Source organism: Morus notabilis, unplaced genomic scaffold, assembly GCF_000414095.1.
Source record: "Morus notabilis unplaced genomic scaffold, ASM41409v2 Scaffold467, whole genome shotgun sequence".
NCBI classification, from domain to species: domain Eukaryota; kingdom Viridiplantae; phylum Streptophyta; class Magnoliopsida; order Rosales; family Moraceae; genus Morus; species Morus notabilis.
Genome location: NW_010361652.1, coordinates 445,371 through 517,211, shown reverse-complemented (window position 1 = coordinate 517,211; position 71,841 = coordinate 445,371). Strand labels below are relative to the sequence as shown.

Sequence of the window (71,841 nt, the reverse complement as noted above, 5' to 3'; positions counted from 1 at the left end):
ATACATATCTGAAAGAACAAAAAAAGAAAAACCGAATAGGAAAAATAAAAAAAGAAGTCAACCAGAAACGTAAAATAAAAAAAAAGGTTTAAAAACAGGGAACAAAAGAAAGCAAAAACATGTCCAGATCTTTAAAAAAACCTAATAAAAAAGCGGAAAAAAAAAGAAAACGAAAACTACAAAAACAATAACAGATCTAGAAAAAATGATCTAAAAAAATAGACCGAAAAAAATGAATCAAAAAATAAAAAAAAATGAAGCCAAATCTAAAAAAAAAAACTGAAAAACAAAACTACAAAACAAAACAAACATTAACAATGATTCCCAAAAATCTTACGAAGAGAAAGAAAGAAAGAAAAGGAAAAAAATATATAAAACAAAAAAAAAATAAACCAAAATGAAACCCACGAAAACCTTAACCCATTTGTCAAAAAAAGAAAAATATGAAATAACCTTACAAAAAACGCAACAAAATCCAGAAACATAAAATGAGAAAAAAAATTAGAACCAAAACATAATAAACCAGAGAAAACGACAAAGAAAATGAAAAGAACTCATGCAGAGGAAACGAAGAAGAAGAACCTCGGTGAAAGAAACATTAGATGCAGACGTAGAATCAAAAAATGAAAGAAGCAAGAAGCTTCTTGAGCAAACTAAACAAAAACCATCGCAGAGAAAATGAAGCAAATGAGCCTCGGTAGAACCATTGTAGAGAAAATGAAGAAAATGAGCCTCGGTAGAAGAGAAATTAAGCAGGAAACAAATGAAAGAAGCAAGAAGCTTCGAGGAGAGTAAACAAAACCCCATCGCACAGGAAACGAAACAACAGAGCCTCAGTAAAAGAGAAATTAGACAGAAAACAAATGAAAGAAGCAAGAAGCTTCTCGAGGACACTAAACATGACCCACCACAGCAAATGACAAAAATGTCCAGCAAAAAAACACGGGAAGGAAAAAATTTGAGGACAAAACAGTAAAAATAAAATGTGGTCCCACCACTCTGCAGTATTAAAAAAACGTGAACAAAAAATAACAGGGGCAAAATCGAAAAATCACTATTCTAAAAGGACACAGGCGGTAGAAAAAAGAATTCAAGAGAAAATAAAAGGGATAAAATCAGAAAATCACTATACTTAGTACAGTAACTTTCCGACCTCCTTTAGTAGTATGTATAATAATTCCTTCCCTAATAAATAGGAACTTTTTTTATTTACTAAATTTACCCTTATTTAAGTTAGTTATTTCACTTAACAAAAGGATATTTTTCTAAGCACATTTATTATCTTCTTATTCTTTTTAATTTCTATATAAGTAAACAACATAATAGGAATTTATTTCCCCTTGTAACTTAATTTTCAAATAGATTAGTAAACACTTTAATGGAATTTTGGAACTCAATTTCGTGAAACTTAATTTCTATTTTCTTAGAATTTATTTCCTATTCTTTTAATTCCTAATTAGTAAACACATTCTTAGAGAAAAGAGATAAAGAGATAAATACCCTTTTAGAATGCATGAGTCTTAATTTTTATCTCTTACTCTTGATTAATACCATTTTAATCAAATGCTACATTAATAAAAAGGATATTAATTCAATGTAAAGGGTAAAAATTTAGATCTATGCACTTTTAAAAATAAGTTTAGTAATTTTCTCAAGAAAATGTTTTGAGATTATATGGCCCTGTTTGGAATTGATCCCGTTTTTATTTTTCACGTTTTTTGAGAAAGAAAAAATGAAAACGTTTCTAAAATGGCGTTTGGCGCAATAAAGACAAAAAACGTAAATGAAAACAATTTTTTGGTTTAGTGTAAAATGAAACAGAAATGAAAAATGACTTTTAGTCATTTTTTATTTTTTTATTTTCATTTTCTCCTCTCTCGAGCAGAGAGAGAGAGAGAAACATTAATGGGTTTTTTTATACTAAAAATAATCTCTTAATAAAATTACCAAACGCATTTTTAAAAATAATTTATGTCTAAGATTGAAAACGTTTTAATTTTTATTTTCATACAAAAAATAAAATCATTTTAAAACGAGTTCTAAACGCGCCTTATATATCGGCATAGCGGGATTTTCTAAAATTTTTAACCTTATAAAGAACGTGAAAATACTTTAAAGATCTTCAAAATTATCAACTCTTAATTAGTTTAACGCATTACGATTAGGGAAATAGTAGAAAATATGCCAATATGAAAAGCTTAAGAAAGTATATAAGCCAATTTTTAGTTATAGAAATTAATAGGCCATAACTTGTCAAGTTATGGTTCATAACCAAATAAGTTATGGACAAACTTGTCAAGTTATGGTTCATAGCCAGACAAGTTATGGACAATTATGAACAATAACTTGTCAAGCTATGGTTCATAACCAGACAAGTTATGAACGAAAATAATAATTAGGCCTATTTATTAACTTATGTAAATTATTAGCCTATTAATTTTAATTCATCTCAAGTCTTAGCTTATTTTTCTCTTTCTCCCTTACAATTATTGTCTAAAGGTTAATATACTCTGAAACCGATACAAAATAATCATCAGGAGTCCAAATAAAAGAAAAGACTACTATTCAGCCAAAAAAAAAAAAAAAGGATAACAGTTACGTTACAAATTTTGAACATTGTCATTTTACCCTCAGCATGTTTTTTGAGCTGTAAAATGTTCATTTTACCCTTTCAATTTATAGACCAAAATAAGTATTAAAAACTAGCATGAGAGTCCCGTGCCTAAGGCACGTGTTCTCTGTGCGGTTACACACAAAAGTACACAAAGCTTTATTTAATTAATTCTAACAAATTTTATTAGATTACATTAAGTGTTAAATTTGTATGGTCCACTTTAATTTTAATTATTAGAAATATTTATTACTTTGTGAGGAGATCAACTTTCTTTTGTTGAATGAAAGCTGAAGGAAATATTTAATGCCAACAGATAACAATACTTTTTAATTATAATAATTTTTATTAGATTATAAAAAAACTCAAGTTTACTAAAACAATCATAAAAATAAAAAAAAATCATAAAAAAGGAAAGCAATTGGTTGAAGTAAAAAAAAAAAAAAAAGCCAAAGAAAGTTGAGTGCCTATAAGGTTATGTTTTATGTTATGTTCTTTGAAAAATATGAGGAAGTAATAAAAGTGAAGGGGAAAAAAAAGACTAAGCTATGGTTGAAGTACAAAAACCAAACAAGCCATCATCCCTTCTTCTATATATACTAGCTTGGGAGAGGTGCCTTAGGCACGTCCCCATTAGTATCAATTTTTTTCACTTTGGAAATTGGATGTCTTTTTTTAAAATTGATTTAAAATTATTAAGTTTGATAAGTCATGTTTCCATACAAATATTTTTTTAATAGTTTTTTTTATGAAAATAAATAAATAAGTATGCTGATAATTCAAGTTATAATTTAAGTTGAACTTGAACAAAACATGCTAAGAATGTTTTGTTTTTTGTTTTTTCTCTTTTTTAGTGATGGCAATAATGTCTTAATAACAATAAGCACAAATAAATATAGCAAATTGAAACTAAAAAATGATATCAAAATTTTTTTTTTTACAATAACAGTGTAAATTTATTTGGAAGTTTTTAAATTTAACCGAAAAAGAATTGTGATTGTATGAAAGTCAACAATTTCATATTATGCATAATAATAGTTGAAAAAAAAAGTTGAAAAAAATAAATACTTCTTCTCGACTATAATAGGATAAATCTATAGTAAAGAGTATAGAGATTCACAAGTTAAAATATTTGTGTAATTAAAAAAAAAGATACTAAATGAGGTGTTTAAAAAGAAAATTAATGAAAATTTTTTAACTTGAAACAATTAAAAATACAAATTTTAATAAAGAAGGGGAAAAAAAGAACAAGTAAATGCAAAGTAAAAGCATGTGGCAAAATGTGGAAGAAAAATTTCAAGTGTGAAGGTAAGAAGTTGGAGAAGAAAAAGTGCAAAATTCATCCCCACATGCTAACTTATATTAAGTATGACATGCTAATCTTTTTTTTAGATGCGAACAATGTTCTAATAATGATAAACCTAAATAAATATAGCTAATTTATAATTATTTTTAAAACTAAAAAACAATATTCATGAAAATTTTTCCTATAACAAGTTTTAAATTTTAACCTAAATACGATTATAATTATGTGAAAATTAACAATTTCATATTATGCATAATGATAATGACGGTTGAAAAAAAAGGAGAAGATATATACATCTTCTCTACTATAATTGTAATGGCCGAGAAAATCTTAAAATTAAATAATGTAAATTTATTTATTTAAGTCAATGACTTTTTTCAGTAATATACTATCATATTTTGTGACTGAATGATTTACGGAATTAATATCAGTATTCCTAAATTTTATAGCAAGTTTTATGATGAGTTCATATTTTAAGAACAAGTAAATTCCGTTAATAAATTTTTACCGCAATTAAGGCGGAAGAATTCTCCATGCATGTACAGTTGGAGAATCCTAATCTCAGGAATCTCTTAGTGCAGTATAATGTTAGCAGCGTATAGAGAAACGCTCTGACATTTAAGGAGAAAATCCTTAATTTTCAAACATATAAGAGGAAATTAAAGGGGTAGTGTTTTAGTAAAGAAATTCATATGCAATATGAGTTCAGAAATTGGCAAAGTCGGGAACTGAAATTTCTTGTCATCTAAGTAAATTCCCAAAAGTCAGTCTGAAGTAATAAGAATAGCTATAAGAATAGAACATCAATGGGTGATTACCAAGTGTTCACTAAACCTTGCTTTTGTAAGCAAGATGACATCAAGTAAGCAATTAGAAATTTAAGTTAGGTAAGATACTGTTACCGACTTTCAGACTGCAATAAGGAATTATGTACAGAATGCTATGTTAAACCCACAAGTGGGCCAACACATGAATCTTAAGGTTAGGAAGTGAAAAAGAATTGAAAAACATCAATTCTAGGGTTTTAGAAATAATCAGAACGAAAAATGGGTCCAGAAGGCCGAACCGAGAAAATTGAGGTTTTCGACCCTAACCAAGTCAAAATTTATTGACCAAGAGTTAATTAATAAGTCACCCTTGAAAGAATAGTCAAAGTTGAACAAAGTTGACTTTGTTGACTAACTGTCTGAAAAACGTAGGTAAAACGCGTACCGAATAGGAATTAAACTGAACCAAAATAAAATAGTTATTAGAAATGGATGGTTGAGATTTAAGGTGAAAAAAATTAGATGAAGGGCTGAGATTGAGGCATGTGGAATGCAAGGTGGCCAGCCAAGCTTAGTGAAGAAGGAAATAAAAGATATTTTTGGTGAAATTTGGTAAAATTTTCCAAAAAGGTCCCTCAAAAATGTAAAAATTGCTTTTTAGTCCTCCCACTTTATTAAGTACGGTTTTTAAGAGATAAAAATACCGCAAAATGTTCATTTTTCATGTTAAGAATAGAGAGAACTCAGCCAAAATGGTTTGGATGTGGTAGAGAGTATGGAGAAAGGTTACTAAGTTGATAATTGAATTTCAATTGATAAAGGAACTGAAAGCTTAGTGATTAAAGGTTGAATTTTGGTTGTTAGATTATGTTTCTAACAACTTTTGGGTATGAAAATCCTTGTGAGAAATTAGATGGAACCCTAGAGTATGGTTCCTAAGTTGATTAAATTGTGTGAGAAAGATTGTTAGTTATGTTTAGAAGATGAAGTATCGGACAAAATGAGCTAAGAATAAATCGGGAAACACAGAAAAATAAAGCGAAACTCCGCCGAAATTTATTTTAGAATTTAAAGTTAAACCTAGTTTTAGTTCTAGAATTTGAGGCTAAACTTGGTTTTAGTTCTAAATAGAAGTTTTAAACTATTTTCTTAGAAAAACACTACATAACTGTTAAAACAGTTTTGGTGTGGAACAGAGGAGTTCGTTGAAGAACTCGAGTATAATCTCAGGAAAGTATGTTTATTTCAGACTTTGCTAATAAAAAGTAAGGTAATCAGGATTCAATAAACCTAATCTTTAATTTAGAAACAAGGTTTTACAATCCTTAAGATAGGAAAAGAGAAAGCGAGCCATAAATAGAGAAGTTAGACTTTCTTACAAGCTTGCTAAAATAGAATAGCAAGTGACAGTTAATCTCACACTCTTAGTGGGTGTTTATTATCATAAACAAGAAAGAAAGAGAACAGACTCTTTGGCGAATAGAGGATTCCACTTCCTAAAACAGGTAAGTAGGAATCTCGCCTATAGTATAAATAGATTTTAAAATAAATAGTACACATGAATTATGTGTGTTAGAGTACATTTCGTGTTATAGTATGCTATGTTATGTCATACTGCATAGACCTTAATAAGTTAAGAGGAACTTATAAGAATAATCTCAGTTGAGTGTCGTATCGGCCTCCTAGTTGAGAGGTAATCCAGTTTCAGAACCTCATAGTTGAGAGGTAATTCAGAGCCTCCTAGATGAGAGGTACTTTGGCCCAAGTGAGGCATTCAGTTCAGTTTTAATTATGGAGTCTATGGGGGCTTATGAACTCTCACGTCCCGTATATCGCGTACAATGGTATAAGCACTTGGGCCCGTCAGTAAGAAAGATAAGACCAGATAATAAATCCATGATAAGAAGTCATAATTCAGCATAATCAGTTCATGCATATCATTCATGTGATTTTTCAATTATTTTGCAAGTAATAGGTCCTACTTGCTGAGCAAAAGCTCATTTCAAAGTATTTATACTGTAGGTAAGCAACTTGCACATAATGCTTGATGAGCTGATGGCGAGACAGCGAACGAGCGGAGTGGAGGTCGGGAAATGGATATCATACGCAGTTATTTCTGCAATAGTTTAAAGTTTTAAAAGATTTTGTTGAATATGTCTATGAACTTGTCTTTTGAAAGTTTGTAGTATGATTGTTAAGTTTGTGTAAGCTAACAGGATTTTGATAACTAAAAATATACCTATGTGTAAATTTATGCTTTAGAAAAGGAATTATTTTTGAAATATAAACACTTTGCTATGTTTAAAAGTGAAAACCAGAATTTATGTCGTCACAGTAAGTTTAAAAAAAAATGATGATACAACATTCTATATAAAAATGAATGATATAGTTTTTAAGAGAAAGAAACTTATGCTCAGAATGCTACAACATTCGTATAGCATTTTATATTTTCTTTAAAAAAATGTTATTTCTTTAAAAAAAAATGTTACAGCATTCTATATAGCATTTTAAAAATAAAATGCTACACCATTCTATATAGCATTTAAAAAAAAAGAAGTCTCTCAAATTTTAGAAGTTTCAGAAAATATAAGTTAAAGTTAGTTACAGTGATGGTCACTTAGCAGGGTCGTTACAATAATTATATATTCATTAGTGAAAATATTTATGAAAGTAAAAAAATTATAAATGAGGTGTTGAAGAGAAAATTATTGAAAAATATTTTAATGGGAAGCAATGAAAAATACAATTAGATTTAAAAAAAGAAGAAGAAATAGAACAACATTTAAAATACAATCAAAAAATGGGAAGAAAATGAGTTGAAAAACATAATTAAAAAAAAGCTTGAAAGCAAAAAAGAAAAAAAGAATAAGTAAGCACACCGTTGAAGTACTTAAACTTCAATCATCAATTAACGATTTCATATTATGCATAAATTCATAATGATGGTTGAAAAATCGTTAATATTATGCATAATGATGGTTGAAAAAAATTAAGAAGATATATATATCTTCCCTACTATAAGTATTTATTCATTAGGGAAAATATTTACGAAAGTAAAAAAAAATAATAAATGAGGTGTTTAAAGATAAATTAATGAAAAAATATTTTAATGTGAAACAATAAAAATACAATTAGATTTTAAAAAGAAGAAAAATAACCACATTTAAAATACAATCAAAAGAATGGGAAGGAAAAAAGTTGAAAAACATAATTAAAAAAAAAAAGCTTGAAAGTAAAAAGAAAAAAAGTAGGTAGGCACACAGTCGAAGTACTTAAACTTCAACTCATCTGTGCTTCTTATATATAGAATAGACTAGGCACGTCCCTGTTAGTAACGTTTTTAATTTGCAATTTGCCGTGTTTTTTAAAATTATTGTGTTTGATAAATAGTGTTTCCATACAAATTAGATATATTTTTTTAATTATTTCTCTATGATAATGAATAGATAAGTATGCTAATAATTTAACTTTATAATTTAAGTTGAATTTGAACACAATATGCTAATAATGTTTTCATCTTTCTTTTTTTTTTTATAAATATATTCAACTGATAATATTTTTCCAACTAAAAAATGATATCATAAAATTTTTTACAATAACAGTGTAAACTTATTAGGAAGTTTTAAATTTTAACATACATAAAATTATGGTTATATGAAAATAAAAAATTTTATATTATGCATAATCATAATTGAAAAAAATTGAAAAAATAGATACATTTTCTCTGCTATAAATAGTATAAACATACAGTAAAAAGTATAGAGATTCACAAATTAAAATATTTATGAAAATAAATAGAGATACTAAATGAGGCTTTTAAAGAGAAAAATATTTTAATGGGAAACAATTAGAAATACAAGATTTAAAAAAGGAGGAAAAAAAAAAAAAGAACAAGCAAGTGCTAAAGTAAAAACATGCGGCAAAATATGGATAAAATTTTCAAAGTATGAAGGCAAGAAGTTAAACAAAAAGTCCAACATTTATCCACACTTCTATATAACCTATCGACAAAAAATGAATACAATTAAAAAACTTAAACGAAAAGAACTTAAAAATACAATTAAAAAAACAAAAAATAAAGGGGAAAAAAAAGCTTAAAGCAAGCAAGCTAATAGGTAAAGTACACAAGTAGGTTGGAGCAAAAAATTGGAAAATGTGCCCTCATTCACAAAAATTTTGATAAAAAGGCATTTAAAATACAATCAAAAAACATAAAGGAAAAAAACTTAATAGTACAATTTAAAAAAAAAAACAAAAAAAAAAGAAAAAAAAAAGCTTGAAAAGCAAGTAAGCTAATAAGTCAAGCACACAAGTAGATTGGAGAACAATTGGAGAATGTGTCAATTTATGAAAATAAATAGAGATACTAAATGAGGCTTTTAAAGAGAAAAATATTTTAATGGGAAACAATTAAAAATACAAGATTTAAAAAAGAAGAAAAAAAAAAGAACAAGCAAGTGCTAAAGTAAAATCACGAAGCAAAATGTGGATACAATTTTCAAAGTATGAAGGCAAGAAGTTGAACAAAAAGTGCAACATTTATCCACACTTCTATATAATCTATCGACAAAACTTAAATACAATTAGAAAACATAAAGGGAAAAAACTTAAAAATACAATTAAAAAAACAAAAAAAATAAAGGAAAAAAGAGCTTAAAAGCAAGCAAGCGTATAGGTAAAGCACACAAGTAGGTTGAAGAGAAAAAAAAAAAAAAAAAAAAAAAAAAAAAAAAAAGTGGTCCCGTTCACAAAAATTTTGATAAAATTAGGCATTTAAAATACAATTAAAAAACATAAAGGAAAAAAGACTTAACAGTACAATTTAAAAAAAAAGAAAAAAGAAAGAAAAAAAAGCTTGAAAGCAAGTAAACTAATAAGTCAAGCACACAAGCAGGTTGGAACAAAAAAATTGGAGATTGTGCCCTCATCCACTCTTCGTAGTATATAGATAGACCAGTGATGGCGCACGTTTACACGTATATTAAAAATACCAATCAACATGTATTATACATAGTTAGCACAAGAAAAAAAATCTGTTACGTAAAAGTATAAAACTAGGAAAATAGTGACATCTAAATGAAAATTAAGTACAAATAAGAAAGATACAACTTGTGATTGCAAGTTAGATGTTGGGATAAATTTGCACCTAATAAGGTTAAATATTTGAATATTTACTATCTTCTTTTTGAAAAAATCAGAAATTAAAAAAAAATGGATTGAGAGAAACTCAATATTAGTTTTCTTAATAAAACTAAACATGTAGATTATTCTCCTTTTTTTTAAGAAAAAGAAATAGGTGGAGATAAAGACAACAAAAATTTTCAAAACAAGCAAATTATGAGCTTCTCTTATTTTCATTCCTTATATTTTAAGCATGACAAGAGATATTTTCTTTATGTAACTGATCGAATGTGTAAAAATCAATATATATGCGTTTGATTGGTGTATTCATATCATGATTTGAATTATGATTCGTGGTTCGTTACAGTATTTTCTCTCATAAAAAATACACGTAAATTGAGAATAATTATGAATCATGAATTTAAATATATAAACCAAACGTCCTCGTGAGAGGTTTAATGGTTAAAGACATGTCTAATAATGCTTGGGTATGTGAGGTGTAAGCGAATGATAAAGCATGGCGTAAACTTGATTATTAAATTGAAAAGTGAGTAACTTAAAACCATTTGATTACTTTAAACCATCGTTGAAGTACAAAAATTATCGCCGTTTATATATAAGTTATAGATTATAGATACAAAAGAAAATAAAAATCCAGGCGGCATATGTCCCCGGGTCCGAGGTCCCTCCGCCACTACACATAAAGGCTTAATCAATCATGCCCATTCTTTCTCAATCATCTAGGGAAGTGATGATGTTAATTGGTTGGTTCATGAGAATATATAGCCAATTACAATACATAAATACTTTGAACTTGTTAAATTAAAGTAACGTTTGTCCAATGCCTTTCTTAAAAAAATATATATAAGCTTTTTGGCTAAGATGAAGAGAGAATTAGATCTTTAATATACATCTCAATTCATTACACACGATTGTTAATTAGGTCGCTTTTACATTGCGTCTATGTACACACGCATGATGAGGCAATCAGTTTTTTGGTATGAACATAGCCTTATTCATTTAATCGATTTGAGTTTTATAACAGTAAAAAAATATCAAAAATAATCACATTAAATTTTTTTATTACAGCAAAAAGTTCTCACGTAAAATCACATATCAACTCGTATTAAAAACTCAAATTAACAAATTAAACGGGTCCATAATATATACTAAGTAAAAAAAATCTAGTATATATACCCATATGCCATATGCCGACCCTAATTAATTTAAAATTAATGTTTGTATATGTGTTGTTTGTATATATATATATATATATATATAAAAATAAGGCTAGTCTAAAATAGCTAAAAATCCGAAGTAAATTTATATCAACCATAAAATGAAACGGGGTAATTACATGAGCGAGTTTCCTACATGAATGGTTACGTTTGTTTTTCCCCGTCTAAAGAATTAGATCATGCGCTTGTTCTCAAAGCAAATCATTCAAGAGAGCAACGTCGTGTTGTTGGTTCATTAAAGTAAAAACAAAAAAGAAAAAAAAAAGAAATAGAAGGAAAAAAAAAAAGCGTGAAAAGAGAAGGGGGCAGAGAATTCTCTTAACAGTCTTGTCATTGGGTATAAACCCAGCATTTCTTATCAATGTAATTTTAATCAAACATATCAGTGTGGGATTGCTTTACCCCTAAAAGCATTTTAATTTTAATAAAAAAACAAAAACAAAACATATTAGTGCGTTTAGAACTCATTTTAAAATAATTTTATTTTCTGTGTGAAAATAAAAATGAAAACATTTTCAATCTCAGATAAAAATTATTTTTAAAAATGTATTTTATAATTTTATTCAAAAATTATTTTCAATATAAGAAAAAATTAAAACTTTGTTTGATTTTATATTTTTAAAAACGTGTAATGGCACTTTAAATAATACTCTGAATAATTAATATTCTCCCTAAATAATACACTAATAATTAATATATTATATAATATTTGTTATATATAAATATTATACGTACTAATTATCAGTTATAATGGTGTATGTAAGTAACAAATAATTAGAATATTAATTACCATATACACATGTAAAAGATTAATATATATATATATATATATATATATAAAAGAACGTAGTAATTACCATTAGCAATAAAGTGAATGTCCTATATTACTGCCGTATAAATCCCTCTTCAAAATAACTCTCTCAATCTCCTTCAGGTGCTTTACTAGTACTAGTACAATCTACAATACCAGATCAAAGCTTTGTCCACACACACACAAAAAAAAAAAAAAAAAAAACAAATCTTCACGCTCTTAAAAAAAATCTACACGTTATTCTCTTCCTCGTTGAACCCACCATCCATCCCCATCACTTTCACTTTCCTTTTGCCTTTCTTCCCAACTCTCCCTCTTTGAAACCAATGAAACCCCCTCACTCATCACCACTTTCCATATGCTCTGGTGAAGAAGCTCCGCCGTCTTCCATGGCTTCCGGTGCCGCTAATCGGAATGGAATTGGTCATCGCGGCGGCGTCAAGTTGGATCGCCCTGCTCTCAACCTCGGAACGTTGTCGTTCAAGTCCAGACTCCCTCCTTCCCCTCACTCCTCCGGATCCACCGATTATCAACTAAGAGGGAGGAGAAAACTTCCAACGCGTTTGGACCGAGAAGCTCAACGTTTAGAAAATGAAAATATGAAAATGAAGACGAGTTTTAATCGTTTTCAGAAAGTGTGAGTTTTTGGGAGAGAAAGAGAAAAAACGTTTTTAATTTTGCTTTTGTTTGGATGCTGTTCCAAACATAGTCTTCATATCGTTTTTATTTTTTATTTCTCAAAAAACGTTTTTAAAACTGATACCAAATGCTCTGACAAACTTCACAAAAAAAAATGAAGGCTTTGAAAAGGAGGTAAACATAATAATGATTACAAATAGTGGATCTTACTAAGGCCTATTCATTTTATTTTAAAAATTCTTATAAAAATTTATATTTAACTTTTTATGTTACAGTAAAAATTTTTCATATAAATCTCAATTTAAATTTAAAATTTAAATTTAAAAACTGAACGAGACGTAAATAACCATATTTAAGCAACTGTTGATTGGCAAAATACTTATAGATATTTGAGTACTACTAGTTGAAACACGCGCTAAGCGTGATTATTTAGTATGTTATATTTCTTAAACACATACACTTAGAAAAAAGAAATATTAATAACAAAGAAAAATATTTAGGCAAGTACATATTTGAAATTATTTAAATGAGAATATATTAGGAGGTAAAGTTTAATAAGGCACAATTAGAAACACAATATTTAAAATGAACAAAAAAGTAAAAAGATCATAATGCACATTTTAAATTAGGCAAAAGAGTTTTAAACATAAAATCTTTTTTATAAAGAGATAAACGAAACATTCTGTATGTTTATCCTATGTTTCATCTGTGTTTATTCAAAAATTCATTCACACTTAGTGAATGAAATTTAAAAAAAAAAATTACTGCTAAAGACAATAGGTAAGTAATAATGGGGAAAAAAAAAGGACAATAGGTAGGAAAAAGAGAGAGCGGGAAGAAAAATATATAAAAAAAAAGTCTAAAAAAGAATAAAAAAAGAAAGAAAAATAGAGAGAATAAAAAAATAATAATAAAAAGAAGTAGAGGTCAACACGTAACCTTCACGACCTCCTTAAAAACTAATTTTTAATTTTTTTAAGTATGTATAGATAAATAGGACACCTCACTAACCCAGTGTACATTAGGCTCATTTAGTTTATTAATTTGAGTTTTTAATTTGAATTGAGATGTGATTTTATGTGAGAGCTTATAACAAAAAAGTTAAATATGATTGTTTATGAGAGCTTTTTACTATAACAAAACTCAAATTTTAAACTCAAATTAACAAAATGAACAAAACATTTCAATGGTTACCATATTTTTTTAAAATAAAATCACATAAGTAGAACACATAAAACCCATGACAGATCGACTACAGGGTTTTTATAAAAAGGTAACATCATGACTTGTGAGTAAACCCCACTAAATAACCATACACACATATATATATATATATATATATATATATATAGGCAATTCACATAAACCCCTAAAAGCGTTTTATACCAAAAAAAAAAATGGCGCAACTATAGTGTTTACTAAAAAGGTTTAAAAAAATCCACTTAGACAATTTTGGGCATGTTCTTTTGTCAAAAAAACTCGAAAAAAGACAACTCAAGTTTTAACTTTATTCAAGTTCACATTTTTTTAAGTTTCAACTTTATTCAATTTTACTCAACTTTATTCAAGTTCTAACTTCAACTCAAGTTATAACTCAAATTCAACTAAAAAACTACACTCAAATTATACTCTAAAAGAACAACCCCTTTATCTTTGCTTCTGTTTTTTCTTTAAAACAAAAATAAAATTTCTATTAAAAATACAATAATCCCAAAAAGTAGATTCCATTACAGTTAGCTGTATGAGAAAGGTATACAATCTTTGCACGGAGTTCTAATAGATTAGCACAATTATGCTCTTTTTTAAGTACTAAAATCATTTTCAATATAAATGTTAATATTAATTATATATTTATCATCAAAAAATGTGATATAGTATATTATTTTTATTTTTACTCTCATGCATAATATTATTTTAAATGCTAAATCTACTTTTTATATAATTATTAAGCTTTGAAAGTTGTAAAAGTAAACTTTTATGTTTAAAATAATTAGAAAATACAAAAGTTCTAATGATTACATGAAAAAATAAACATTTCAACTATTAACAATCAAATGTTAAATTTCTCATATGCTATACTTGGTGGGAAATTTACTACAAAGTATAGCATATAAGAAATTTGGCACAACAAATAGCATTGTATTGGAGAATATTTTTTATACTCAAATATTAAATTTGTAATTAGCACATTAATTATAATATTGCATTAAAAATGCTATAAAAGATTTATGTCTTCACTTTCTTTCCTTTATCTATTAACGTAGGAGGAACAAAATTATATTCATAAGAGAACGATGTAAAACTAAATTGATGAATTAAGCAGAGCACATTCCCTAATATTTGGGTTTATGAAAAGAATACCAATCATTTATGAATTATTTAGTTAAAAATATCTATTGTAATTCATAGAATAGAAAGTAACAGCGGAAAAAAAATTAGAATTAACGCTAGCTAGTTACCCATTAAAGGCTTAAAGGCCTACATAGATGTATTTAGTGTAGCTTCAAATAGAGAATACCACTTTTACAATAAATAAATTAGAGAATACCGGCCCCGTTCATTTCACCGATTTGAGTTTAAAATTCGAGTTTTACTACAATGAAAAACTCTGAGAAATAGTCACATTTAACTTTTTTGTCACAGTAAAAAGTTATCATATAAAATCACATATCAACTCGAATTAAAAACTCAAATCAGCGAACTAAACGGGTCATATGATTTATCCTTGAGTCAACCATATGTATTGTTCAGTCAACCATAAATTACAGTAGTTCTCATTTGGCCTAATTTTGTTAGCATATATATATATATATATATATATATATACTCGTTTACTTTTTTAATTCTCGAACGAGATCTCCATGTTGGCGATGCGCGTATGAGATCTGCACGTCGTGAACGATATGTCCATTGCATTGCCATCCTTGGATAACCTCGACAATGACGAGGAGCTTGAGGCTTTACAGTGACGCGTGATGGTCTTGCTGGGGGTCACTATGTTGGTGGCAACGAGTTGTAGAGAAAAGATGGGGAGAGAAAGAGAAGAGAAAGAGGAACGGGGAAGAAAGAGAGGAGAGAGAAAAGAGATTAATTTGGAAACTGAACTATGGATGAGGATAATATGATCATCATAAAGGGATTTTAGCTTTTCATCGTGATATATTTTACAATAGTTTTACTACTCGTGGCATATGTGGATCCAGGTGCTAAATTTGTGGCATAAGATATTGAAGTATTTATACAAAATGATCACTTTTAAACTCCCTATTTATAACTTGTCTTTAATTTAGTAATATTCTCAATATGTCTATTTTATAGCTATTGAGATAATATCATTCAATATGTACTCTTTTTATGTGGGTGGTTATGATTTTTTTTTCTTTTAATGGAGATCCAACTAAATAATGTCTTTTTCTATCTAAAGAGCAAGTAAAAATAAATGATCATGTGATGTTAGAAAATAACACATAAGATTTATTTAATTAATGTCTAGGAGAAGAAAAAAGACATAAAGATCATAAGATTATGAGGATATTAAGAACATCATTTGGGACCTACAAATTATAAAAATTTTAAGTAAAAAGTATAGAAAACTTAATTTATTGAAATGAAAAGAAAACACGAAAAGATTCCTATACTTATGAACTTAAGAACATTGGGGTGACACATTCAACCTAAATTGAATACACTTTAGTTGATAAAGGAAGTAAAAGAAGGATTAGAAACCTATGTTACAAATCTCATAACTTCTAATTTTGAAATTACAAGTACAAAAGCAACAAAACAAATAAGACTTAGAAAATCTAAATTTAACAAAGGGTAAGACCGTCATTACAAATTACTTTACAAATTTATATGTAAATATCACATTTTTGTGAACATTCGTTTTTTATACCTTACATAATGGACATATATATTAGAGAAAAGGAGGGAAATATCACAACTTTGTGAACATTCGTTTTTTATTCCTTACATAATGGACACACATATATATATATATATATATATATAAAAGAAAAGGAGAGAAATAGACCTAGAGAATAAATATCAATAGCCCAAGGTGTAATAATTGTTAGTAAATAAACCATTTCCGTACATTTAATCAAAATTCCAAGACTACCCCTATTTAAATTAAACATTCAGATGTTACTTTCTCCCTCCTTCTCCCATGCATGTGCTTCACTGTCGCAGTCGCGAGGCCTAACGACGACAACAATTGCCTCAACGAGGAGCATTGTGAGGCCTCCTCTGCTTCCTGATGGCGATCGCTACAACAGATCTCGCGACACCATGATTTGCGACGATCTCACTTGAGATTTTGCGCTATCGCGCTACCAATCTCTTAATTGAGTAGATCTTTGCCGCATGGATGGATTTCCATTGCAGCGAGATCCAAACATAAATCTTCATGACCTCATTAGAGACATCGTTCGCCATTTCTGCGTCGAGAGGCGGAGTAGAACATCATTGTGAAGCCCATAAATCTTCTCGATTGCAATTTTGCCCCTGATTGTGTTGATCTCCATTGCCATCACAATCTTAAACCGCTGCCATGGTTAGACTCCGGTGGAGCAAGCTGTGGGATCGTCGACATTCACATATCTACTACGAATAGCCATTTTCTCCGTTAGATCCTCGTCCCCGTTAGATTCGATGTCGATCCTCAACGGTGACGAAGGAGAGAGAGAGAGAGGACACAGAGAGAGGGGGAGTTAGTGAGAGAACAATGGGTGGTTTGAGAAGAGAAAAAAGTTAGGAAGCAATTATGTGAGGGTAAAACTGGAAAATGAAAATTTTAAAACTAAAAAATGCCTATTAATTTCTATACATTAGCAAATTAATAATTTACTTCTAGAAGTTTAAAATGTTGGTCTATTTACTATAATTTTCTTATATATACGAGTTTTCAATAATTACGTTTTCATCAGTGCTTATTATTAAATACAGTAATTTGATGAATCTAATCTCATTAATTATTATAATTTTTTTAATCAATTTCTAATTTATTACAATCCTCAAATTAATATCTTACAATTAAAATAATAATACTAATAGATAAATATTAAACTAACCATTAAAACTATCCATAATTAACTTTGTAGGTAATAATCCAAAGTAACGACATATGCCCAAAAAGCTCTTTGTCTTTTCTGTATTCGATTTGATGACACGAATTTGGTTACTTAAAAGGGAGAAAGAGAAAAATATGCTAAGACTTGAGATAAATTAAAATTAATAGGCCAATAGTTTACATAAGTTAATAAATAGGTCAAATTACTGTTTTCGTCCATAACTTGTCTGGTTATGAACCGTAACTTGATAAGTTATTGTCCATAATTCACGGTTTTTGTCTATAACTTATCTGGTTATGAACCATAACTTGCTAAGTTTATCCATAACATTTATTGATTATGAATCATAATTTGATAAGTTATGACCTAATAATTTCTATAACTAAAAATTAGCCTATATACTTCTTTAAACTTTTCGTATTGGACTATTTTCTATTATTTCCCTACTTAAAATGGGCTGTCGACCCGTCCCTACCAGCAAGTTTAACTTGGGCTTTCCGACTGTAAACCCAAAAGAGAGAAATAAGCTAAGACTTGAGATGAATTAAAATTAATATGCCAATAGTTTATATAAGTTAATAAATAGGTAAAATTACTGTTTTCGTCCATAACTTGTCTGGTTATGAACCGTAACTTGATAAGTTATTGTCCATAATTCACGGTTTTTGTCTATAACTTATCTAGTTATGAACCAAAACTTGCTAAGTTTATCCTTAACTTTTTTTATTATGAATCATAACTTAACAAGTTATGACTTATTAATTTCTATAACTAAAAATTGACCTATATACTTCTTTAAACTTTTCATATTGGACTATTTTTTATTATTTAAAATGGGCTGTCAGCCCGTCCCTACCAGCAAGTTCAACTTGGGCTTTCCGACTACTTAAAATGGGCTGTCGGCCCGTCCCTACCAACAAGTTCAACTTGGGCTTTCCGACTGTAAACCCAAAACTGTGAATCAGGCCGACCAGTAGGTAAGCCCATTAATAAGAGCAATAAAGTGCAGAAGAAATAGATGCCGACCAATCCAAGCATCCAACACGAAAAGTCCAAATCCAGCGGTCAATAACATGTTTTTATGTAAAAACCGGTACGCGTCAATCGTCATATGAATCCAAACGGGCGTCAGCGGATTGGAAAAACATTGGACGAATCGTAAAAACCAAGCAAACAACACAAGCATCCAACACATGTTTTGTTCTAAAAAGAAAAAAAAAACCAAATATTTTTTCAATCCAAAATTTCGTTTATTTCATTGATTTAAATTTAAAATTTAAATTTTGTTATAATAAAAAACTATCAAAAATAATCATAATTAATTTTTTTATTATAATAAAAAATTTTTACGTAATGTCATATTTTAATTCGAATTAAAAATTTAAATCCACGAACTAAACAGTTTCAATTTACATACAATTGAAGAAATGTTTGGTTTTCGTAAATCCGTACGAAACCAACAAGGACCATGCTTTTCATGTTTTTTTTTTCAAACCTTTAATTAATAATAATTATTCTACTAAAAAAATAATCATAATTATTCTACTAAAAAAATAATAATTATTATCATTTATTAAATAAATAAAAAAACAAAAGGCTCAGAAGTTTTTTGGGGTGGGAAATGGTGGCGCAAAAAATTATTGAAAAAAAAAAAAAGAGAGAGAAAAAAGAATATGCCATTGCCGTAATGCTTTGTTCCTCTCACACATCCTCAGATGCTAATGTTCCTCTTCATCTGAGAGAACCTTAAAACTCTCTCTCTCTCAGGTATCTTAATCTTAATCTTATCCTTCTTCTTCTTATTCTCTTTTTGATTTCTGAAATTCCATTTCTTTGTTCTTTTTTTTTTTTTTGGTTGCTTCCTTAGAGTTTTTTTTTCTGAAGCATTCTGGTTCTTGGCGTTCGATTGATTGGGCGCTTCGAAGGTCGGTTTCTGATTCTGGTTCGTTTCTTTTTCTTTTTCTTTCTTTTTTGGGACTAACGAGCTTTTTCGCTTTTCGGCGGCTTTCTTCTGCTTTTGAGCTTTTTCTTTTCTTTTTTTTTTTTTTTTTTCCTTTTTCGAATTTTAGAAGTAAGTCCTAGGCTTAGCGCTTCAATTTGCTCGCTCAGAAGTTTTGTTTTGGTGTTCTTTCGTTTTCTTTCTTCTCTGAATTGAATTTCGTTGGAGTTTATATTGGTGAATTTCAGGTTTGTTCGTTCATTTGTTTATTTATTTGTTTGCTTAATTTTTTGTTTTTGGGCTAGAATAGTACCAAAAGAAATTGATGAAGACTCAAGTTTGATGTCTTTTTCCTTTGTACTCTTCACGGTTGTACGGAAGGCTATATAAATATTACGGAAATGTAAAACTCACTTTTTTTTTTGTGATGACTTTGGATTTCTTTGGTGGGTTTCTGTTTCGTTTTGTGTTTCTTTTAGCTCTTTGAAATAGTTGTGCAATGGTCGTCGACTGTTTAGTTTAGTTAAATCAATGTCGAAAGTGTTTTGGATTGGATTCTCGGAAAAAAAAAGTGCTTTTGGATTGGCTATAGTTGGTTTGAATTTGTTGAACAACTTCTTATAGAGGTTAAGGATCTTATATTAATTAATGACAATGTGGGGTCTGATTAATTCTTTTCAACTGAAATATGGTGTTGTTATTTTATTATATTTTATTTTTCAATAGGAATATGGTTTTATTGGTTGATAGAAATGTAAGAGCAAAAGTAAAAACCGAATACTTTTGATGAGCTCATAATGTGCAAAAGAAATCTGGGTCAGATTTGATGAATTCTTCATAGAGGAGGACTCTTCAGTTTTACTTGCTTAATTGCTTTGAAATGCACATATTCTAAAATGCAATACTCTGAATGCACATATTCTAAAATGCAATACTCTTATAGGTATCGTCAAGGGAGATAGTATTATTCAGTAATTAGTATCATGATTTTGTATTAAATTCTTAACACGTTTATATTTGTTCTCAGGTTTTCGGAATTGGTTGTGGTGCTGGTTGTGTTGCATCTGTTGGTTTATCTGCAAAAACCTGAATCTGGGCAAGGAGATTGGATGAATGTTAGGTTACGAGTGGAAGGTTATTGATGGGATCTAATAAGCAGTCTGTTGGTTTTCTGGATTCCCTCAGAATGGAGAGGGTTAGAACGATTTTAACTCATACATATCCTTACCCCCATGAGCACTCGCGTCATGCTATAATTGCAGTTGTTGTGGGTTGTCTATTTTTCATCTCGTCGGACAACATTCAAACCCTTGTAGAAAAGTTGGACAATAACATTAAATGGTGGTCCATGTATGCCTGTCTTCTTGGTTTCTTCTATTTTTTTTCATCCCCATTTATAGGGAAGACTATCAAGCCGAGTTATTCAAATTTTAGTCGATGGTAAGCATTTTTTCACCGAATCCTATTTAGTTGCTCCTATACTTGATTCTCACAAACACAACGCATGCACGTGTGTAGATTCTTAGGTAGATACAGATGTGTGCTGTGCATAGTGTTGGGAACTAGATATGCTTGATACATGTTTGTAACTTTGAGTAATTTATGCAGGTATATTGCTTGGATTTTAATAGCAGCCCTATACCATCTTCCTAGTTTTCAGTCAATGGGGGTGGACATGAGAATGAATCTGTCTTTGTTTCTGACTATATACGTCTCTTCTATTATATTTCTCCTTGTCTTCCACATCATATTTCTTGGGCTTTGGTACATTGGTCTTGTTTCACGTGTTGCTGGAAGGAGGCCAGAGATCTTGACTATTTTTCAAAACTGTGCTGTAAGGAACAATACACGCTCTCTAGAAAAAAGGAACTAGCATTTTTTTTTTTTTTTTACCTTTCATTCTGTTAATTCTGATTGTTTTCTTCATTCCTTTAATTTATGTAGGTCCTTAGTATAGCGTGCTGTGTATTTTATAGTCATTGTGGCAACCGTGCTATTTTGAGAGAGAGACCACTTGACCGCAGAAATTCTCATTGGTTTTCTTTCTGGAAGAAAGAAGAGAGGAACACTTGGCTTGCAAAATTTATCCGCATGAGTGAATTGAAAGACCAGGTCTGCTCTTCTTGGTTTGCTCCAGTTGGGTCTGCAAGTGATTATCCGCTTTTGTCCAAGTGGGTTATTTACGGCGAGGTACTAATACTCATAAGCTGGTATCATGATCCCTTATTTTTTACTGTAGAGTCCTGATCTTTATTTGATTCATATTATTTATTTTACTGTCTCAGTTAGCGTGCAATGGCTCATGTACGGGTTCATCAGATGAAATCTCTCCTATATACTCATTGTGGGCAACATTTATTGGCCTTTACATTGCAAATTATGTAGTGGAAAGGTCAACAGGGTAAGTGGTATTTCGTAGCTTGGGCTTTTAGTGTATGTTTGTTATTGTCTTGACACGGAATGTGCAATATGTATACGTTTTTCATTTTGTTTTCATAACTTACTATTTTATCTGACTTCTGCTTTATTTTTATGTGATAATCAAAAGGTGGGCTCTTACTCACCCTTTGTCAGTTCAAGAATATGAGAAGTTGAAGAAGAAGCAAATGAAGCCAGATTTTTTGGATATGGTTCCTTGGTATTCAGGGTATATTTTATCTTTTGTTTGTACCTATTCTTCTATCTCTTTTCTTTTGTTTTAAGTGGTAATCATTATACCTTAGTTGATTGTTTGCTTGGCTATATCTTGCAGAACATCAGCTGATTTGTTCAAGACGGTGTTTGACCTCCTTGTGTCAGTGACTGTCTTTGTTGGCCGTTTTGACATGAGAATGATGCAAGTATGTTTTTTTATTTTATTTTATTTTATTTTTTTGTCATTTGCTTTATTAAATTTTCATTCAAATTATTATGTTTAGGAACTTCCATTATTTTTTTTTGCCAGGTGTAGAAACTACTACATTTAAATATATGAATAGAAAATTGCTAACACATACCTGTGGGGCAAATAATCACACAAGTGTGATGCTTTAAGTTCTTTCTCCAGGCTTTGAGATGCCAAAAAAGTGAGGGTCTACACATTTTTCTTTTTTGAAAAGCAACAAAACCTCACTATAAATATCATGAAGTACAAAGAACTCCAAAGAGGAGGACAGGGAGTCCACCAACAAAACAAAGCAACTTTTATCTGGCTTCAGGCTATTATCTAATAGATATTTTATATCTTCCTTTTGTCCCATCATTAGGCAGCAATGAGCAAGGTTCATGGTGGAGCTGAACAAGGGGATCTTCTATACAGTCAATTTAATGAGAAGGACGATCTATGGTTTGACTTCATGGCCGATACTGGTGATGGTGGGAACTCATCCTATACAGTAGCCCGACTGCTTGCTCAGCCTTCCATTAATCTCAACAGAGGTGATTCTATGCTTAATCTACCACGTGGAGACTTACTTCTTATTGGAGGGGATCTTGCGTAAGTTGACAGTTGCTGTCTGTAATTAATAATGTCACTATCAGATTATTTGTTACATATCTAAGCATAGATGCAATTTACGAATTGAGACTGTCATGTTTTCATGGTTAGGGTTGGAACTAGTTGTGTCATAAATAGCTTATCAGTACTTAACAGACTGTGATAGTATTAGTAATCAATTATCGATTGCCATTAAGGTAAATAGTTTGCTCCAAATATGGTTTAATTTGATTTTAGTGAATCTAGTTGATATCATGGGCTTCCATTAATAGCATCCTCAAGGCTTGTGAAGAATAACATATACTTGTATAGTTGTATTAAAGGCTAGTGACCTATAAGGATGTTCTTTTAGAAGATATATTTGGCATCCATCTCACAATATTGTCAGCTTTGCCATATTTTAGATCGGTTTTCCCAGTTGTTAGCTTCTCCATTTGTGTTCTGGGAACTTATGACGTAACTATTTGGGAAAAGTCTCCTATTATTCCTTGATGGAATTTGTTTAGATGGCCTGTCAACCTTTCAGTTTGAAGTTTCCCTTTATGCTTTATGTCTCTTGGTTCAATCTAAGTTCTCTTGGCTTTGAATATTTGTTTTTAGTTTTCTGGTATTGTTGCTTTACAGAAATTCACTCTTTAACCTAACTAATATCATTTATTATTGAGAGCTTGACGAGAATTAATGTGCAGTTTATATTTAATAGCTATCAGAGATGTTTAACAAACTTTAACACATATATTCTTTCTAATGTCTTGTTGTATGTATATACATTGTTTTGCTTCCTGGTTCTCGTATAGGTATCCTAATCCATCAGCATTCACATATGAAAGGCGTCTCTTTTGTCCTTTTGAGTATGCTCTCCAACCACCTTCATGGTATAAAGAAGAACACATAGCTGTAAATAAGCCCGAGGTGCCTTCAGGCGTGTCTGAACTGAAGCAATATAATGGGCCTCAGTGTTTTGTTATCCCTGGAAACCATGGTTGGTCTTGGTTCTCAGACCCTTTCTGTTAATTTTCCTGTTTCTTTTTTATTCTCCGTAACAGGACAGAAATTTCTTTGATCGTTACTTATGCAGTATAATTCTTTAAATGCATGACAGATTGGTTTGATGGACTTCATACGTTTATGAGGTATATTTGTCATAAAAGCTGGTTGGGTGGGTGGTTTATGCCTCAGAAGAAGAGTTACTTCGCTTTGCAGCTTCCAAAAAGATGGTGGGTGTTTGGTCTTGATTTGGCCCTCCATGGTGATATTGATGTGTACCAATTCAAGTTCTTTTCAGAGCTAGTAAAAGAAAAGGTAATTGTCTTTGGTTCTCTCTCTCTCTCTCTTCCTTTTTTTTATTTTTTTATTTTTGGTTTAGTTTTTTTGCATGTTTGATTTAGTGGGGTATCCGACTTTTTGAGAGTTTTTCTAGGCTAGGGACTTTAGACATGGACTGTAATTGTCTAGCGTTCATGCCATAGTAGCACTAATGGTATGTCTATGCGCTCTGGTTTCATACGATCAATTAATATGCTGCTAGAGTTGAGAGGAGAAATTATTCATCTTACAAAACTTCTCCCTCTCTTTTTCCCCACTTTAAATACTTCTCTTGTTATCATCCCGGGTAGTTGTTTGAGACGATGTTGTGGGTAGAATTCACATTAGGCATAATGTGACAAACTTACAGTACATCATCTTTGTCTTCCTTTATGTTGAAAACTAGGGATGACTTAAAACTTAGTTGCAGTAGTGTTCTCATGACGTAGAACGAGCCATGAGGTTTCAGAGATATGATGGTACATTTGTTGCATATATGTAAGCCTACATAACATTCGTTCTAAGGCTATTAGTGATGCACCTAAGCTTTGCCTCTTCTTTTTTGTTAATTTCTTTTAAATGTAGCATTATTAAGATTTCAAACATTTTACTAATTGGCTTTGGCATTCTCATCTCACCATTTGTAATCAAGGTTGGAGATGATGACTGTGTGATCATTATGACACATGAACCCAATTGGCTTCTTGATTGGTACTGGAATGATGTTTCTGGAAAGAATGTCTCGCACCTGATTTGTGATTATTTGAAAGGAAGGTGTAAACTCCGAATTGCCGGGGACTTGCATCATTATATGCGCCATTCATTCGTTAAATCTGATGGGCCAGTCCATGTGCAACATTTACTTGTAAATGGTTGTGGTGGGGCTTTTTTACATCCCACTCATGTCTTTGGTAATTTTAACAAGTTATATGGAACATCCTTTGACTGCAAGGCTGCTTATCCTTCTTTCGAAGACTCAAGCAGGGTAATTTTTTTTTATGTCGACGCTTGTGATTTTGCTTCCTAATAAAAATCCGGTATACATGATATTATAATTTCTTCTTTTCATCCCCTGCAGATTGCACTAGGCAATATTTTGAAGTTTCGAAAGAAGAACTGGCAATTTGATTTTATTGGTGGCATCATATACTTTGTCCTGACCTTTTCTATGTTTCCACAGGTTAGTTCATTATCCACCCTGTTATTTTTCGCACTAGCAATTGTTACTGGTGAACTCAGGGATTTTATATCTTATTGTTTATTGTACTTTTCTAAATTTTGTCCCCTCGAATTGTTCTTACTTTCTGAATTTTGTTGGCTTGCCCTTTTGCTCTCTTTTAATTAGCTGCTGTTATATTTTTTTCCTAAACTCTCTCCTAAGAATTGGAACAGCTTGTGCCACAAAGTTTCTGGTTCATTGCTCTTTTACTTTGATTTAGCAAATGCTCCCTCCACAGCCAAGAATTTTATTCATGTGTTACAGAAGGGTGATCTGCTTTTTCCCTTTTGCAGTGTAAGCTTGGCCATATCTTGCGGGATGATTCATTTTCTGGTCGGTTGGGGAGTTTCTTTGGCACGGTGTGGAATAGTTTTATATGCATGCTGGAACACTCTTATGTATCTCTAGCAGGTGCTCTGATATTGCTAATTGCGGCAATTGCATTTGTTCCCTCCAAAGTCTCACGAAAGAAAAGGGCCATAATTGGTGTCATTCATGTCTCTGCTCACCTGGCCGCAGCTCTAGTTCTTATGTTGCTGTTGGAACTGGGCGTTGAGACATGTATCAGGCACAAACTACTAGCAACTTCAGGTGAGTTTTTCTACTGCTATGATTCACTTTTCTCGTCTGTGTTTGTGATCTCGGATTTTGTGATGACCAAAAGTCTTTAGCATCTCTTTTTTCTAATGAGCCAACGAACTTCTTATCCTGTAGATAAATTCAAAACTATACAATGGTCTGAGCTACATAAGTTCACTGAATCACTCCTAATATGGACTGCATTAAATTGGTTATGATCTCTTGTTTGTATTACAGAATGAGATCTTCGTTTTGCATGACTGTTGTTATGAAAGGCACAAATTTTTAATGTTATTGTAGCTTTTACATGAGGGATGTTTGTGAAAGTGTTACTGATTAAAGTTATTGGTTCACGAGTTCAATTATTTTGGATTTTAACTATATCTTTGTCCCCTTTAATTCTAGGCTATCACACTTTGTACCAGTGGTACCGATCTGTGGAGAGTGAGCACTTTCCAGATCCAACCGGCCTCCGAGCTCGCATAGAACAGTGGACTTTTGGTCTTTATCCAGCATGTATCAAGTATCTTATGTCTGCATTTGATGTTCCTGAGGTAAGAAAACCTGTTTATGGTTGTTCTTTTGCTTTGTTATTTTCATTCGGTTATAACAATAATAGAATTTATTGATCAGGTAATGGCTGTCACAAGGAGCAACATTTGTAAGGCAGGGATGGAATCACTCTCTAGAGGGGGCGCCGCGATATACTATGCCTCTGTCTTTCTGTATTTCTGGGTCTTTTCTACCCCAGTGGTGTCCTTGGTATTTGGAAGCTACTTGTACATCTGCATTAACTGGCTTCACATACACTTTGATGAAGCCTTCTCCTCACTCCGAATTGCAAATTACAAGGCGTTCACTCGATTCCATATAACTACAGATGGCGATCTTGAGGTCTTTACCCTCGCAGTTGATAAGGTGAGAACTCAGTAGTCTCTTTTCCGAGGGCAATTAAAAGACACCAACGAATGCAGAAGTTGTTTCTTCCATAATTTAAATTAACTTCAGTCTTATCTTTTTGTAGTTTCTCAAATTGAGGTCTTGTTTCTTAGCATAGTACTTTCTGTACCTTACATCAATATCAGTGTCATATCTCTGTCACTTTCTTTGGGTGACGAGAAGGCATCTCAAAACCTAGTTTTTAACTAATTGGTTCAACTGCTAAGCTTGGTTTATTCACAGATGATAGACGCGGTAGGGATCATCTGAGTAGTTGTATCCCTACCACATAGTTGTAGGTGTACTTGGCATTTACCTTTTATCCTTACCCTAATGCCAAGTTTCTGTTCAGTTCGCAAGTCTCTGGTTTGCTCCCACATGTTTTGGAGTTCAATTCCTCTGGGCTGCCTTTCCCATGAATAATCACGAGACTCCATATGCTTTCGAAAATTGCAACCTCCGGCCACAGTCGTCTTTAAACTCAATCCTTTAAGTGAATTCAAAGCATTTCTGGGATTATAGGGAGAACAAAGAATAAAGGGGGAAAAAAAAATCTTATATCCTTACCTACTTCTTGTTACATTTCGTCTTTGACATGCAGGTTCCGAAGGAATGGAAGCTGGACCCCGACTGGGATGGAGAGCCAAAACAGCCGCAGCAGCTGAACCACAACAGAAAGTATCCCAGTAAATGGAGTGCAGCTTCTCCTCAGCAGGATCCTATACACACTGTTAAGATTGTTGACCATTTTGTCATTAAACAAACAGATGAATTTGACACTGGAGCAAGTAATGGTCCAGTTAGCTCGCTGACCTAGCTTGCTTCTCAAATTTGTAGCATTAGTTTAGCTTTCTTGATTTAGATAGCAATGAAAAAGGGGAATTGAAAAAAAAAAAGAGTATCAATCAGTACGATTCTACAGTTCTTAGCTATTTGTCTGCAGGTTTGAGTGCAAATGACCCATCGGGTGGTCCCATGTGGACCCAGGTGTTCATTTTGATTGATTAATCAGTGATCTAATTTAAGTTCCATCTTAGTAATCAATGAGGAGATTCGGTTTAAATGAGATTTTATACGTGGGATTTAATGGTACATCGTCGAATATTAATTGATGCAGTGTTGTTTTTAACCTTTACTAGGGTCAGGTATTATCATGTAGAACTTTTTAACAAGCTGCGTCATTTCTTACAAGTAAAGCAGAAAAGAAATAGTAAAGTTATTCACGATGGTTGGTGAGAATTTAGTTTACCACGTTAGTTGAATCCAATCAATACTTTCGTGTGATAAAAGAATTTAGTTTACCCCGTTAGTTGAATCCAATCAATACTTTCGTGTGATTAAAACCGGATTTTTTTTTTCCCCTATTTATCGTAATCAAGTAAAGAAATGAAAGTCCTCAAAATTTGTCATGGTAAGATCAAAGTCGAGCTTCTCCATATTGTCATTGTTGGTTTTAAGCATATCACCTATTTACATTTCAATTCTAAGTAGTTAATGATACTGGGAAAACGATATGGGATATTTTCTCTCTAATTTGCTCCCCTAAAACTTTGTTTTCCTTTTAACTATGCTCTTTATTTTAAAACATTTTTTTTTCAAGCATTCTTTTTATAGTATTATTCAAGAATTTATATTTCCCTTTCAAATGAAATTCTTTCCAACGCTCTACATGATAAATTGATTTCCATAGACACTCCCTGAAGCCAATTTCACTAGGAAGGTTAAAGGCATCAATAAAGAAACTAGCTAGAATTTTGAGGAAAAAAAAAAGGAATAAAATTTGGGGCAAAATTTGACGGTGAAGTTTGCTATAACCTATATACATCTTTTGAGACAAAACTAATAGTCTCTGATTAATAGAGGTAACTCCCAAATGATGTCCCATTAAGTGCTTTCTGAACATCATCCCAGTTCTCCACTTGTTTGGACAGAGGGGCTGTGTGTATCTTAATTTGGCGGCTCTCAAGCTCTCTGTATGGTAACTTTAGGAATTCTTGAACGTCCTTGAGTTTCTGCAAGTAAATTTATTTATTTATTTTCAATAAACAAAAATTTATTAAAAAAGTAAAATGCAAAAGATCTTACAATCCTAAAGCATAAAAGTACCAAAACTTGAAAGTAAAACAGCCAAAAGACAAAAGACAAACGAAACGAGAAACAAGCAAGTAAAGAGAAATCATTAAGATTTTCTCAATAAGCCCTATAACTGGTAAGAAGAGTTTTTCTTAACAAGCTCCTTGTTCAATTTTCTTCTTGAGATAATAATAATAATAATAATAATAATAATAATAATATAGTTTCAAAAAAGATTATACCTTATTGATTTTGGTCAGCAAATAAATTAATCAAAAATTTGTGAATAGTAAATTAGTAGATAAATGATAATGGCAAGAATATTACGGTGCGATTGTTGACGACATCTTCGTAATAAAGAACAATGTGACGAGTGCTCTTGAAGTATTCTATTGCCCTGGTCATTGTTTCGTTTGCTTTGTTAAGTTCGTCCATCATTAATGTGACATTAATCTTTGGCTTGTATTCTGCCAGTATTTGAGCCTGCAAAAAAAAAAAAAAAAAAAAAAAAATCAATGGAAAATGAGAACATGCAATGCGTGATGGTACTATAAATTGTGTGTATTTATGTAAATTATAATTACTAAATACATATGAAGATTAGATAGAATGGGGGAAAAAAAAAGGACCTCCAAAGGGGAATGCACGTGAGACTTGTGGGTTCCATTTAGTAGTTTGGCATCTTTGTCATAAGAATTTGCAAGTACAGAAATCATTCTGCGGAGTAAATTCCTTCTGAAAAGGAATATGGCTGACACTCCTTTCTTCTTGAAGTACTCAACAATCTCTTTGTGATGCTGTATCAGACCCTGTGGCATACACATGCACAAATATAAACAGCCACATAATATAGAACAACGCTATAGAGTACCGGTATAAAGAGTGGATCCCGCAGTATGAGATTTATAAATGAGGCCCACGTTGTATTCCTTTTTATATGAGACTTTTGAAACAACAAAAATATTACTTAAATCACCAACTTAACAGCCTTGATGAGTGAATGGGTCAAGTTCCATACTGCAATATTCGCTTTCTTAAAGCTGATATTGTTTAACGTAGCAAGAAAAATATATGCTGTGCAAAAAGCGATAAAAAAAGCCTCCAACTGATCTTGAGATATTATCCATGATCAGGACAAAGAGTCAAAAAGCATCAAAGTTTGCAAAGAAAAAAATAATAATAAAGTGGTTGGCAAGTTCAATCAAAGCAACAAATAATTCCTTTTTTTTCAATTGTGCTATTTGGGTACAAGCTGTCAAAGACTCCAAGTTGCTCACTTCCAATTCGTAACTACATTATTATTGGCATCTTGGTCCAACGTAACATCGTAAGAATGCTACTAAATGAAGTCTTTTTTTATGAACTTTTAATTATTTTCTATGAATTTTATGAACTTTCAATAATTTTTCCACATTCATAGATTTGATACCCAAATATGAAGAATTATAGGGGTGGCCTAATTTAGTAACAAAAATAGGTGACCATTAGTATCACATTTCATCTTTCAATTCTTGAGTCAAAATCCACATGTAGCTAAGCACAACTCACCTCCTTCAAAGAACTTGTTAATTACGATTGCTATGTGTACACATTCTTATTTCGAATTTTGAAGCAAAACTTTCCATGCGTTAAAAGACTATAAGCTCAATTACCTGATTTAGCATCCATTTGAATCCGACGGCGGCGGAACACTCATTCTTGGAAGCACTGGTGAACCAGTCAAGGTTATAAACTTTGTCCATTGTCTTGACAATTGAAGAGATGTTCATCCTCCTCTCTCTAACAGAAAAGATCTCCCCATTTGAGCTAACATTGATATGGCTGTTCAACAAAGTCTCAAACCATCCACTTCCTGATCTCTGCATTGACAATATCGCAAAGTACCTAACCGGATTGCACCCACATTCTTCCCTGCAAAAAATGAACGTACCGCAAAGAATATATATAATCTTTTGTAATGCTCTCAAATTGAACCCCAAGAAAACTATATATATATATATATGTATATGTATGTATGTATATGTATAGTACTAACTAGTCATACCTTGTGAATGTTCCGGGTTGTGGGTAGTGCAAAGATTGATCTAGAACAATATCATTATTATGAGCAGAAGATGGACAAGAGTTTTGATGGTCATTATTAACCACTTTGATGTTGAGGAATTTGGCCTTTGTGTTTTGGCTCATCTGCTTCAAACATATTGAGCATATGTAGACCCCACAAACCATGGCAAAGAATAGAACCACCATCCTCAATGTGAGTGGAGATTTCTTTGGAGTCTTAATGACCAGTGTGTTCTGAAAAACAAATTACGAGTGTTGGTTTAAAAACAATCATATTCTTAATTATTTGTATTGTTTTTTTTTTTTTTTTTTCAATGAAGAAGAACTTCATGTCAGTGAGATTGCGAGGAAAAGAAAAACAGAAGAAACAGAAAGTTGAAAAGCTGAGAAAATGTAGAAAAAGAGTTAAAAAAAAAAAAAAAAAGTTGTTGGAACACAAATGACAGAAAGAAAGGAGCGTACTGTGGCTGGTTCCATCTAAAAACCTCCATCAAAGGAAAAAGGAGGAGGAAGAAGAAGAGAAAAAGGATAAACGGACCAATCTTAAAGTGGGTGTCCCGTTTGTTGTGTACTTGGCTATTCGACACCAAGAGTTGAGATCTGGCGTTCCTATTTTCCTGTCTCGTTATCCCTTCATTATTTATTTGACACGTCATTTAAGTTTAACGACTTAACCATATGACTTAAATACTAAAATTACTTAAAGAACTAAATGAGGTGTTAATATTTAATTGGAGAGCTAGTATAGAAAAATAGGACATTAGATCAAATAAAAGGAGAAATATATGGCTACAGAAGTGGTCAGACAATTGGGCTTTATTGAAAAAATCAGATCATCAAAGTAGTACAAATACAAGAACGGAAATTGTCATTACGCCTCCATATATAAGTAAAATAATAATAATAAATAATATAAACAGAAGGTTGAAAAGTTGATAACATTTGGAAAAATAAAGAAAAAAAAACTGTTGGAACACAAATTACAGAGATAGAGAGGAGTATTCTGTGGCTAGCTCCATCCAAAAACCTCCATCAAAGGAAAAAGGAGGAGGAAGAAGAGGAGAAGAAAAATATTAAAGGACCAAATTGAAAAGTGAGCGTCACGTCTGTTGTGTCTTTGGCTATGTCACAGTCCATGTAAACTGAGAAACATATGGCGAGAGAAGTGGTGGACAAGTGGGCTTTATTGACAAAAATCAGATTATTGACCATGTCGTGTAATACTAGTTAGTATTAGGCCTCCATATATCAGTAAAATAAATAAATAAACTCACCATAAGAAACGAAAAAATGAACTTAATTTGCGTCAAGACATGTTTTTAGCTGCTCAATATCGATTACCAAAAACCTCAGGAGTGAAAACTAAATTAAGTTGTGAAAAAAAAAAGGAAATAATGAAAATTTGAAAAGACTAGGAACTAATTTGTTTAGACTTGAATGATAAAGGCAAAGATAGTCACATTTGTATAGAGAGGGAAAGCTAATAAGAAAAACCATGGTATAGTTAGCTGATGATAAGCATGTACCTTGTTCAAGAAACAGATTTCTTCGGTCATCCTGTGAGTAAAGAGAATCATGCAAAAACGATAAGTGGGACTGCGTTTTCTTCAACTCTCTCTCTCTCTCTCTCTCTAGGAAGGAAAAGGAGGAGAGAAGGAATGAGAGCTTCTGGTTTTGAGCTTTTCCTCGTGAAAAACGACGCTATATTCAAACCACCCCGCTCGCTTTCATAAGAATAAGATTTTCCATGTATAAGCTTGTTACGCATTAAAAAGCCTTTTTTTATGAAACATTAAAAAGTATTTGTAATTTCTCTCTCTTGCACTTTTTTCTTCTTATATTTTCTGTGCGTTTATCAAAAGTAACACTTTACCCAATTTTTCGAATCACGTTTTTTAGGACAGGAAAACCAATTAGCACAGAAGTTGAGAAAGAAAGAAAAAAGAAGACCTCCGTGTTCTAAGTACACACGCATTTATAAACAAACCATTTTTGAAAAATAAATAAAAAGAAAGAAGAGAAGATTAAGAGGAGAAACTACGTTGGTTTTACTTTGTTTGTGTTAATTAAACACAGTTTTCTATATGAGCAGCAACGTAATCAACCATTTAATAGGGCGCAGTCAGTCTCTCAAATCAACATGCATTAATTTTTTGCATTTTCCGAAGCAAAATTATATATTTTTACGTTCTTAATTAGTCACATGCCAGTAGTTTTAAATCTGTTAGATAGACTTTGCATTGATTTTTGTGAAACTTAATCTTCGTTTATTGGATCTGATCTAATCTATCCAGCTAAGAAAATGAAGTTTTAAAATAAATAAATAAGAAAATCTTCATTGGAATAGTACTTTGCAAAGTCATATTGTTGAATGTTGCTAATTAATTAGCGCCAAGTTAATAAGGTGAACAAGGGCGACCCCAAACGCGGAGAAATTCTGGTTGGGGGACCTAGAAAAGTAGCAAACAAAAAAAGGGTTTGAATTAAATTTTTTTTTTTTTTTTTTTTTTTTTTTTTTTTTTTTTTGGTGTTAAAAAGAAGCATGGGAAAAGATGAATACTGTTGGCTGTAACGAACAACGAATCCCACTTTGTAATAAGAAACGCGGCAACGTGCATTCCACTTTTGTTTGTCCCTCACCCTTCCTACCCACAAGTAGTGCCATGCATTGATTTTTCTTTCTAGGTAATTACCTCCTTTTTTTGTTTTTTAATCTCATGATCAAATTGAAAGTTACTTGTTTTTCCTTATTAATCTATACCGCATCGCCTACTTTCTTTGACTGGCAATTCTCCTCTCTCGAATTATAAATGACCACAGGAAGATACTTATATATATGTGGGGAAATTTTTGAAAATAAAGTAATATCTTATTCTACTAATAATCTTATGTTATCTTTTTATAAGATAATATGTAGATTATTTTTCATAATGATATTAAAATGTTATGTAGTGGTATAAATAATAAAGTTGAAAAAAATAATAATTAAACATGAAATTTTCTCCATATTAAATATATAGGAATATTTATATATATATATATATATGTATGGTGCTTGTTTCATGAACCTTTTAACATTCTCAAAGTTGTCCTCTAAACTTATATTTCAACAAATGACACTCTTAGTTTAATTAGTTTTGCATAATGCTTCCAAATTAGAGACAGATATTTAACATTTGAACAAAAACGCATACGTACAAGTCCCATGAGCTCGATTAAAAGCATATGCTGCAATTTAAAATGACGATAAAACACATTATGTCATATGCGTCTTCTTCCAAAATTTTAATATCCTTCAAGAATTTAACGGTACCATGTAATATTTTATTAAATGCAGGAGAAAAATTTACCAATTCACCAATGTCCCAAGAGGCAAAAACACCAAAAATCGTTTTTTGCCTCCACAAAAATTGCTTGCAATAATTTTAGGCACTAAGTAGTTGGCGTCTACGTTAAAAGTGAGAGATTTATTTCCCTCCCGTTTTCAGATGATAAAATCATTCACATGAGAAGGTAGATAAAATAGAATATAATATAGTTTTAAAAAAAAATCAACTATGAAGTATGAACCAAAATGAATGGACCGGTGTATAACTTAAAATTATATTATTCCAGTTAATCTAGATTTTGCTTAGAATGAGACTCCCAAGCACCCCTTCAACACACTAAACTAGAATTCTAACTCTAAGCTCTGATCCACTTGATTTTCATTCAAGTCATTGCTGAGCAAACAGTTTCAGTTCACACAGTTTTTGTCAACAAAACATCCAACAAGACATTAAATAAACTACAAAATCCGAGATACTAATTTAATGAAAGTGCACAAGGCATCGAGTCTATACAAAGAGAGTCAAAGGCAGAGACATGTGCCACTTATATGGCTCAAAAAAAAAAAAAAAAAGTGCCACTTCCCGCATTCAGTGCAGCTTTTCTGTCAAAATTAACTTCACAAATAAATAACCCTGTTTAATATCCCACAGTAGCGGCAATGATGTTACTTGTACTTCAAGTCATATAGTAGAATAGCATAGTGATATACTGATCTTTAAGTATTTGGTAAATGGACGACTTTAGTGGTCAAAATTTAGTCCCCAACAGAATGGTTCTACCTGGTAGACAAGAAGAGAAAACAAAGATTAGGACAGAAATGTTGCTTGGTTGGTCGTAGGATGATGCTAACAGTAACAGACATAGGTTGGCAAAAAAAAAATAAAAATAAAAATACAATACAAATAAAGGAAAGAACACACCTCAATATTTTGATTTGGTTTGTATACAAACATGGGTGACGTGTCTGCTATTACCCCACTCGGTAAGATTTACGAGTGTTTAATCTTTTCAAAAAATTTATACCCCCTTAAACACCACTATTAAAATCCAATAGAGAATTGGATGTTATATGTGCCTGTGCACATTAAATATCATGGCTAGTGGCTACTTGAAAATTTTTGACAATATAGAATGAGGGACGAAATGACAAGATAGAAAGATAGAAAGAATGACAGAAAAATCCACATTAATCCAGAATTCAAGGTTCAAAATTCTCAAGAAACACAAGTGGGAGAAGCATACAAGACACACTTCCCAACAGGGGGTGATGTCTCCTCCCTTTTTTATCCATCGCAAGCAAAAGAGCTGCAGGTAAGCAAAAGATTTCTGGTCCAAGTATATCTTGTTTTTACCACAAATTATTTTCCTTGGTTAACAATAATTATAATTTTGCCAATATTTGCGGATCCCATTCTAACTAAGGATTCTCGTGGTTTCGGAGAATCTAACTATAGGACAACTAGGAACAGAGAGCTTTCCCCCCTTTTACACCCAACTTTTGGTCTTAAGAATGCTGGTTTTAAGAATGAGTGATTGCCAAAGAGAAAGATAACAAAAGTGATATGCAAAATATTCTTTTACGTTGGCAAAAAAGACTAGTAATAAAGCTTCAATAATAAGTTAATAACTTACGCAAATAGAGAAAATCTGAGATGGCATGGTTTCACGAAATGATCAAGCGAACTATCTGACCCTGAAACCGGAATGACTTGGAAGCTTCTCTTAAGCATTTGTTTTTTTGATCTCGAGACCAGTGCTGTAATCACATTGCGGCAAGAGGGTAGTGAGAATTTTCACAGGAAAAAAAAAAAAAAAAAAAAAAAAAAAAAAAAAACAGATTGCAATTTGCAAGTACATATATATATATATATATATATATATAGATGATGGTCAATATGATAGTAACCTCTCCAAGCATGTTGAGCTTTTCACGAACACCTCTCAACAACTCTTGTACATTCCCTTCCCATTTGGAAAATTCCAGCTCCCTTCCATCTAGAAGCTTCTCGGACAACTTGAAAACAGGATTCAAGAGAAATGGAATATCAACTCACTCGATCTAATACAAGGCTCAAAAGTAAATGTCTTGGCATAGGAAGCAAATTCCACAAATGATCAAATTAGATTTAAAAGCAAAAGGCAAGTATAAAAACCAGCTAGACAAAGTACCTGCTGCACTATGACCTGACCGCCTGCTATGTGAGAGAAATATATGTTATAGAAATGGCAGAGGAACAATGGGGCACTCCTCTCGGCTAGTTGTTCCAGATACTTTGAATAAGAAACTCCGGGGTTGCTCGGCTCCGGAATCACCATGCCCTTTTGCCTAAAACATTCTATATCTCTCGAAAGCCCCTCTGATCTTTCAAGTCCAGTCTTTCTGAAGTAAGCATCTGCACATAGTTTATGAAGAAATATAACAATGGTGGGATAGTTCACTAAATACTAAAGAGAACTCAGAAACCCGAAGCGGGACATAACCAAGTACCCAATTAACAGGCAAAAGTAAATTACTAAATTCCACTTCATTTCCTAAACTTTGTATTTGCTAAAATATAAACTAATCATTTACTGTTTCTCAATTTCTTAGCTCCATGTTTAACAAGTATTTGAGGATTTTTTTTGGGTCCTTCCAAAGAATGTAACATGTGTGAAAGTTAAACATGTAAGTTGACATTTATTCAATATAATAATGATTTTGAAAAAGCGTAACACTATATGTGGTAAGTAAATTTCTTATGATTACATCTTCCAAATACCATGAAATGTAAAATCAAAGCCCTTTCCTAAAACTTGAAAGAGAATTCTACCGTAGGGTGCAGTAGAACTTTTTAAACCGTTAGATTTACCAAATTAAACCTAATATTTAAAAACATGCATCACGGATAGTTACCACAAGTGTAGAATCACCCAATTTTGAATGCTTAGGAATACTAATAAAGTGGGTTAATTGACATTATAAAGAACCTGTACTAAGCACTATCAGTAATAAAAAGTGGGCCACACTTGTACGTCCGACGCTGCAGGATCTATTTTCTATCAGTCGATTAACACCGATGGTGTATTATAGCAATGCTCCATTACAAAGGATTATAAAGGTAAGAACTTGAGAAAATGTTCCTAAATTTTTTATCTCTACAAAACAAAAAAGAAAAAAAAAAGGCAAAACTAGGAGTGAAAATATCAAAACTCACAAGCAACGTCATTGGAATCATCAACAATGCGCTCAACGGTGCTGAACACGAGCTGACTATCGACCAAGTAGTTGAGGAAGCCTTCCATGGTGGGATGCCATGTGTCCCCCACATCACCGTCCGATTCTTCTGATCCACTGCGTCCTCGTTCCTCGCCTTGGTCGAGCATCGAATCATTATCATCGCTGCTATCGTCTTCTTCATTCTTCGAGTACTTCTTGCCGTCAATGTTGCGGAGTCTCATGGCCACGAACCTCAACTCCTCCGTGATGCCTTTGCTCTCTCCCGGGTACTCCCTCCGATACCTCGTCCTCTTCTTCACCACCGGAGGCGCCGGAGATGTCGCCGGAGCTGGCGACCAAGACGGAGGCGTCGCGGCGAAGCTGAAGTCGGAGCGCCGGACGATTAGGGCTCGGTCGTGAAGTTTCTTCGAGTGATTGGCTGGAATTGCGGAGGGTTTAAGCCATTGTGGTGGAGGAAGGGAATGAGGGAGTGAAAGCGAGGCGTGTGTTGGAGGTTGTGCCAATGGTTTCGCCATTAGCGCCATTTTGTGAACGCCAAGGAGTTAACCGGCTAAATTTCCCACCTTTCAGGTGGTTAAGGCAAAAATCCCTCCTTTGCCGAGATATCTTTCTTTTGAAACCTTTTTTTTTTTTGAAGCAGCTTTAAAAAAAAAAAAACTATACTTGCGTTGCAATATTTTATTTGGGTATTTATAGTTGTAATATTTTGAAAGTGACATGGAGATTAATTGTAAAATAGTCCCTTTTAAATGCTGTTTAAAATATTTCAGTCAAGAAAAAATCACTGTAGTAATTTGGACAAAATTCTCCGTTTCCCTTCTTTTTTTTTTTTTTTGGTCGTGCCGCTTTTCAAAAAATTTTGTAACGAATATCAATCCACCCACAATATGTAAATGAAACATTTGCTCAAAATTTTTCATTTTTTTTGTTTTTAATTTACCGGCCAAGAGATTAACGAGTGTAACAAAAATTGGGAGGCCAAATTATAAACACAAACTATAAACAGAACAAGTTAAGCATTATGTATGGATGGGATAACACAAACTATAAACAGAACACGTTAGCATAAAATAAAAGTAAATAAAGAGAAACGGCTACTATAATTGATGAAATAATGTCAATCTCAATCGGGTAACCGGTAACGTTACAATGTGCTTGTATTCTGATCTTAATTCTCTATCTTCTCTTTAGGCTTTATCTACAAAATACAACATCAGTGGGGAAAGAATATTGGTGTATATGTACAACTCGAGCAGAAGAATTACAGAACCTTTAGAAAAATGGAAGAAAAATTGTTTCTTTGTCTCTATCACTATAAGATCATGTGGGTGGATGTTAGGAGGAAAAATGGGCAAGATTCATCTCATCAGGTTATTATTTTTTTCAAAAAAATTATTTTTCAGGTTAGTATTCTAGTACTCCTGACTTTGCAACAAATATACTTCTGTTGTGTCCAAGATGCGCCATTTTACAGCTTATGCGCACCTCCTAGAGCCTCATTGCATCAAGAAAAACCATCGTTGAACTAAGTTCCAGATGCACCATGAACATGATTGAAACATTTTCCAATGTATCGATTTGTTGCGCAAATTTCACTTCATGTATTGGCTTTGAGCTTTCTCAAGAACTCCAAAGTCTCGGTGTACGATGGATCGGCACGGCTGAGTGGTTTGCAAGAATTTATATGATCTGTGGACTCCAAGACCTGTTTCAAAATGACAAAAATTAGGACACTATGAAGAATGAAGAGTTTGTGAGCTTAAAGTTTGACTGTACGCTACACATTCTAAAGTTGAGCAACCGTTCAAAGTAGTTAAACGTGACCAATTTCCAAGCAAACAAAGAACATCAAATCAGTTGGAAAATGAAAAGGCTAGTAGTAAAAAAGCCCCTCGAAAAGACCGTGTTTTTCATCATTACTATTGTTGATGTTGTTCTTTTCAATATTTAATATGCATATGGTCATCTGCAATCATACTCACAACAAGTTCACCAAATCCAGGATACGCTGATTCAATTGGAACTATTTCCATTCGAAAGGCCCATCCTCCATAGCCTTCGACAATCGGGGTTACTTTGGTCTGTAACATGGTCAACGCTTACATATCAAGTTGACAAAGAGATGCATGAACAAAACCAGAAATGGAGTAACTTAAAGACTACCTCACAAAAACTAAGAACATCAAGCAACCCCTTCTTGTGAAGTTGACGGGTAAAGTCATTAAGCTCTATTAATCTTGTAGATCCACTTCTTAGCTCTCCAATCTAAAGAAACAAGAAGTGCTCAATGGTATCAACTTAATATATAAACAAGCCCCAACTTCAAAAGTTAGAGAAGTAACAATTATCGTGATAGGGAAAGAAGATGAAAAACTAAAGAATCCAACAAGTTCTTGAAGTTCATATACTAACACTTGGGGCAGGGCGCAAAACCAGGCCCATTCTCCAAGGCATGTCTGCAAGTTTGCTTCCAAAGTGTGGGCAGCTGTAGAACACCTGAAAACCAAGGTAAGACGCTACCATTATCATCTATGAACAATAAATAAAATAACCACGATGTAAGAAAATTAGTGACTGAGATGAAGCATACGACTCCAATGGTGTTTTTGACAAGGTTATCAACATTCTCCGTCTTTGCTTTATACAACATTTGCTTGACAACAAGTCCTCCCATGCTGCACATAAAGAGCAAGATATTATTTTATAGAAGCAATCATGAAAGTTTATAGACACCAACTTGGCTATGAAAATATGCTGCGAGTAGATGCCACATGCACAAAGAACACAAGACAAACCTGTGAGTCACAAAGACAACAGGTCGGTCACCAATCCCAGCATCAACAAGCTTTTCTAATAACATGGAGCTGACTTCCTGTATAAAGCAAACAAAAGAAGTTTTATATAGTGATAATGGAAGGGTGTAGATGTTGTTTACCTATAGAATAATACAATCCATCGAAGAAGATCCCTACGCTTGAAGCATAAAGAATAATACGAGGTCATGGTATATTTGACAAGGTTAATCAGTGTCCTCTTGTTGCCCCATAGTGTAGGCAGACAAGGACTGTTGTATTTCATCAAATGCACACATACTCGTTATGCCAATGAAATTTTTTCCTAAAGCCAACAAGTTATTTCACAAATATATTTGTTCTGTTCAAACTGGATTTTAAGTGGATAACCCCTAGTGTCATCAAAGCCTCAAATATATTTCAATGAAAAAATAAGGTATGTTAACATAATCTTCTGCCAGAAAGGTACCTTACCAATCTATCTGACAAATAACGAGCTTAATAATAACCAAGAATACAAACCTGAAGAGGAAGGCTAGCTCCAGACCATTGAGTGAGATTTGTCTGCATAAAAAACTCAAATGGTGTAAACTTTGTGGGTCCGTTGAGCAATATGACAATGAACTTCGAAGGTAAAGGATGCAAAGTTTGAAAGACAACTGATTTTTTAAAGATTCTAAACCCGTTTGTTTTACTGGTTTAGCTTAGTTTAACTCAGTTCAAACAGTGAGCACAGTTTAAATTTGTGTTTGGTAAGCACGCAATTCGAATTATATTTTTCCTTTGAACTGAGTTAAACTGTCCAACTTAGAGTTTAGCTCTCCCCCTTAAGTTCAATCGTTCAAACCATTTTTTAACAGTAAAAAGGTGGCCACTCTCTATGCTTCTCACACCTATAAATACAAAATCGAATTTTTTTTCCATGTTCAGATCAAAATCTTAATTGCACATCCAAACGCCAATTCGAACTACAATTTGAACCACACAGTTCGAATTTTCTTGTTCAAACAAAAAAGTTCAAATCAACAAAATTCGGACCAGCGAACCAAGCTTTGTTTATCATAAATTAGCAACAAACCTTGTATTTAAGTGTGAACATGCGGGCTTGAGGGAAGTCGGCAGAAAGCCATTCACCTGGCCAGAATGTTCCTAGCTTTCCTGCTTCCTGATCAATCTTTTCGACTAACCCAGACTTAGTTGATGACTTGTCCTCAGCTATGCGCCATGTCTTATAAGGACCACCACGAAGACCATGAACAAAAACAACATCAAAAAGTGGAGTCTCACTCATTCCTAAGCTGCTTTGAGATGCGTCTGAACCAAACAAGTTATCATCATTTGAGGGTCTAGTAACAGGTTCGTCCTCGTGATCAACAGCAATGGTCTCAGCTAAAGAAGATTCCTCCTTTTGAAAATTGTCCTGATCACATTTTTCAGGACACTTCCAGTGGGGTAGTTGAGGATTGATCAAAAAAATTATGTCATTATAATGAGGACAAGTTTTTCTTTTATTTGCAGCACCAGAATTAGGAATGTCATCATTTACAGAGTCCCCTTCACTTTCTTGATTACAGAATATATTTAACAGCGTTGCCCTCGCATAACTTTGTATTTTAAGATCACTGCAGCCTGGGATCTTTCCATTCGCACAACTCTCAAGCCATGTACACCAATTTTCATCGGCTAAAATGACTTTCTGGACCTTTGGGAGCAATGAGAGGATAGTCAACAGTCTCGCTGCATGCCTTCGGATGTGAGCTGTCGGTGGAACTCGGACACTAGATTGATCATTATTATCTGTCTCCGATGATTCACTGGGGACATTTGCATTCTTTTCTTGCGCTTCAAGGATCTTGGAAGCATCATATGCTTTTATTGCAGCCAGTTTTTCAAAGTCATCACATAGCAAAAGGCGTCTCAGTAAACATAGGACCCCACAATCAGTAATTTTATCCCGACACGAAGAATCATCATAAGAAAGTTCAGCTAATGCTTTGATCCCCTTCAGGGTTGCCATTGCAGAATCTGCTACATCAAACTTAGGTACACTATCTTTCTTCAGATTTTTAGATGGCCCCACAAAAGGTTCCATGGAAAGAAGATTGGCATATGGAAATGCATCATTAGAGTCTGTGGCCGTTCCCAGCTGACTTCCTGCTAGATTGACAACAGATCCTGACAATTGATTTACAACTTGTCCCGCAGAAAGAATGTTTGATTGATCAATTTGAGTCTGCAAAAAATATAAAGTCATACATTACGAGCAAATTATCTGTTTTTTCTTTCCCCTTTTTTTGTTGTTACTACATAAGACTTTTACACTGTATCCTACCTCAATTCCAGGACAAAGTGTTGAGATGAATGGTCACTTGGGGTCTTAGAGTTTATACGATATATCTTAATTTTACTTTCATAAAATTATGCATACATGCACAAACACACAAGCATTAAATTATGCTTAGCATGAATATTAATTGGTTCACATGATGTAGACCCACAAAATTATCTGGATACAACATCATGATAGGACTCGGGTTAGTTTGGTTTGATAACTGAATTTCAAGTGAGTTAAGAGTTAGTAAGTGATTAGTTAGGGGGGTATCAGTTGTTTTAGGAAAATTGACTTGGGAAACCAGGTTAGGGTGAGGGGATGCTGCCCTCAAAACATCACCGTACTTTTTGGAGATTTTATCAATTCTAGTCAATAAAGATGATAAGCCCTTACTCAGGCAAGTGTATGTTAGGAGGAATAAACAGGGGTAGGAAATGTTGTTTTTTTAGCTTGCTAGAGGCGTTGGAAGCTGGCTGTGGAAGTGTTAGTATTAGTTTAGTTAGCTTACTGAGAAAGTTTGTTGCTTCGAAGGAAAGTGTATAAAAGGGGGGGCAAAAGGGTTAGAGAGGGGGTCGGGAAATAATCTGTGAATTGTACAAATCTTGGATACATTCCAAGTAAGGGGAGGAAGGCAAACCCTCGAAGTTCTGCCAATTGGAGTGTATATCTCAGCAATTAATAAAGTCGTTTGTGATTCTTTTCTTCATTCTATCAATCTTTTCCTGATTTTGTTCTCAATCGAACCAGTCTTTATCAATTTGGTATCAGAGCACTTTTCTGGGCGATAATGGCTGCCAGAAAAGCGGAGGAGAAATTTGAGGCGATGGAGAAGGAGATTCATCAAGTTAAGGCTGCGGTGGAGAAGGAATTTGGCGAGGTAAGGGCGGAAATGAGCCAAAGTAGAACGGAAATCAACCATAATATGGCTGAAATGAGCCAAAATGTGTCGGATCTACGCCGACTGATGGAGGAGCAGATGCGGCTGCTGTCTGCGGCGACGGCGAATCTGCCGGCGGAGGGATCACGTTCAGGAATCGCGAGGGTTAGGGAAGACGAGATCGGAGTGGTCCAAGGACTAGTTCGTGAAGTTGCTGGACTGGTGGAGGAGGACGGTCGCAATTTGGGAGAAATGGTCGATCCTCGAATTCTCGGGGAAAGGGAAAAGGGAAAACGACGGGAAGTGGACTGCAGGGAGAACCTGGTTGGAGAAGAGATCGCGCGAGCTAGGGTTCGATTCGCGAATGGAATTCGTTCCGATCTCAGTCAAGATGGCCGGAATGGCCGACCCAGGGGCGGCGAGACCGGCGATGGCGAACGCAACCTCCGCGATGGGCGGCGCGGCGATTTCCGAACGGGAGGAACTTCGGAGGATGTACGGGACGGTCGCAGTGGCCGAAATGGAGAAGGGGAAGGAGGAGCTCGTACAGGAAATGGTGCACTAAGACAGAGAGGGGATGGTCGTTTTGAGAGAGGGGATGGTGGTTGGGAGAGAGGGGATGGTCGTTTTGAAGGGGGACGCTTCAGTGGACATATAAGTAGAGAAGGAAGACGGTATTGGGAGGAAAATGAGGCTGAGGACTCTATGGATTTCATGGGGAAGTATGGGGAGCCGTGGGGAGGTGAGGATTTCTCACAGGTAAGGCGGAAACAATTGGACTAACCGCTGTTCAGTGGCACTGATCCGGATGGTTGGCTGTTTAGAATGAGCCACTTTTTCTCAATTAACAAGTTCTCGGAGAGGGAAAAACTAATGACAGCAGGAAGGTTCTCGGAGAGGGAAAAATTAATGACTGCAGGAATTGCATTAGAGGGAGATGCACTATCATGGTTTCAGTGGCAGAATTAGCGGCGGCCTTTCATCACTTGGACTGATTTCAAGGTGGCTCTCCTGCAACGTTTTCGTTCTTCACAAGAGGGAAATCTGTGTGAACGATTTCTAGCGCTTAAGCAAACAGGTATGGTGGCTGAATATCGCCGAAATTTTGAGGTATCGGCTGCCCCTTTACAAGAAGTTCCGGAGGAAATCCTTGAAGGCATTTTTGTGAATGGTTTGAAGGCTTATATTCGGGGCTGAACTACGCTTACTCAAGCCAGAGGGACTCTCCGAAATCATGGACATTGCGCAGCGAATTGAAGAGAAAAATCTGTTGTTGCGAAGGGAGATTAAAGGGTCTCGAGTTTGGCGTCCTCAAGCAGCGGACTCACATCGAATCCGCCAATGGGAGCTCCAGCGAATCAGCCTCAAGGCAGCCCTAGTGTTGAGAGGCCGAAGAAGGATTTTCCATTCCAAAAATTATCCGACTTGGAGTGGCAGGAGAAGAGGAATAGGGGACTATGTTTTCGTTGTGATGAAAAGTTTACTGTTGGGCATCGCTGTAAGAAGAGGGAGTTGCGGATTATGTTAGTTAGCGATGAGGACGAATTTGAAAACGAGGAAATTGAGTTGGATGAGGCAAAGGAGGAGCCCGGGGAATTGCTACGAACGGAGGTGATCAAGTTATCCTTGAACTCCGTAGTGGGGTTGACGACACCAAAAACCATGAAGATAAAGGGGGAGATTGGTCATCGTGAGGTAATTGTTTTAATCGATTCCGGGGCTACACACAACTTTATTTCTCTTACTCTAGTGTCAGAATTAAAACTGTCCATAACTCCTACAACGGGTTTTGGTGTCCAAACGGGCACAGGGGAGTCGGTACAAGGGCAGGGATTGTGTAAGGAAGTGGTGTTGAGCATGCAAAACTTGACCATAATTGAGAATTTCTTGCCACTGGAATTGGGTGGAATAGATGTGATTCAAGGAATGCAATGGCTTGAGACTTTGGGGAGTATGAATGTCAATTGGAAAACTCAAGTTATGAGATTCAAGGTGCACGGGGAGAATGTGATGTTGAAGGGGGATGCAAGTCTTACAAGGTCATTGATTTCCCTCAAGGCCATGATGCGCACCATTCGTCATGAAGGGCAGGGCATTTACTTAGAAATGAGTCAATTGGGGGTGGAGCAAGGTTGTGATAAGGAAGAGGAGAGCAATGAGCAACTTCGAGTTTTGTTGCATAAGCATGCGGCAGTCCTTAACATGCCAGCCGGTTTACCACCTCATAGAGTGAAGGACCACCGCATAATTCTTGAGGATGGCACCGGTCCGATTAGTGTCCGACCGTACCGATACCCCCATTTTCAAAAAAATGAAATAGAGAAGCTCGTGAGGGAAATGTTGGCGGCTGGAATTATACAGCCGAGTACGAGCCCGTTCTCCAGCCCGGTTTTGCTTGTCAAGAAGAAGGATGGCAGTTGGAGATTTTGCATAGATTATCAGGCGCTAAACAAAGCTACCGTTCCGGATAAATTCCCAATTCCGGTGATAGAAGAGTTGTTAGACGAGTTGTACGAAGCCACCATTTTTACCAAACTAGATTTGAAATCAGGATATCACCAAATTCGCATGTGTGACGAGGATGTGCCTAAGACTGCTTTTCCGCACTCTGGAGGGACACTATGAGTTCCTCGTTATGCCGTTCGGATTGACAAATGCACCGGCTACATTTCAGTCTTTGATGAATGAAGTGTTGAAGCCGTTCTTACGCCGCTTTGTGTTGGTTTTCTTTGATGACATCCTGATTTACAGCCGTTCTTGGGAGGACCACTTGGAGCACTTGGATAGGGTCCTTTCGGTTTTGCAGGCCAACCAATTGTACATCAATAAAAAAAAATGTCTCTTCGCACAGGAGCAATTGGAATACTTGGGTCATGTGGTCTCTAGGAATGGCGTCTCCGCAGATTCCAGCAAGATATAGGCTATATTGGATTGGCCTACTCCGCAGTCCATCAAGGAGTTACGGGGGTTCTTGGGCCTCACAGGTTATTACCGCCGTTTCGTGGAGGGGTATGGACGCATTGCGTGGCCATTGACGCAACAACTTAAGAAGGATGCTTTTCACTGGAATTCTGAGGCTGAGGATGCTTTTCAGCACTTAAAAAGGGCTATGACCGAGATTCCAGTATTGGCCTTGCCAGATTTTTCTCAACCTTTCGTGGTGGAATCTGACGCTTCGGGGTTTGGTCTAGGAGCAGTTTTGATGCAACAGCAGCGCCCCATCGCTTACTTTAGCCAAGTCCTTTCAGCGCGCGCTCGCGCCAAATCGGTCTATGAGCGGGAACTAATGGTCATTGTGTTAGCCATTCAGAAATGACGACCTTACTTGTTAGGTAGACGCTTTGTGGTGCGCACCGATAAGAAGAGTTTGAAGTTTTTATTGGAACAGCGCTTGGTAAGTGTGGAGCATCAAAGACGGTTATGTAAATTGCTTGGTTATGATTTCGAGATTCAATACAAACCGGGTCCAGAAAATAGGGTGGCTGATGCCCTATCGAGACAACAAGTGGGACTGGCTTTAATGGTCATGACAACTCCAATGGTGCTTGATATTGAGGAGTTGCAACGACAGATTAAGGCAGATCCGGGGCTCAATAAAACTGTGGAGGAACCGTTGGCTGGCTCTCCTTCGTTGGCGGGGTTTTCCCTTCAAAGGGGGCACTTACTATACAAGGGCAGGTTAGTCATTTCTCCAAAATCTCCTCTTATTCCAACCTTGTTACGTGAGTTTCATAGTAGTAAGATAGGCGGGCATTTGGGGGTCTTTAAGACTTACAAGCGGTTGGCAATGGAGTTTTACTGGAGGGGTATGCGCAAGGATGTCGAGTCTTTTGTGGCTGCTTGTGCTGTTTGTCAACAAAATAAGTCGTCCACGTTATCACCGGCCGGGTTGTTGCAGCCTTGCCTATACCCAACCGGGTTTGGGATGATATTTCCATGGACTTTATTGAGGGGTTACCTAAATCTGCGGGCTATAATTCAATCTTGGTTGTCGTTGACCGCCTCAGTAAGTATGGTCACTTCATTGGCCTTAAACACCCGTTCTCGGCCAACACCGTGGCTGCTTCCTTCGTCCGAGACATAGTGCGCCTACATGGATTTCTGCGGAGTATCATCTCCGATCGAGACAAGGTTTTTATGAGCCATTTTTGGAAGGAGCTTTTCCGGTTGCAGGGCACTACTTTATGCCGGAGTACGGCGTATCGTCCACAGACGGATGGACAAACGGAGGTTGTCAACCGTTGTTTCGAGGCCTACTTGCATTGTTTTGTCTCTAGCCAACCTAGGCAGTGGTTTACGCATCTTTCGTGGGCCGAATATTGGTACAATACGAGCTTTCATGTTTCGGCTACCATGACGCCTTTCAAGGCTCTCTATGGACGGGATCCTCCGCAGTTGGTGCCGTATGAGGCTGGTTCTACGGCTACATCGGAGTTGGAGCGGCAACTATGCGATCGGGATGCGCTGTTGGCGGAATTGAAGGATCATTTGGGTCGCGCTCAACAGTCTATGCGAGACCATGCCAACAAGAAGCGTCGTTCTGTGACATTTGAGGTGGGTGACATGGTTTATTTGAAGCTCCAGCCGTATCGTCATCGAGCATTGGCGCGTGTGGTAAATGAAAAGCTTGCTCCTCGCTACTATGGGCCGTTTCTGATCCTCGCGCGAGTGGGTCCAGTGGCGTATCGGCTGCAACTTCCTTCTCACGCTCGGATTCACCCGGTCTTTCATGTCTCCCGCTTGAAGAAGGCGCTAGGTCCTGTGGATATTCCTCAATCTTTACCTCCGATCTTGTCGAAAGATTTGACGTTGCAAGTGGAGCCCGCACAGGTCCTGGATACACGTTTTTCCCCTGCCACAGGTTCCTTGGAGGTTTTGATTAAATGGCGCTACCTTCCCGACTTTGAATCTTCATGGGAGCTGTTTGAGGTGATTCAACGCCAGTTTCCTACCTTCCACCTTGCGGACAATGTGACTTTGTTTAGGGGGGGTGTAATTGATAAGCCCTTACTCAGGCAAGTGTATGTTAGGAGGAATAAACAGGGGTAGGAAATGTTGTTTTTTTAGCTTGCTGGAGGCGTTGGAAGCTGGCTGTGGAAGTGTTCGTATTAGTTTAGTTAGCTTACTGAGAAAGTTTGTTGCTTAGAAGGAAAGTGTATAAAAGGGGGGGCAAGAGGGTTAGAGAAGGGGTCGGGAAATAATCTGTGAATTGTACAAATCTTGGATATATTCCAAGTAAGGGGAGGAAGGCAGACCCTCGAAGTTCTGCCAATCGGAGTGTATATCTCAGCAATTAATAAAGTCGTTCGTGATTCTTTTCTTCATTCTGTCAATCTTTTCCTGATTTTGTTCTCAATCGAACAGTCTTTATCAAAAGATTCATTCTTTTTTGATCGATTTGTGTTTGTGAGATTGGTGTCCTATCACATCATAAGATATAACAGCAATGAAAATGAAGGAAAAGATATACAGACCTTCACTTTATCAGCTTTAGGCTGAACATTTCCTTTGACTGACGCTGCCTTGCTGGAAGCTAAAACTTCAGAAAGCAGAATAGCTAACCAACCTTGGGAGATTGGAATAGAAAATGGTCCATGGTCTTCAAGAATGGACGAAAGAATTTTTATAGCTGAAGAATGTAAATTGTCTGATGAATGTTTTCCAAAAACCCAAGAAAGCAATATGCCAGACCACTTTTGGCTCTCTTCAAGAGAAAAATGCAAGTCCGCACTACACATCAATTCCAATGCCTTCGCCAATGCTTCTTGCACATGTTTATGCTTTGTTGTCCGCTTAGCAGTTTCTCTCATCAAATGAAGACCCTTCTCCATCACTGTTTTCTGCGCTCTAGGGCTTCTCTCAACAGAAACCAAAAATGCTGACAAGGCAACCTGAGCCAGAGGAATATCATCATTTTTACTAGCCTGGGAAACAGTAGAAAGGAGACTGGAACACCAGTCAGAAACATAATCATTTAGGGGTATATTTTCGTCAGCTAATAGTAACTTAGCCACCAAACTCCCATGCCATTTTACAGATCTCTCAGGCGCCGTTAAAGCAGTCATTACAGCTTTTCCATCCTGATCCATTTCTTGTATGAGTGACCTGTTGACATCTGATGCCATTGCCCAATTAGCAAGTGCCCACGCAGCAAAAGGAACGGCAACATGTTCACAATGCAAATCATCCCACAGCCCAGGAACAACAGCAGAAGCCAATTTGGTGTGTGCCAGGGAATTGTCACGCTTATTTTGCAAAACACGACCTTTTGTATAAATCTCATCTGATTCCACATTTCTAGGACTTGAACTCCTTAACTCCATCAGTTCAGTTGTTCTTGAAAAGCCTAAAACTGTTGTGCCCCCAAGAACTTTAATACCAATCCCTTTTATTCCCCCTCCACCGTCTCCATCATCTTTGCCTCCAAGTGACTCCTCCAAATGCATGCCACCTTCCTCAATAACTTCAATGACAGCTGCAATATCTCTTGTTTCAGCATTTCCAGGAAGAGATGGCTTAAAAGCTAAGTTTTCCAGACTATCACAGTTGGATGTGACGACATCCATGATGGCGGCCACAAGCATGCTCCTGCCTTTCAAAGAATCAGAAATATCGAGTGAACTACGTCTTGAGTGCTGCTCCCACAAAAATGCTTGATATTAATGGTAAAACACTATAAAAGCATCTAAAGATCAAGAATGAAGCTTTTCTAACCTTAACCACGAATTTCCACCATTGAAATATGTAGGAGTGAAGCTTAGACATTCAAATGATAAAATGACTGTATTATATAAACCATCGCTCAAATTCATGACTTCCACCAATTGCTATTACGCATTCCAACATACCATGTAATCCACAGATAGCATTATGACAAATATGTCATAGGCATAGCAAATGAGAGCCTCTTTATTTTCGTTTCTTATAGAAAAAATGAAAACTTTCGAACGTAAAATGGGTCTCCCTTGCGTAATAGAATCCATTCGGACGAAACAATTCGTTAACAGCCTTACTCAATTTATGCATACACAATGTTTTACTCCAATTATTCTAGGATTTTGATGCTTATGATTCAAATACAAGAACAAAAACAGATAATGAAAGTTTCTAATCATCAATAAATAGATTAATTTATTCAACAAGACCTAAAAACAGACCTTAAAGATTTTGGATTGAATATTCGTACCTCCAAGGCAGAGAGAAACTAAGAAAAGAAAATCCTAAAAACCTCACCTTTTTGGACCTCCGAGGCTGGCACGAAAAAATGAACCTCAGAAGTTTGGGAACGGCGCCGGGCCTCCCTAGCACGGCGGCGGAGACATTAGGATCGGCGATCAAGTAGGCGAGCGCTCTGGCTGACTCGGCCTGCGTGCCGTTTCCATCCCGTTGAACGGCCACCGACTCGAGCAACCAATCGACGACGGCGCCTCCGCCGGCGCCAACAATGGCAGCCCTGCGGCTCTCATTCGCCGCGGCAATGTCCGCAAGCAGCGCGGCAACCCTAAGCCCGAAGCCGGAGCGAACCTCGTGATTGGCCGAGGAGAGGACCGAACTGAGGGACTGCCAGAGGACGGAGGCGGCGACGCCGGTCTGCTTGACGTGGTGGAAAACCTTCTTGAAGGACTCACCGGACTTCTGGATCGCCTGTTCGACGCCGGCGTAGAGAGGGTTCGAGGAGGTCCCGCGGTCGGATTTCTGGTCGTGATCGGAGGACGAGAGAAGCGCGACGGCGGCGACGAGAGCGGAGACCGCGGTCGCCGCGGAGACGGCGATGACGGAGTTTCTAGAGAGAGAGGGCGGTGGGCGAGGAGAGAGAGTGGTCGGCTGGCGGAGAATGGGCGGCGGAGGAGGAAGGAGTTGTTCGGGATTGTCGAGGTCGGTTGGGGGTTCGGAGGAAGAGGAAGAAGAAGAAGAGGAAGAGAGGAAGCGATGGTGGTGATGGTGATGGTGAAAATGGTGGCGGCGAGGAGATCGGAGAAAGCAGAGGCGAGGAGCTCTGAGATACAGATGAAGCATGGTGATGGTAAAGGCGGGAGGGAATGTCGCGATTTTTTTCGTAGCGCTGAAGAACAGGAGTTGAAAGAAAGAAAGAAAGAAAGAAAGACGGACGGGTAAAAGAGAACTATCGAAACGGCAAACAGGATTCGCGCTTGGAATTTGTTCGACGATATGCGAACCTTTTCAAAAAAGGATGTTTGATACATTTACCCCTGAATTTGGATGCTTTTAGTAATTTGCTCTTTAAAATTTTTGAGGTTGGTAAATTCCTCTCTCAACTTATAAAATTATTTTAATATGTTATATTTTAACGATGATTGTAATAAATTAGTGTTAGAAAAACACGTCCGATAAAAAATTATAACATCCCAATTTAAATATTATTCAAGTTTTTAAAAGCCTCAAATTTTAATCATTTAAATCTAATAAAAATTTTAAACAAATTTAATAAAAGGGGATACATTACAACGATTTTATAAGTTCAGATGGTTACTTGCCAGTTCAAGGGATAATTTGTTAAACCACAACAAGTTCGGGGGTAATTGTACTAAGAGCCTTTCAAAAAATTGTAATGGAAAATTTTCATTTTAGTATCTTGTATTATATTGAAATATGCGCTTTTTAATACCTTATATTTTTGATAAGTTCATACAAGTCAATCGATATTTTATAAAATCTTTTTTTTAATACTCTAAGACACTTTTTGTCACGCGAAATGTCATTTATACCATGCTCATTATTTAAATAGAAATCAATAATTTTCTTGAAACTATTTTAAGCATTTAAAAATTTTAAAAAAAAAGCAATATAAAAAAATCAAAACACAAAATCAATCACTCTGTCTTTCTTTCTCTCTTCAGTTATCGACAATCTCTGTAGCCCCGGCAGTCCTAGCCAACCTTCAGCGAATTCCAGCCCTGCGTAACCCCAGCCCCTGTAAGGCCTAACCCAAGTGAGCTCCATCCTCACTGGACCCACCTGACGAGCCCATATTTACAATCATCTACCCTACCCGCGTAAAAAGGCATTTTTGAATGGTTTTTTTATAGATCAATAGATGTTTTGAATGGTTTTAAAGGTTGAGGGGTCATTTTGAAAATAGATATATAATTTAGGGAGTATTTATGAAATTTATCCTAAAATGGATTTGATTTTCGTCCTTACACTGCACCTTAAGCAAGTAAGCGCCTCCCAAATAATGGAACTTAACAAAACAAAATAGTTACAACAATATTAGGTTTTTTGTTTGGGAAAAGTGGTATGTGTAATCCTGATACTTAAAATAATAATAATAATAATAATAATAACTCTGGTACAATTTTGAAGTATTGAAAAAGTAAAAATAAAAAAAAAGGATAGAAATGAGAGTTCAAAAACTTGTTAACGTGGTGCTAAAGATTCAAGACAAATTTGTAAAAGGTTTTGAAGATTGAATAGTATGAAAAAATATAAGAAAATTAATGAACTTACTATTAAAAAGTGCACGGGTTTAAATTTCTACTTTTTATTCTTAATTAATACCATTTTGATTAATATAATATTTGATTAAAAAAGTATTGATCAAGAGTAAGGGGTACAAATCAAGATCTATATAATTTAAACGAATATTTGTCTCTTTTTCTCATACTAGTTGAAACCACACGCTACGCAGAGACATTCAACATCTTATATTTTTTTTGGATATAAAGATTTAAAATTTCTTCAAATTTTTTTTGTTGACTTTAGTATTCCTTTAAGAGTTTAGTTTAGCAAAAATAAAAATTAAAAAATTTAAGCGAAGCATAGTTAAATGGAAAACAAAGTTTTTAGTGGAACAAATTAGAAAATAATTATTTATGGGTACATATGAAGAAATAGTATTTAAGAGGATTATAAGGAAAATTCAGAATTATATGTCTGAATTTTTACTTCTTACTATTGATTTATACCTTTCTAATTAATATAATTATTTAATTAAAAAATATTAATTAAGAATAAGGGGTAAAAATTAAGATCATTTTGTTTCATTTCCCCAAAGATTAAAGATGAATATTGGTATTCCTCTCAAAAAAAAAGAAAAGAAAAGAAAAGAAAAGATGGATATTGGTAGGCCGGACCGCCAATCATGAGCTAGTCCAAGCAAAGCTCATCAGTCAAGCCCAAACTTGCAAAACTAGGATGGTCGGGCCAAGCCCAGGAAACTCATATGCCCTAGACTACTAACCCAGCTTGTGTCACACCCGATAACTTTGAGAACAAGGCAACCTTGTTCCACTAGGAGAGATGAGCACAATTTAGGAATCTGCCCTCCCCATCACCGCTCAGATAGATAACTTAAAATATTATAAACGGTTTTTAGAAACGGTTTTTAGCACATCTGCCCTCTAAATTTATTATAATTTAAAAAATTACTCTTAAATTTTTAATTTTAGTAAGTTGCTCTCTTAATTTATAGAATTATTATAATATGTCCTTCTAAACTTGTTGTGATTTAGTAAATTACCCCTTAAATTTTTAATTTTGGTAAATTATCCCCTTAATTTATAAAGTTATTATAATATGCCTCATTTTGACGATGATTGTATTAAATTATTGTTAAAAAAACACGTTTAACTAAAAATTTTAACATTCCAATTCAAATGTAATACAAATCTTTCAATATCTCAACTTTTAATCCTTTAAATTCAATAAAAAATTTGAGCAAATTTAATTAAATGAGACACATTGTAACAAATTTACAAATTAAGAGGCAACTTGTCAAAATTAAAAGTTTAAGGGACAATTTGCTAAACCACGTCAAGTTCGATGAGCAATTATGCCAAAACCCCGTTTATAAAAGATGTCCAAATTTCGACATCCTTTTAATCGATGGCATAACGATGGATAATGACCTATTAGACTCGCTCACCTAACATTTAGAGATTGATTCCCATTGTTCATAATAAAATTGAAGTTATACAATTTAGGTGCTGAATATGGCTTTAAGCATATGTAACTTTGGACTCCTTAAATGCTGGTTGACGAAATTAATTGAGCCAAGTTTCAAGTAATTACTGAGTGCGAACATAAAGATACTATTGATCCCTTTTTTCAATCAGAAAGAAAAAGGAAAAAGAAAAGAAGAGTAATCCCTTCAAATGAAAAAACAAAGTATCAAAACCCACTTTACAAAACAAAAACAAAAAAAACAAAAGTTAACAATCGACAAATTAAACATAACATAACATAATCTACAAATTGATAAACAACTAAACGACAACTCCAATGACAAGTAGTATAGCAACAATCCAGCCAATTGCGATTTGTGACGGTCCTTGCATCAAAAAGAAAATAAATAAATAAATAAATATTGTCCCAAAAAATGGTTGATCATAAAATATTTGAAAATTTTGTATTGAAGAAATTTAATTAAATACTTTTGTGGATTAGTACAAAAAATTGACCAAGATGGTCTTAAATCGTTCTAGAAACGTCGTTAGTTAAATTAAAATATATAACAAAAAAAAAAGATGAGAAACAATATAATAGTACAACAATAATGTTGTCATCAGTCAATTTCTAATCAATTTTCCGATATAAAAACGGTAGCGTGCAGGTGCACTTCGGATATATATTAATATGATTCATATGATCTAATAGCAATATACTATATAGCATGACAAGTTAGAAACTCATGACGAATAGCAATTTCTTTTTTTGCTAAACGAATACACACACGGATATATATATATATATATATATTAATGAGTTAATTAATTTTTAAATCGAACACATCTACTTAATCATTGGCTTCGCTTACTTGTTCTCATTTTCTTCTTTAATCAATTGATTACGGGATAAGTAGGAATCACTTGGTCGCCTCAAGGTGGATTCCAATAATAGACCAAAAGAAAGAAGTAAAACCGCCGAGTTACTAATTTGTTGAATTCAGAGATAATTAAACTCCTTATCTTCATCCCTTTTTATGTATAATAAAAAAAAAAATGCATGAATTACAGATTGTATATAATAATTAGTTTCATTTCTTTTGCACGTTAATTATGTCGCGATAAGGCGGAAGTAACTGAATATTAATCTGTTTGACCAATGGATCATCAGCTGACGAATTCTTTTTCTTAATGAAGACTTCGTTCTAAACATGATCCTGACGATTGAATTATAGATGTAATTTCTTTAAATTTTTTTAAAATTTTAATTTCTATTTAAATCCTTTGTCCCTAAGATACAAAATTTTATACAATGGTATATTCATTATTATATCAGTTTATAATTGGCTTACTTAGCCTGCCCCAAAATAGCTATGCTTGCAATTTCGATGATATCTAAAATGCAAATTGAGCTGGTTGCGCTGATAGGTTAAAATCGGTGTTTTAAGTGGTTGTTAATTTTTAAGATATTGTATATGAGCAATTTTATTTCAGACAAATTTAAATTTTCTTTCAAGATTTTGGATCTTATAAAAGATGTACATTTGTTTCCCCTAAACTGTGAAACTGTAAGTAATCTAACCCTTCATTAGTAATTACCCTCACGCATGCGATCAAGAAAATAAGAGTATTTTGGTAAAAGGGTGAAAAAAGGAAGAAAATAATTTCAAAAAACACCTATATATATATATATATATATATATATAAGAAATGTTGAGGTGGTTGTAAATAGAAACCAACTATGTAATTAGATCGGAAAACCTAGATCAAAGCTTTGGAAAATTAAAAACTCGAAAAAGGGTCAGCTCAGCTTTGAGTGATTGTAAAGAAAGATATGGTGGTAGAGCATAGTGATGATGATGAGTCTGAGGATAACATAAGGAAAACATTTTATGAAGAGGGTGAGGAAGAAGATGAGCAAGGTAATGGAGGAGACTTTTCAATGTAAATCCTAATCAAGCCCCGTTGACTTCAATGGCGGCTTATGGGATGGGAGGCATGGTTTAGACTTCCAAATATTTTATTATATGCTCTTCTAGATATGACGTAATATCAACATGGAATAGGGCAATATTTTGATACTAGACTCGATAATGTCTTTTTTTTAAGAATAATATATTTCAAAATACGAAAAGTATTACAAACACCGATCTATACACATAGTCTTATTATAGAAAGCACGCTGGATGACCGGTTTTATCAGTAAACTCTAATGAAACTCAAGGGAAGGTGGTGTGTATCAAACTCCACAAACAGAAATCACCTAAAGAGGTACACAAAAAATTAAGCACACACATGATTCTTTAACAGATCCTCTATAATCGAAAGAAACAATCTGATCAACTAATGTCAAGAAACCCATAGCATGGAAGCTAGACAAAAACCGCAAAGAAACATATATTGCGGACAAAAAAAAAACAGAATAACCTAAACTAATTTGGGGTAAGAACCACTGTCATTACAAATGAAAAATGAAAAAAAAAATCCACAAAGTAGAACATCAAAACACCAAGGAGAGCAAAGCCTCTCAACACCAGCAAAACAAAACAGTAGAAAAGACGAGAGGTTGGTAAACATATGTAGGCGATAACCAACATGTGTACTATAAGATGACTCAACTTCTCTCGCAGACCACAACCTCCACAAGATAGATAGAGACAAAGACTAACGTGTCTAAACACACGCCTCAAGTCTAACAACAATCTCATCCCTACTTTATATTCGATCCAGCAACCATCCTTCTCTGCAAATGGCACGAATTCCACCCTAAACATAGCATCCGATGACAAGTTTGTAGATAAATTTTGGTGGCCAAAGAGGTCTGACAATACACCAAGCCTCGGGCCATGAAAACTCCTCTCTCTTTTTTTCCTCTCTTTTTTGCTAGGGTCGGCTATGTCTACTACCAATCAATAATCTATCTTTTGTTTGAGTGTTGTAAATTATGACGGCTCAGCGTGTGAATTGTCATTTGTAACCCATGTATTTGAAACGTGACAATTTCCTCTTAGAAATTTTTATAATTTTTCATTATGATCCAAAGAATCTTATATTTCTAGATATTTTTAATTGAAATATATATATTTTAATATATATGTCTTCATTAAAAAATTTTCTTAGACATATATAATAAGGTTTAAAAATACTTAACAAATTTTTCTAAAACTGACTTTTAAAATTAATGTGAAATTAATATTGTCCTCTTTGTTCAGTACTGCCTTTTATTTAAATGGTTCAAATTCATCTTTTGTAATAATAGGTAGTTAATTATGATTAAGTAGGTAATAATAAAAAGATGACTATTATAAAAAGATAGTTTTGCACTTATCCCAATTTAAACATATATCAAAATATGAAGAATAAAATGAAATTTAACAAAAATTTTAAAATGTTTTAAATATAGCAAAATGATAGTTTGTAAATAACATAATCATCTTTAAGATACACTTTTAATGATACTTTAAAATGGTTACTAAATCAACAAAAAATCCCTACAAATGTGGTTATTATAATGATATAAAACTGTATACATTCAATTCATTATATATATATATATATTAAATTCAAAATTGAATCAAACATATTAATTACATACCATTTTATTCTTTTTTTTTTATAAAAAAAAATCATTTGTGTTTCAAACTATAAAAATGCATATCGATAAATCTCTCGGTACTTTTTAAAAATAACCATATCATTTTAATTATCCAATAAAATCTCTCCATATCTTCCAATAGCACGACCTAAAACTTTCAACATCCCTAATTATATTCCCAACAAAAAAACATCCCTAATTAAAAACAATCCATAAAGTTAAGTGCCCGAAATCATGATACCCAAACCAACATCAAAAGATCCCACACTTTAGATGAATGATTCTATCATTACATTAATATGTTCTACCGATATGGCAGCTTGAATATATCTTCACAATTTTGTTCGCCTATCTTTAGATTAATGGTTACATATTATATTAGTCTCTAAAAGTATTTTTTTGATACATCCTTTATTATAAGAGGCATCGCTCTAACTGTTTAATGGATATCAACCAAAACTCCTTTTGTAGTTTTTTTTTTATAACTTTTTTTTATACTTACATTGTTTCTCATTCTAAAATAATTATTCTCAAATATGTCCATGTTTGAATATTATTATTTCTAGATAATATAAAATACTATTTTCTCATTTGTACCTCAAAATAATTTATTGTCAAATATGTGACACTAATTTTTTTTAAAAAGATGTTTCATCTTAAATAATTTTTTAATAGACTAAACTCCTTGGCAATAATAAATGAAGAAAATCTTATCCCCACATATTCATAGGACTCTACAAGTTGCACGTATACTTCCAACTAAGTATAACGCTAAAATTTTGTTTTCAAGCCCCACTAACCTTTCCCCAGCAAACCTTGACAAAAACTATTGTGAGGGATATGTGGGAAACTTGTCGATTTATCCACGGAAATAGTAAAAAATAGGCCAGTATGAAAAGCTTAAGAAAGTATATAGATCAACTTTTAATTATAAAAATTAATAGGTCATAACTTGTCAAGTTATAGTTCATAACCAGATAAGTTATGGACAAACTTGTCAAGTTATGGTTCATAAGTCATAACCAAACAAGTTATGGACAAAAATAGATAATAACTTATCAAGTTATGGTTCATAACCATACAAATTATGAATAAAAATAATAATTTGACATATTTATTAACTTATGTAAACTATTAGCCCGTTAATTTTAATTCATCTCAAGTCTTGGCCTATTTTCCTCTTTCTCTCATTTATCCAAAATCATTGTGCTCTCTCTTTGAGCTATTTGGGCTGAAATTTCAAAATAATTAAAAACATAAGGGTTTTCTTTCGGCGAAAAAAACAAAATCAAGGGATTTAGTAATGTACTAATGTGATGCGAATTTTGCTGATAAAAAAAAATCTGATGCGAATTTTAACATGCCATCTCACGCTTCTTCCTCCCGATAGATGGGATAACTTAAAAAAAAAAAAAAAAAAAAAAAAAAAAAAAAAACCCTCAAATGTTACGCCTTCAACGAAAACAAATTTCTAGATTCAATTATGGATGTAGAAAAAGACTATCTATAGAGTATAAAAAATTAAAAAGAAAAAAAAGGAGGAGAGAAAAAGATTTAACATGATTTTCGACAACCTATTTTATGGACTAAAGGAAGAGACAAAAGTTACTAATAAGACCATCTTAAATGTAAATGTCAATGTTATGTTATATTTGCCACTAAAAAAATATGAATGATATATTTGATATTCTATTTTATTTGTTCTCAAACGCATAATACTATTTTAAATGTTATATATGCTTTTATCATAATTATTAAGTTTTGGAATTTGTAAATTAAGCTTTGAAGATTATAATATAATTTAAAAATGCCAGTGTTGTAATGGTTAAAAAAAACTTTTAATACATCAACCAATAACAACAAAATGTTAAAATTTGACATTTGCTATATTTGATGGTGAATTTCTCACCAAATATAGTGTTTGATAAATTTAGCCAAATAAATAGAATTGCATTGTATTTCCACTCAAGTGTAAAAACATTCGCGTTGGAAGATCAATTAGGCATTGCATTGAGATGCTCCAAAGAGCATTATAAATGAGCTTCTTATAAATACAAACTTGTAGTAATTAATGTTTTTACAAAACTATAATAAGTACTTAGCAAGATCTAATATTGCATATTAAAAGTGGAAATAAAACGAAAAGGAAAATAAAAGATTTAACATGGTTTGGTAAGGAGTACTATGAATCTATAAAAATACAAATTACAATGACATAATCAGAAGATTAAAATCAAATAAATCAAAACTACTAATAAATGTAGCAAATTTAACCTTTCTTCTAATATAAAGTAATTTTTGGATTTCCTCGTCCTGTAGACAAAAGGAAACTTGTAATATATTGATCAGTCCGTTAGGGACATCGCTTTTTGTGTTTTCAATACGTTTTTAATCAAGATGACCTATAAATGTAAGAAACAATATAATTAATTCAACCAAAACAAAAAAAAAAGCAATTTTGAACATTGATCAAATTTCTCACCCTAACCACATTACCCTGCACGTTCACCAACAATATTTCTATTGTCTTCAAAAATAACAAAATACCATAAAAAAAAAGAGGGAGAAGAAAATCTTCATGAATAGCCAACAACTCATATTTTATAAAACATAGAACAGGATTAGTTTTCTCTCAAAACAATAAAAAAAAAAATAAAACAGGCTTAATAGTTATTAAATATGATAATACTCCACGCGAGCCACATGCTTAAATTAAATTCAAATTTTGACCAGGAATGCTTGACTTCACAAAACCTGATCACCAGCTAGAGTATAATATATCTACCTATATATATAAGCATATCCTTTAGTTGTTGTAAAACCTTAAAAAACCTTTAGCTCCAATCTTAATAACATATTAACTAATTTTGAAATGGAAGAAAATTTGTCCTCTAGCCTTCCTGTAGTGCAGCCGCCACCAAATTATGGGAACTTGATCACCGTTCTCAGCATTGACGGCGGTGGAATTAGGGGTATCATCCCCGCAACTATTCTTTCTTTCTTCGAATCTCAACTTCAGGTAATGTAGTGCGTTCTCTGTTACGTTACATGTTGCATATATTTCTGAACGTCACGTCATATCACATTAAAATCATATGCTTACGGATTGATGTTTATTTACAAATGCCATGTGTATTACAGGAGCTGGATGGGGAAGAGGCGAGACTCGCAGATTACTTTGACGTGATCGCCGGAACAAGTACCGGCGGTCTAATAGCGGCCATGTTAGCTGCTCCGGACGAAAATAAACGTCCCTGCATTGCCGCTAAGGATATCACGCCCTTTTATCTGGAGCACGCCTCAAAAATTTTCCAGCAAACAAGGTGTATATAATTATATGTGTACATAATTAATAGATGAATACATTAAGAGATGGATATATATGATCATATATTGCACACACACACACACACACATATGTATATATATATATATGCTGATCGATTTAGTTTATAATTTATGCAGCGGGTTTTTGAAGTCAGTGAGAAGTTTTCTGGGAAATTTAGCGGGACCCAAGTACGATGAAAAATACCTTCATGGGCTGATGAGGGACAAGCTAGGGGAAACTCGCTTGCATGACACCGTAACCAATCTTGTCATACCAACATTCGATATTAAGCGTTTGCAGCCAACCGTTTTCTCATCCTATGAGGTCTCTAGCTCTTTCTAGACGTGATAGCCAGTCTAATAAAATCATATAAAAAATATAAGTAGATAGATATACTGAAATTTTGACATCTAGCTAAAAACATGTAGATCTATACCATATCTAGTAACAGTACATGAATATTACGTATTGACCAATCAAATTACTAGTAATATATAATGTGATAATCAAGTGACATAAATTAAATTAAATGAATTAGCATGGTACAGTTCAATATTATTCGCGTCGTGCTAGTTAATTATTAGAAAATGTCGTGCATAAGTATAAATTGATTTTTTTGGTAATAATTTGTGGCTGTAGTTGATTTATATATATATATATATAAATAATGCAGAAATGTATACATATCCTTACTCTTTTTTTTCCCTAAATGGTTTAGTGGGAAAAGTGTTAATACATGACTGATTCTGCGGCTAGATATTGTTGTTCCATTTCAACACTGGTTTATTTATCTAGAATTAATGTATCTTGTTTATAGGAATGTTGATCGAGTACCAGTATTTTCAAGTCAATTAATTAGAACAATGTACTCAACATGAATAATAATGCTTGCGTTCTCAGTTGTTTATATGATAGAACTCCAATTCGTTGGGTTTTAATTTGTCAACCACCAGCACTATATCTTGTAATTTATTGCTGGGAAAGGAATTTCATAATAGACATTTCAGTCAAATATTTTTTTCTAGTTAATTGAAGGACTAACCTGCATCTATTTAAATGCTATCTACCAAAAAAAGACTATTATTAAATGCATCAATAAGTTCATCAGACAATTTTTTTTTTTTTAATTTTATATCTTCTTGCGTTTTTGTCATATATATTGCAGGTAAGAAGTTCACCAGACTTGGATGTTAAACTCTCTGACATTTGCATTGGTACTTCGGCAGCTCCAACTTACCTTCCTGCCTACTACTTCACCAACCAAGATGCTAATGGAAATGTTCGCGAATTTGATCTTGTCGACGGTGGCGTTGCTGCTAACAATCCGGTAAAACTTAATATACGTTTACACACACATATATATGTATATATGTGGATATGGATTAACTTTAGTATTTCTTCTTGGAAAATAAAGAAATAATATTGATATAAAAAACTAACGCTTAAAAATGATTTTAAAATGGAATGTTTAATTAGGTCTTAAAGCTATTATTAATTCCGTGACGTATATAGCTGCAAATTGTAGGTTACTGTCCTTATCCCTATAGGACAATATTGACAAGAATCTTTATTTATATAAGTTCCTACAAATATATATATATATATAACGAAAATAACTTTAATCTCGGATTTTTGCATGGTTTATTTTATTAACACATTGACTTGTTATTACTAATTAGGCCTAAGCTTAGCAATACAGTAATATGCGGCACGAGGTCGACTGAGGAGAAACAACTTACAGCTAATTAAGTTTGGGACCTAAAAATTAATGTATAATTTCAAAGTTGAAAATTAAGGACTAAAATATGGCTTTGCTCAAAGGTGGTAAAAATAATATCCAAACTTTATATTAGTTGACAGTAGTTCACATTACACGAGACTAATTTACATTGCTCTAGCCTCTAGGCACCATCGGTGCTCAACACTGCATGCATATTAATAAAAAACAGATCCTGCAATATGAGGCACATAAATATGATTTATTTTCTATTCTTGTTGTCACTCAACACCGATTCATGTACTCCCACATATTTTTCATATATATATATATATATATATATATATACACACATAGATATATGCTAGCATTAAATATTTATAACTTGACTTTCGTTAATAAACTTTTTCTTATAAAAGAAAGGTCTATATTATATGTTTATAAATTATAACTATCTTCTGCAATATTTTTCCTTTTTCGTTCAGATTTTGCATGTCTATTTTATTGAAACTGGGTATTTAGTATGAGGATTCGTATTATGGTTCGAATCATGGTTTGTAGCTCGGTACTGTATTTTTTTTTTTAAAAACACACGTAAATCGAAAATAGTTATAAATCATAATTCTGAATTTGTGAACTAAACGTCCGGTTACAGTTTATTTCCTTATAACTCTGAAACTATATATATGTCTATCCACTCACTTATTTTTCCAACTCCGTCCTGTATCATATCAGACATTAATTGCCATAAGCGAAGTGACAAAACAGATCTACAAGCAAAATCGAGACTTTTCCCCGCTCAAGCCAATGGACTACAGTCGGTTCTTGGTGATTTCGATAGGAACTGGGTCGGCAAAAATAGAGCAAAAATACACAGCAAGCATGGCAGCCGAATGGGGCATAATAAAATGGCTATTTAATAATGGTGACGTCCCTATAGTCGATGTCTACAGTCAAGCTAGTTCTGACATGGTCGATTTACATATGTCCGTCATATTCCAAGCCCTCCATTCTCAGGATCGTTATCTTCGTATTCAAGTACTGACTTAATTAGTTCATTTATCACAAAAAAAAAAAAAATCATATACATATATTAAATTATAGATATTATTTTTTTAAGTCCAGCACTCGGATCAATCTGATAAACGTATTTTTTTTTATATCCTTGTATAATATTATTCATCATTCAAAAAATATAATTCAGTATATGTATTGAGTGTTACACTTAAATAAATTAAATGTTAAACACACATATAGTGATGATGTTATACGTACATTCATATGAAAAAAAAATTACATTTACCAGATTTGATTAGGATGTTGGACTTAAGACTTTACCTTAATTATATATGTATGTATGCCCCATCTACTTATTATAATTGTTATATTTATTAGGATGATGAATTGGCGGGGGAAGAATCATTGGTTGATATAGCTACAAAGGAGAACTTGGACAAACTTGTGCAGATTGGGGAGCAGCTACTGAAGAAACCGTTGGCTAGAGTGAATTTGGAGACCGGTTTGTCGGAGCCACTTGAAAATGGTGTTACTAATAAGGATGCTCTCAAAAGGTAACTTTGCTACACATGCGCAACAACGTTAAAATTTAGTGATATTATTAAAAACAATGATATTGAATTTTTAACACGTGTGGCATTGTCGTGTTGTGGCACATTCATCTCTGATGTGTGTGTGTGTGTTTTTTTTTTCTCCCTGAACTTATCGTGAATTTACACTTTAGTCTTTAAAAATAAATCTTTTAAATAAAGTACCTGAAGTAATCATGATAAAATTTCCTACAGGTTCAACTCCCGCTAACCATGGAAGTCAAATATTGTTATTTCTTTTTAAAAAAATTCAGAGACTAAATTGTTAAGTAAAAACTTTGGAGACTATAGTACCAAACTACAAACAATTACGAAGACATGTGTACACGCTAAAAACTAAATGATATGTGTGTTAGACAATGCTTATGCACAGTCAGTATCATCACATGATTCATATAGGTTAACTAGTATTATTACTGGTTTCTAGGGGAAGTATTAATATTACTTTAACTTAGTCTATACTAAATGTCTTTGTATAATAACGATGATGAGAAAATTCAAGAAGTATCCCTTATCAGATTTACTTAAATATAATTTCAGCCCTTAGTTTTTTAAAATCTAAAAGTATCCTCTGTGTGTTTCCTACTAGATTAAATGTAGCCCTTCTTTTAACTCTTTTAGTTTAATTATTTTTTGAAATAACCAAATTGTCATTGGATATTCTATATATTATCAATTTGTGTTAGGCTATGCCAACTTCTGAACACCCCTTTTAGTTTTTTTTAAGTGACCCTCTTAAATTTAGGCATTTAGCAGTGAAGGATTTTTTATTTTTCTTTACTATTTTTGAGCACTAATTTGAACAAGTTGATTTCCTATACACTCCATTGCACTACATTTTGAAATCTTTAAAAAAGAATTGCTCAATGTAGTGCATAATAAACCAACTTGTTAGAAATACCCAGTAGTACTATTAATGTAACAAAAAAAATTTAACAACTGTTTTTTTGAAAAAAAAATTCACTTTCTTCTTAAAATGGAAGAAAAAAAGAAAAAGAAACTTCTTCGTGTTGTAAATTTATTTCACAATGCTGAATGCTGAATCAAAAGAGTCACTGAAAAAAAATCTAAAAGAGATGTTTGGAAGTTGGTATGGCCCAATGCAAATTAAACAAGGGAAATAGTAAAAAATATGTCAATATGAAAAGTTTAAGAAAGTATATAGGCCAATTTTTAGTTATAGAAGTTAATAGGCCATAACTTGTCAAGTTATGGTTCATAACCAGATAAGTCATGGACAAACTTGTCAAGTTATGGTTATAGCCAGACAAGTTATGGACAATAACTTGTCAAGTAATGGTTCATAACCAGACAAGTTATGGACGAAAACAGTAATTTGGCTTATTTATTAACTTATGTAAACTATTGGCCTATTAATTTTAATTTATCTCAAGTCTTGGCCTATTTTCCTTTTTCTCCCATTAAACAATATATGGAATATTTAAGGACAATTTGGCCATTTTAAAAAATTAAACTAAAAAAGTTAAAAAAATGGATACTTTTATGAAAAACATAGGAGATACTTTTTAAATTTTTAAAAAACTCAAGAATAAAAGTTGTATTTAAATAAAACTGGTTTGAATTTTCTCTAATTATTATCATAGTACTAACTCAATGTTTTATGCTCCCCCTATATGTATATACGTGCAGGTTTGCAAAACTACTCTCGTCGGAGAAAAGGCTTAGAGAAGCAAAACTATCTGCGAAAAAGAATTGATCATTTGGGAGTTAACCATTCATAGACCTTACTCCTTTGCGATGTTTATCCTATTCATCCTAATTTGTCTTTCTTTTTTATCATATTTAAACTCCGTCATCAGTTACCAATTTATATATACAAGAATAAAAATGGGTGCTATTTGCAACATAATAACAATATTGTTAAACAAGTTCATCTTCAATGAAAGTGGTCTTTGTTCGGCACAAAAAACTTTACCATACGTTTTTATGTTTATTGATCGATCTAATGCAAAACTATTCTTTTTTAATTTTTCGGGTAGATATAAAACATACTAATTAAACAGGCAAAATGCACAAGGAGTCATCAAGTCTCGCTGTATTCTTTTAGCTTTCTACATAATGCTAAAGTTTTTACCACTTTTGTCGTCCCCAATATTTTGCATTACAACTTTGCCTCGTGCACCTTTCATTTTGATATTTTACCCCTTTAATTTGTAAAATTATTGTAATATGTTACATTTTACTAATGGCTTAGTATAAAAAGAAGCCAACGATAGCGTCATCTTTTGATAAAAAAATCCCTAAGTTTCACCTTAAACCCTAAATAAAATCACTCAAACCTCCAATCAAATCCCAAATCTAACTCATTGCAATGCTTTAGTAAGTTGAGGAGATAAGGGGCCAAAATTAAATTTTAGGAGGCGAACAGCCAACATTCAAACATTAAAGGAAACAACGCAAAAGGTCCTGATGTGCAAAAATGTTAACTCAAAGCAAAATACGCAAGACTAAAAGAAGACATCAAAACATCCGTCGTATACCAGAAATATATATAAATGACCATGTTGTTTGGTTAAAAGGAGGACTTTTATCGTTTTCTCCCGTATAAACTTTTTGCAAATTGACAAATGCCTTATTAATTTTTAATAATTTTAAAAAATTATTCCTAAATTTTTATTAATGTTGTTGAGTATTCGGACTCCAAATCGATAAGTAATTTCGTGAAGAAACATTCTCATTTACAGAAGTGGTGCTCTGTGTTGTTCAAGTAAATTTGTCATTTTTTTCTTCTAGAATAATAAATAAGCGTGTCGTTTATATGGAAACAAGTGACGTCTTTTGATGACTACACGGCGTATATTGAGCTATTATAAACAAAGGTTATGTTACACAATTTCTTTAATATTTTTGGATGGAAAGTTGGAAACAAGCCATGTGACAATGGGCAAACATCTCTTTTGTTCACACTATATATATATATATATACCAATTATAAGAAAAGGTTACAAAGAAGAAGTACTACATTTTCTTGTTCAATCACTTTTTTTCCTTTTTTGTTTTTTGTTTTTGGGGGATGGGGATGCAAAAAATCTTGTCAAGGTTTCGTGAGCTTTCACGTTGTTTGAACTGGAAAAGGAAAACGACATGCAGTTTGCCTGTATTGCAGGAAATATAGACGACAGTTTGCCTTTGATATTAAACGATACGTCAGTTTTGAACAATAAATGTAAAACTACATCACACAACTCACAAATCTTTGAGGATATACATATATATATATATATATTTACGGAGTCGGTTCATATGCTCCTTTTCTTTCCCCTTACGTGTCCCCCAATAATAACATGTCACGTCATGACTTTTTAATTGATGTGATAAAAATTTTTAATTAACGTGGTATTTTAATTGACGTACGTGTCACTAATAATAAATAAAAGAAGATAGGAATAAAGAAACACAGAAATTAGTTCCATGCATTAACTTGACATTCAATCACACGCCCCACGAAGGACGGCAAATACCGGCTTCTACTTCTTTAAGCTCTTGTTTGGGAAATCTTGCTTTGTTTGGTTGCTTAATTTGGCCATTCTTGTTGTTGGAAAAGATATGGAACTTTGGGATCTTGCTTCGTTACAGTGGAGATGGGTAGGTTGTAATGTATAATGTAATGGCGGTGTTAGGATATGTTAATAGGAACAACCTTACAAATTAAACAAGGATTGCTAAATATATATTATGCTTTTAAATAAAGATATTATACATACACACACATATATCGGTTTTTAATTTAGGAAATTGCACCATATTTGCACACTACAACAAAAAAGGTTATTAGCGATGACATTGGTCGTTGCTAAAAATATCGTATTAGCGACGACAAAAGAAAACAAAATTTTTGAACGACATGTCGTCACATTCCATATTTACAACGACATGTCGTTGCACAAACTTTATATAATTACGACGACATGTCGTCGCTAAAATGGAACTGCTTATTAGCGACGACATATCATCGCTAATAACCATTAGTGCCAAAACCATTCTGGCGCCAACAAGCTTGGCGCTAGTTTGTACGTTAGTTGCGACGACATGTCGTGGTAAATATTAATGGTTACAGTTGGCGTTGTCGTGTCCAAAAAGAGGTGGGAAATTTGACACTTTTTCGCGAATAGGTTTCAAATATTTCTTTATTATTTGTGACGACTATGCAAAACGTTGTCACAAAAAATGGTTCAAAGAAAATTCTTTTTAGAATAACCTTTTTGCGACCACACCAGCCGTCACAAAAAAAGGTTTCAGAAAATTCTATCAAGAATGATTATTTCGTCGCAAATAAATACGGATTTAATTTTTCCCAAAAATAGGGTGGAAACTTTGGCGGTTTCGTGAAAATTATTTGCGACGACATTGTTAAATTGTCGTCGCAAAAAGGAACCAAGGTATATTCCTCAAGAATATTCTCAAAAATATTAATGAGGTGAAGAAGGACGCCGTCGTTTTAACATTAATTGCGACGACTATTTAATCTTTTTACGACGATAGAATGTCGTCGCAAAAAAAGACCTATATAACCACGATCGTAGAACTCCTTCCGCCATTTTTTCCCGGTGAGGCTCTCATTTTTCTCTCGTTCTCTCCGTCCAATACCTCCAAAAACACTGAAAATAGCTTAGTATTATCGTTCTCTCTTCAAATCTTTCATTTACGGAGAAAAAAAGTCAAAAAACGTGAAGTTTTTTGCCTCCTACTTTTCCGACCAAAATCACCGTTTTCCGGCCGCACTCACCGTTTTCCGGCCTCCCGAGTCCTATTTTCTTGCTACCTTATCGTTCTCCATCCCCCGGTATTTGTGAGTTTGGATTTTGTGAGTTAATATTTTGGTATTTTATTTATTTATTTTGGTATTTTTGTTATGGTTTATAATTTTGTTTTAGATTTTGAGATATAGTTTGTGGTTTTGAATTAAGAATTGTGAATTTTAAATTAGAATTGAAATTAAAATATGTGATAATTAGATTAAAAATTATTTAATGATTATTATGTGATAATTAAAAAATTAGATAAAATTTTGATTAAGATTATATTAATACTAAAATAATTAAATAAACTAATATTAAATACTTATTATAAAATAATTTGTGTTAATTTTCATAAAATTTGATAAAACTTTATAAATTTTTCGTAGCGGAGATGCCAATGGACAAGAGTTGGACACATTTAAGAAACCAATTGTCTGATAAGTACTGGGATGGGTTATGTGCTTTTATTGAGGTTGGAAAGAATTATGTAAATGAACTCGGAGGTATTAGTTGTCCGTGTATGAAGTATAGAAATCATGAGATGCATCTACCCGAAACAGTGAAAGCGCACATACATTAATGGGGTTTTGATACAAGTTACACCACATGGATTCACCATGGTGAAGTACGTCCTGCTACTGCAGTTGTTAGTGAATCTGTTGACGAGATGTTTACAGTGTTAAGTGATGTGGCTGTGATTAGTGATGATCATGAGACAATGGATGAGACAGAAACAGTTATAGAAGATACACATTACGATGAATTTAGAGATCATGAGACAATGGTTTGATAGTGCCATTAGAATCCATGTTAAGGATGTTTGTGAGCCTTTGCACGATGCCTGGAAGGACGTGGACATCCAGCATAAGAGAGAGATTCAGCAGCACTGCTGGTATAAATTATTCAACTTTATTGTTTTTTAATTTAATCTAAATTTCAATATAATAAAATCATTTAACATGTTCATATTGTATTACAGGAATGGTTTAACCTCGATTATGACCGCGACGATGGTATACTTAGGTTTGTGGTCGACAGGGAGGCTGCAAAATGTTATAAGGATTGGAAAAGCGACCTCCATGACTACTTCAAAGATCTTGGGGGTTCACAAAATGAGAGTGCAGTTAGGGCACAGCCTCCTAAAAATCTCAGGAATCCAGCTCACTGGGGTCGTTACTGCGATAGATTCATGTCCGACAAGTTTCAGGTAATTGAATCTAGTTTATATGTTATTTTTATAAAAATATATAATAAAGGTTAATTTTATTAACGTTTGAATGTAATTATAAATAGAAAAAGTCGGGGATCAATAAACTTAATCGCAGCAACCAAAAGTGGTCGAGTTTTCATGGTCGACTGTCGTACTCCCAATATCGCGATAAGAAAGTAAGTATTTGTTAATAATTTATTCCATATAAATGTTAATTTGAGAATCGATTACACTATATTTATATACATTTAAACTATTATACAGTCTACCATAGGGACTCAACAGCTGATGTCTGTCATCGATAACTGGGGGGACGTGCATCGCCATTGGGATACTTGGATTAATCCCCAAGCTGAGCAGACTTTTGTAAGTATACTCGTAATGTTTAATTATATTTTTTTTATTTAAATCGCATTATGTATTTAATTATTTTTCTTATAATATTTGTAGCATCGGATGGAGGGAGAAAGAGAAACGCAGATCCAAATGCAGTCTGCTACTTCTGGATCCTCCGCGGCAGGAACAGTTAATGAGGTGGATATTGTGAAGCAGTTTCTGGGCACCCACAAAGGACACAAGATTGGAGTGGGTGGCACACTCCCACAAAAAGTTTATCGAAGGGATGCGTCGTCATCTGGCTCACGTTCGGCAACATCATCTACGTCACATTCTGACCTACACATAGAAGAATACTTACAACAGGCTTACCAACAAAACCTCCAGTTGTACGAGAGCGTCAGAATGATGCAGGATTTCATCAGTCAAATGAACCCCAACATGACTTTCCCAGCGGTTACTCCTCCTGAGCCGTATGTCCGTCCACCTCATCCGCCTCCGAATCCTTCTGATGATAACAACGATAATTCTAGTGATGCTACTAATATAGGAGATTAGAGTATTATTAATATAACAATTTGTACTTCCGCACATTTCTACTATAATTACATTTTTATTTTATTAATTACTTTTTACCATAATAATTTTTATTTATATTTTTTTTTATTATTTATTTCC

At 33.6% G+C, this 71,841-nt stretch overlaps 5 protein-coding genes across 9 annotated transcripts; 2 read left to right on the top strand and 3 right to left on the bottom strand.

Moving 5' to 3' along the window:
* Positions 1–19,169: 19,169 nt before the first annotated feature.
* On the top strand, positions 19,170–28,089 carry LOC21408752. Of its 4 annotated transcripts, none has more exons than XM_024167155.1 (17): positions 19,170–19,332; positions 19,450–19,507; positions 20,532–20,944; positions 21,113–21,338; positions 21,449–21,694; positions 21,790–21,905; positions 22,053–22,151; positions 22,257–22,344; positions 22,750–22,979; positions 23,777–23,961; positions 24,082–24,281; positions 24,937–25,269; positions 25,363–25,464; positions 25,797–26,094; positions 26,488–26,636; positions 26,716–27,000; positions 27,623–28,089. In XM_024167155.1, the coding sequence occupies exons 3-17, from the start codon at positions 20,646–20,648 to the stop codon at positions 27,836–27,838; spliced, it is 3,072 nt and encodes a 1,023-aa protein (XP_024022923.1). In that variant the 5' UTR covers positions 19,170–19,332; positions 19,450–19,507; positions 20,532–20,645; the 3' UTR covers positions 27,839–28,089. The 4 variants fall into 4 exon arrangements, with proteins under 4 accessions (XP_024022923.1, XP_024022924.1, XP_024022922.1 ...); XM_024167156.1 differs by having other exon boundaries at positions 19,433–19,490; XM_024167154.1 differs by having other exon boundaries at positions 19,433–19,507.
* A 721-nt stretch (positions 28,090–28,810) lies between these two features.
* On the bottom strand, positions 28,811–31,397 carry LOC21408751. Its single transcript, XM_010100401.2, has 5 exons — positions 31,139–31,397; positions 30,747–31,005; positions 29,724–29,903; positions 29,422–29,577; positions 28,811–29,033 (listed from the first exon to the last, which is right to left on the bottom strand). Exons 1-5 carry the CDS (start codon positions 31,342–31,344, stop codon positions 28,875–28,877), a joined length of 960 nt encoding a protein of 319 aa, XP_010098703.1. The 5' UTR covers positions 31,345–31,397; the 3' UTR covers positions 28,811–28,874.
* Positions 31,398–34,960: 3,563 nt separating this feature from the next.
* Positions 34,961–38,340, bottom strand: LOC21408750 (probable inactive heme oxygenase 2, chloroplastic). Its single transcript, XM_010100400.2, has 5 exons — positions 37,683–38,340; positions 36,658–36,881; positions 36,395–36,502; positions 36,121–36,244; positions 34,961–35,267 (listed from the first exon to the last, which is right to left on the bottom strand). Exons 1-4 carry the CDS (start codon positions 38,227–38,229, stop codon positions 36,152–36,154), a joined length of 972 nt encoding a protein of 323 aa, XP_010098702.1. The 5' UTR covers positions 38,230–38,340; the 3' UTR covers positions 34,961–35,267; positions 36,121–36,151.
* Positions 38,341–38,846: 506 nt separating this feature from the next.
* LOC21408749 lies at positions 38,847–51,856 on the bottom strand. 2 transcript variants are annotated; one of them, XM_024167172.1, is made up of 10 exons: positions 50,940–51,856; positions 49,181–50,341; positions 41,576–42,730; positions 41,020–41,061; positions 40,501–40,577; positions 40,296–40,380; positions 40,118–40,201; positions 39,869–39,970; positions 39,688–39,786; positions 38,847–39,410 (listed from the first exon to the last, which is right to left on the bottom strand). In XM_024167172.1, exons 1-10 carry the CDS (start codon positions 51,720–51,722, stop codon positions 39,303–39,305), a joined length of 3,696 nt encoding a protein of 1,231 aa, XP_024022940.1. In that variant the 5' UTR covers positions 51,723–51,856; the 3' UTR covers positions 38,847–39,302. The 2 variants fall into 2 exon arrangements, with proteins under 2 accessions (XP_024022940.1, XP_024022941.1); XM_024167173.1 differs by lacking the exon at positions 39,688–39,786.
* Positions 51,857–61,077: 9,221 nt separating this feature from the next.
* Positions 61,078–66,574, top strand: LOC21408747 (patatin-like protein 1). Its single transcript, XM_024167193.1, has 7 exons — positions 61,078–61,224; positions 61,347–61,528; positions 61,671–61,857; positions 62,699–62,860; positions 63,986–64,288; positions 64,646–64,821; positions 66,508–66,574. The coding sequence occupies exons 1-7, from the start codon at positions 61,078–61,080 to the stop codon at positions 66,572–66,574; spliced, it is 1,224 nt and encodes a 407-aa protein (XP_024022961.1).
* Positions 66,575–71,841: the final 5,267 nt, after the last annotated feature.

Coding starts and splice junctions, on each gene's coding strand:
- LOC21408752 (XM_024167157.1), top strand. CDS start 20,646: ATGGGATCTAATAAGCAGTCTGTTGGTTTTCTGGATTCCCTCAGAATG. Junction 21,695..21,789: donor AGTGGGTTATTTACGGCGAG/GTACTAATACTC, acceptor TTACTGTCTCAG/TTAGCGTGCAATGGCTCATG. Junction 23,962..24,081: donor TGTTATCCCTGGAAACCATG/GTTGGTCTTGGT, acceptor AATGCATGACAG/ATTGGTTTGATGGACTTCAT.
- LOC21408749 (XM_024167172.1), bottom strand. CDS start 51,722: ATGCTTCATCTGTATCTCAGAGCTCCTCGCCTCTGCTTTCTCCGATCT. Junction 42,731..49,180: donor CTAAAGCTGATAAAGTGAAG/GTCTGTATATCT, acceptor TATTTTTTGCAG/ACTCAAATTGATCAATCAAA. Junction 39,787..39,868: donor ATGTTCTTAGTTTTTGTGAG/GTAGTCTTTAAG, acceptor ACCATGTTACAG/ACCAAAGTAACCCCGATTGT.
- LOC21408747 (XM_024167193.1), top strand. CDS start 61,078: ATGGAAGAAAATTTGTCCTCTAGCCTTCCTGTAGTGCAGCCGCCACCA. Junction 61,858..62,698: donor CCGTTTTCTCATCCTATGAG/GTCTCTAGCTCT, acceptor TATATATTGCAG/GTAAGAAGTTCACCAGACTT. Junction 64,822..66,507: donor AATAAGGATGCTCTCAAAAG/GTAACTTTGCTA, acceptor ATATACGTGCAG/GTTTGCAAAACTACTCTCGT.
- LOC21408750 (XM_010100400.2), bottom strand. CDS start 38,229: ATGGCGCTAATGGCGAAACCATTGGCACAACCTCCAACACACGCCTCG. Junction 36,503..36,657: donor GTCAGGTCATAGTGCAGCAG/GTACTTTGTCTA, acceptor CCTGTTTTCAAG/TTGTCCGAGAAGCTTCTAGA. Junction 36,245..36,394: donor AGCTCAACATGCTTGGAGAG/GTTACTATCATA, acceptor ATGTGATTACAG/CACTGGTCTCGAGATCAAAA.
- LOC21408751 (XM_010100401.2), bottom strand. CDS start 31,344: ATGGTGGTTCTATTCTTTGCCATGGTTTGTGGGGTCTACATATGCTCA. Junction 29,904..30,746: donor TCAAATGGATGCTAAATCAG/GTAATTGAGCTT, acceptor TGTATGCCACAG/GGTCTGATACAGCATCACAA. Junction 29,034..29,421: donor ATGTCGTCAACAATCGCACC/GTAATATTCTTG, acceptor ATTTACTTGCAG/AAACTCAAGGACGTTCAAGA.